This window comes from Melozone crissalis, unplaced genomic scaffold (genome assembly GCF_028551555.1).
Source record: "Melozone crissalis strain CALT ecotype California unplaced genomic scaffold, PUWL_Pcris_2 ptg000536l_1, whole genome shotgun sequence".
In the NCBI taxonomy this organism is placed as follows: Eukaryota; Metazoa; Chordata; class Aves; order Passeriformes; family Passerellidae; genus Melozone; species Melozone crissalis.
This window is the reverse complement of record NW_026536234.1, coordinates 2779-73497: the sequence shown is the minus strand read 5'-3', so window position 1 is coordinate 73497 and position 70719 is coordinate 2779. Positions and strand designations below refer to the sequence as shown.

Sequence of the window (70719 nt, the reverse complement as noted above, 5' to 3'; positions counted from 1 at the left end):
ACCAGTACAGACCAGGATAAAGCAGTGTAGCCAGTACAAACCAGTGCAAACCAGTATAAACCAGAACAGACCAGTAAAAAAGCAATAAAACCAGTAAAAACCAGTACAGACCAGTATGGGCCAGTATAAACCAGTACAGACCAGTAAAAAAATCAATAAAAACCAGTATGGACCAGTACAGACCAGTATGGGCCAGTATAAACCAGTATAGACCAGTATGGACCAGTATGGACCAGTATAACCAGTATAAACCAGTATGGACCAGCACAGTGACATCACACCCACCACAATGACATCACACCCACCAAGATGACGTCATCACTGATGCCACGCCCCACCCCCCCCCATCGCAGCTGGCACCGTGACCTCACAGGCGACATCACAGGTGACATCACAGGTGACGTCATGAGTGACGTCATTGTCCCCACAGGTGTGACACCCAGATTTTGGGGTGCCCTGTGGCACCTGTGTCCCCTCAGGTGAGGGTGGCACCGAAATTTTGGGGTGCCCTGTGACACCTGTGTCACCTGGGACAGGTGTGACACTGAAATTTGGGGTGCCCTGTGACACCTGTGTCACCTGGGACAGGTGTGACACTGAAATTTGGGGTGTCCTGTGCCACCTGTGTCACCTGGGACAGGTGTGACACTGAATTTGGGGTGCCCTGTGCCACCTGTGTCCCCTCAGGTGTGACACCCAAATTTCGGGGTGCCTGTGCCACCCGTGTCCCCCCAGTCAGGGTGACAGTGACACCCAAAGATCTCTGATCCCTGGGACACCTGTGTCCCCAACAGGTGTGACACTGAAATTCCGGGGGTGCCTGTGACACACCTGTGTCCCCTCAGGTGGGGCTGACTCCCAAATTCCGGGGTAACCTGTGACACCCGTGTCCCTTTGACGGGGGTGACACTGAAATTTTGGGTGCCCTGTCACACCTGTGTCCCCTCAGGTGAGGGTGGCACCCAAATTCTGGGGTGCCTGTGCCACCCGTGTCCCCTCGGGCAGAGGTGCCACCAGAATTCCGAGGTGTCCCCTGGACTAGGACAGGTGTGCCACCCGAATTCCGGGGTGCCCTGTGACACCCGTGTCCTGTCAGGAAGGGGTGACACTGAAATTTTGGGGTGCCCTGTCACACCTGTGTCCCCTCAGGTGAGGGTGGCACCCACATTGCAGGGTGTCCCCTGGGGCAGAGGTGTCACCCACATTCCGGTGTCCCCCCTCAGGTGAGGGTGCCGCCCGAATTCCGGGGTGTCTCCTGGGGCACGGGTGTGTCACCCACATTCCGGTGTCCCCTCAGGTGGGGACAGGTGTGACACCCACATTCCGGTGTCCCCCCAGGTGAGGGTGGCACCCGAATTCAGGGCTGTCCTGTGACACCCGTGTCCCCTCAGGTGGGGGTGGCACCCACATTCCGGTGTCCCCTCGGTTGGTGTGTCACCCACATTTCGGTGTCCCCCCAGGTGAGGTGGCACGCACATTGCGGTCTCCCCTGGGGCACAGGTGTCACCCCCATTCCGGTGTCACCCACATTCCGGTGTCCCCAATCCCGCGGGGGTCCCCTCGGGCGGGGGCAGGTGTGTCCCCCACATTGCTGTGTCCCCTCGGGCACAGGTGTCACCCACATTCCGGGGTGTCCCCTGGGGCACAGGTGTCACCCACATTGCGGTGACACCCACATTGCTGTGTCCCCTCAGGTGAGGACAGGTGTGTCCCCCCCATCCCGGTGTCCCCCCATTCCGGTGTCCCTCCATTCCGGTGTCCCCCCATTCCGGTGTCCCCCCATTCCGGTGTCCCTCCATTCAGGTGTCCCCTCCATTCCGGTGTCCCTCCATTCAGGTGTCCCCCCATTCCGGTGTCCCCCCCATTCCGTGTCCCTCCATTCCGGTGTCCCCCCATTCCGGTGTCCCCCCCATTCCGGTGTCCCCCATTCCGGTGTCCCCCCCATTCCGGTGTCCCCTCATTCCAGTGTCCCCCCCATTCCGGTGTCCCCCCCCATTCCGGTGTCCCCCCATTCCGGTGTCCCTCCATTCCGGTGTCCCCTCAGGTGAGGACAGGTGTGTCCCCCCCATTCCGGTGTCCCTCCATTCCGGTGTCCCCCCCCATTCCGGTGTCCCCCCCCATTCCGGTGTCCCCCCATTCCGGTGTCCCCCCCCATTCCGGTGTCCCCCCATTCCGGTGTCCCTCCATTCCGGTGTCCCCTCAGGTGAGGACAGGTGTGTCCCCCCCATTCCGGTGTCCCCCCCATTCCGGTGTCCCCCCCATTCCGGTGTCCCCCCATTCCGGTGTCCCTCCATTCCGGTGTCCCCCCATTCCGGTGTCCCCCCCATTCCGGTGTCCCTCCATTCCGGTGTCCCTCCATTCCGGTGTCCCCCCATTCCGGTGTCCCCCCCATTCCGGTGTCCCCCCCCATTCCGGTGTCCCCCCATTCCGGTGTCCCCCCATTCCGGTGTCCCCCCCCATTCCGGTGTCCCTCCATTCCGGTGTCCCTCCATTCCGGTGTCCCCCATTCCGGTGTCCCCCCCCATTCCGGTGTCCCCCCATTCCGGTGTCCCTCCATTCCGGTGTCCCTCCATTCCGGTGTCCCCCCATTCCGGTGTCCCCCCCCATTCCGGTGTCCCCTCCATTCCGGTGTCCCCCCATTCCGGTGTCCCCCCCCATTCCGGTGTCCCCCATTCCGGTGTCCCTCCATTCCGGTGTCCCCCCCATTCCGGTGTCCCCAATCCCGCGGGGTCCCCAGGGGCGGGGCGGCCCCGGAGCCGAACGGAGCCCGGGGGGGGAGGGGAGCGGGAGGGGCGGGACAGCCCGGGGGGAGGGGCGCGGTGCCATCGGGTGCCACCCTCGGTGCCGCTGCCGGTGCCACTCGGGTGTCACTCGGGTGCCACTATCGGATGTCACACACGGTGTCGCTGCGGTGTCACTGTCGGATGTCACACACGGTGCCACTGCCGGTGCCGCTGCCGGTGTCACTGTCGGATGTCACACACGGTGCCGCTGCCGGTGTCGCACGGCCGGGGCTCGGCAGCCACAGGTGAGCGACAGGTGAGGGACACGGGGAGGGGGGTCCGGAACAGCCCGGGGTGGGCAGGGGGCACCAAAACCCCCCGAGGTGGCACCAAAATCCCATCCAGGGTGGGCAGGGGGCACCAAAACCCCCCCGGGGTGGCACCAAAATCCCATCCAGGGTGGGCAGGGGGCACCAAAATCCCCTCAGGGTGGGCAGGGGGCACAAAGATCCCATCCAGGGTGGGCAGGGGGCACCAAAATCCCATCCAGGGTGGGCAGGGGGCACCAAAATCCTCTCCTCAAGGTGGGCAGGGGGCACCAAATCCGATCCAGGGTGGGCAGGGGGCACCAAAATCCCATCCGGGGTGGGCAGGGGGCACCAAAATCCCATCCAGGGTGGGCAGGGGGGCACAAAATCCTCTCCTCAAGGTGGGCAGGGGGGCACCAAAATCCCATCCGGGGTGGGCAGGGGGCACCAAAACCCCCCCGGGGTGGCACCAAAATCCCATCCAGGGTGGACAGGGGGCACCAAAATCCCATCCGGGGTGGGCAGGGGGCACCCAAACACCCCAGGGTGGCACCAAAATCCCCTCAGGGTGGGCAGGGGGCACCAAAACACCCCCCGGGGTGGCACCAAAATCCCATCCAGGGTGGGCAGGGGGCACCAAAATCCCCTCAGGGTGGGCAGGGGGGCACAAAATCCTCTCCTCAAGGTGGGCAGGGGGCACCAAAATCCAATCCAGGGTGGGCAGGGGGCACCAAAATCCGATCCAGGGTGGGCAGGGGGCACCAAAATCCCATCCGGGGTGGGCAGGGGGCACCAAAATCCCATCCAAGGTGGGCAGGGGGCACCAAAATCCCATCCGGGGGTGGGCAGGGGGCACCCAAACACCCCAGGGTGGCACCAAAATCCCATCCAAGGTGGGCAGGGGGCACCAAATCCCATCCGGGGTGGGCAGGGGGCACCAAAATCCCATCCGGGGTGGGCAGGGGGCACCAAAACACCCCAGGGTGGCACCAAAATCCCCTCAGGGTGGGCAGGGGGGCACAAAGATCCCATCCAGGGTGGGCAGGGGGCACCAAACCCCCTCAGGATGGGACCCGGGGACCCCCGACCCTTTTCCCCCTCCCCAAAAAGAGACCTGGAGATTTTGGGGAGGGGTCGGGGGTCCCATCCCCATCTCGGGGCTGATGCGGATTTTGGGGAGGGGTCTCTGCAGCTGCTCCAGAGCCATGAGGGACACGGGGGACAGCGGGGGACAGCGGCTGGCACAGGTGAGGGGGGGGGGGGGACCCCCAGATTGGGGGGGAGGGACCCCCAGGGGACCCCCAGGTGTGGGGAGGGACCCCCGGGGGAATGAGGGACCCCCAAGTGAGGGGAGAGGACCCCCAGATCAATGAAGGGACCCCCAGATTAATGAGGAGACCCCCAGGTGAGAGGGGGACCCCCAGATGTGGGGAGGGATCCCCAGGTGACGGAGGGACCCCCAAACCAATGAGGGGACCCCCAGGGACCCCCGGGTGTGGGGAGGGACCCCCAGATCAATGAGGGACCCCCAGGAACCCCCGGGTGTGGGGAGGGACCCCCAGATCAATGAGGGACCCCCAGGGACCCCCGGGTGTGGGGAGGGACCCCCAAACCAATGAGGGGACCCCCAGGGACCCCCGGGTGTGGGGAGGGACCCCCAGATCAATGAGGGACCCCCAGGGACCCCCAGGTGAATGAGGGGACCCCCAGGGACCCCCAGATCAATGAGGGGACCCCCAGTTTGGGTGTGGGGAGGACCCGGGGGGGCTTTGGGGGGGTCTCAGGTGATTTTGGGGACCCCCCCAAAGCCCCGAGGGGGTCCTGGGGAGGAGGGGGGGGGGGGTCCCGTGGGGTGGAGGAGGGGAGGGTTCCCAGCCCCGCCCCTCCCCCCCCCCCCCCCCCCGTTTGGCTCGGGACCCCCGGAGCCCCCGGGGCGGCCCCCGCTGGAATGGGGACACGGGGCGGGGACAGCGACAGCGACAATGCGGGGACAGCGACAGGGAGGGGACAGCGACACAGTGGGGACAGTGACAGGGACAGGGAGGGGACAGCGACACAGTGGGACAGTGACAGGGACAGCGAAACGGGGACGGGACAGCGACACAGCGACAGGGACACGGGGCGGGGACAGCGACAATGAGAGGGACAGGAAGGGGACAGCGACACAGTGGGGACAGGGACAGAGCGGGGACAGCGACAGGGACACAGCGACAGGGACACGGGGCGGGGACAGCGACCATGAGAGGGACAGCGACAGCGACACGGGGAGGGGACTGCGGGAAGGGACAGCGACAGAGAGGGGACAACGGGGACAGCGACAGGGACAGGGACACAGCGACACGGGAGGGGACAGGGACAGCGACACAGGGACAGGGACAGAGCGACACAGGGACAGGGACAGAGCGACACGGGGAGGGGACAGGGACAGCGACAGGGACAGGGACACGGAGAGGGGACAGGGACAACAACAGCGACACAGAGACACAGCGACAGCGACACAGGGACACAGCTGGGACAGAGACAGCGACACGGGGGGGGGGCGGACAGCGACAGTTCCCACGGAGTCCCGGGCGCCCCTCCCCCACCCGTGGGAACGGACACATCCCCCCCCCCCCATCCCCCCCAAATTGTTCCCCCCGTTTGTCCCCCCCAAAGGGCCCTGGGGGGGTCCCGGATTCGTGGGGAACCCCCGGGACACCCTGGGGACCCCCCGGGCAATGGGGACCCCCGGAGTTTGGGACCCCCGGATTCCTGGGCCCCCCAAACACCCGGGACCCCCCCCAAAACCCGGGACCCCTCCCAAATACCTGAGACCCCCTCAGATTTTGGCCTCCCCCACAAAACCTGGGCCCCCCAAAGATCTGGGACCCCCCCCCCAAACACCTGGGACCCCCAAAAACCCGGGAGCACTCAACACCTGGGACCCCCCAAACTTTTGGGACCCCCCCCCAAACACCCGGGACCCCCCAAACACCCGGGACCCCCAGAGACCTGAGACCCCCCCAAAGTTTGGGGACCCCCCCGAACACCGGGGTCCTCCAAACACCTGGGACACCCCAACACCTGAGACCCCCGAAATACTCAGACCCCCCCAAAGACCTGGGGGGGGGTCCCCAACACTTCTGGGACCCCCCCCCCCCAAACACCTGGGACCCCCCAAAGTCCTGGAACCCCCCAAACACCTGGGACCCCCCAAACTTTGGGGATCCCCCCGAACATCGGGGTCCCCCAAAACACCTGGGACCCCCTAAACATCCGAGACCCCCCCCTAAAGACCTGGGATCCCCCCATACCTGGGACCCCCCAAACACCCGGACCCCCAAAGACCTGGGACCCCCCCCCAAATACCTGAGACCCCCTCACACTTTTGGGCCCCCCCAAACCTGGGCCCCCCAAAGATCTGGGAGCCCCCCAAACACCTGGGACCCCCCAAAAATCCGAGGCTCCCCCCCTAAAGACCTGGGCCCCCCCAAACACCCGGGACCCTCCAAATTCCCGGGACCCCCCAAACTCTGGGGACTCCCCAAACACCTGGGACCCCCCCAAACCTGGGACCCCCCCAAAACCTGGGACCCCCCCCCAAATACCTGAGACCCTCTCAGACTTTTGGGACCCCCCCAAAGATCTGGGACCCCCCAAAAATCCGAGGCTCCCCCCCTAAAGACCTGGGACCCCCCAAATATCAGGGACCCCCCAAACACCTGGGATCCCCCCAAACTTCGGGGACCCCCCAAATATCTGAGACCCCCCCCCCAAAACCTGGACCCCCAAACTTCGGGGACCCCCCAAATATCTGGGATCCCCCAAACACCTGGGATCCCCCCAAACTTCGGGGACCCCCCAAACTTCTGGGACCCCCCCCCAAAACCTGGACCCCCCAAACTTTGGGGTTCCCGGCGCATTTGGGACCCTCTGGACACCCCGAATTCCCGAGACCCCCAGGGACACTCGGGGTCCCCCAGACCCCCCGGACCCCCCGGGAATTTGGGGAACCCCCAAATTTTGGAAACCCTCCCAAGATTTTGGGCCCCCCCTGGATTTTCGGACCCCCCCCAGATTTTGGGACCCCTCCAGGTTTTGGAACCCCCCCCTGGATTTTGGGACCCCCCAGATTTTTGGATCCCCGGATTTGGGACCCCCCCCAGATTTTGGGATCCCGACAGATTTTTGGACCCCCTTGATTTTGTGACCCCCAGATTTAGGGACACCCCCCCCCCGATTTTAGGACCTCCCGGATTTTGGGACCCCCCTGGATTTTGGGACACTCCCGGATTTTTGGGAAGCCCCCCAAATTTGGGAACCCCCCCGGATTTTGGGAAGCCCCCCTGGATTTTGTGAACCCCAAATTTTGGATTTTGGGCCCCTCTGATTTTGGGGACCCCTCCAGATTTTGGAACCCCTCGGATTTTGGAACTTTCCCAATTTTTGGGACTCCCAGATTTTGGGATCCCCCCTTGATTTTGGGATCCCCTGTCTGGATTTTGGGACTCCCTCCCAGATTTTGGGACCCTCCCACTGGATTTTGGGACCCCCGGGACTTTGGGACCTCCCAGATTTTGGGACTTTTTAGGAATTTTGGGATTTTTGGGAATTTTGGGGACTTTGGGAATTTGGGGATTTTGGGGAATTTTGTGATCCCCCTGATTTTTGGGGATTTTGGGGATTTGGGGGAATTTTAAAAACTTTGAGAATTTGGGGAATTTGGGGATTTTTGGGAATTTTGGGACCCCCCAAATTCCCCCGTCTCCCCCAGGCTCAGCACCGTCGGGACCTGGAGGCGGAGCTTCGTGACCTCAGCAGCCAGGTGGGCGGGGCTTGCAGAGAGGGGTGGGACCAGCACATGTCAGTCACAGCCTGGCCCCGCCTCTCACTGAGGAGTGGGTGGAGCCTGCGGCTGTCAATCACCCAAAGTGGGCGGGGTGTGGGGCGGTCCCTCACCATGAGGGCAGAGCTTGTAGCTGTCAATCACCCCCTGTCCAATCAGGTGGCGGCGCTGGGGCGGAGCCTGGCGGTGGAACGTGGGCGGAGCCTGATGGAGGGCGGGGCCCTGCAGGCGCTGGAGATCGCGGTGGGCGGAGCCAAGGCGCGGGTGGGCGGAGCCTGCCGGGCCCTGGACCGGGCTAAGGAGCGGCTGCGGCTGCAGCAGGTGGGCGGGGCCTGGGGTGAGGGGCGGGGCCTATGACAGGTGTGAGGTGGGGGTGTGGCCAGGGGGTGTGGCCTGTGAGGGAGACGGGGCAGGGTGGGGCTATGGGGAGGGGCCTGAATGGGTGGAGTCGAGGTGGGTGTGGCTATGATTGGGCTAAGTAGGCGTGGTTTGGCTAAAAGGGGCGTGGTTTGAGGGTTGTGGGGCGGTGGGCGGGACCAGTTGTGTGGGCGTGGCCTGTGGCTGACCCCGCCCCTCTGCAGGAGGCGGGGCAGGTGCTGTGGGCGGAGCTTGAGGCCGCTCGCGCTGCCAAGCTGGGGGCGGAGCTCCGGGCTCAGGAGGCGGAGCTTCAGTGCCGGGCCCGAGGGGCGGAGCTGGAGCGGCTGCGACAGGTGGGGGGGGGCTAAGGCGAGGGGCGGGGCCATGGGTAATGGGCGGAGCTTTTACATCTGTGGGTGGGGCTAAGGACCAATGGGAGGAGCTATAACAATCTGTGGGTGGGGCTAAGGACCTATGGGTGGGGTTATTGTACTTGAGGCGGGGTTAAGGGCAAATGGGTGTGGCTAAGGACCAATGGGCGGGGCTATTGTACTTGGGGCGGGGTTAAGGACAAATAGGCGGGTCTATTGCAGCTGGGGCGGGGCTAAAGACAAATGGGCGGAGCTATAACAATTTGTGGGCGGGGCTAAGGATTATGGGCAGGGCTGTAGCACCTATGGGCGGGGCTAAGGACCTGTGGGCAGGGCTATTGTACTTGGGGTGGGGCTAAGGACAATGGGCGGGGCTAAAGTCCCTCTGGGCGGGGTAAAGCCCCTGTAGGCGGGGCTAAGGATCCATGGGCAGGGCTATAGCAGCCTGTGGGCGGGGCTAAATGTCAATGGGGTGGGGCTATGGAATAATGGGCAGGGCTAAAGCAGCCGGTGGGCGTGGCCGTTGTGGTGGGCGTGGCTCAGGCGAGGGGGCGTGTCCATTCTGGCCCCCGCCCACAGGCGGTGCAGGCAGCCCAGCGTTCCCGGCGCCGGGCGGAGCAGGAGCGCGACCAGGTGGCGGCCAAGGTTGGCCACGCCCCCCCGCCCAGGTGAGCTCGGCCACGCCCCTTTCCCTGGCCCAGGGGTCCCAGCGTGTCCCCTATAGCCCCTATATATCGCCTATAGCCTCTGTATGTCCCCATAGCCCCTATAGGTCCCCTATAGTCCCTATATGTCCCAGGTGTCCCCTATAGCCTCTATAGGTCCTGATGGCCACTACATGTTCCCACATGTCCCCCTATAACCCCTATGTCCCCTCTATGTCCCCTCTATGTCCCCATGTCACCTATGTGCCCTATTTGTGCCCAATAACCCCCTCGTGTCCCCTATATCCCCATATGTCCCCTGTACGTCCTTGCAGGTCCCCATGTCTCCCATGGCCCCTGGGTGTCCCCACGTGTCCCCCTGTATGTCCCCATGTCCCCCATATATGTCCCCATATGTCCCCGTGGGTCCCCTATGTCCCATATGTCCCCCTTGTATGTCCCCATGGCCCCCATATGCCCTATGTGTACCCGTATGTCCCTTATCTGTCCCCATGTCCCTGTGTGTCCCCATATGTCTCCTGCATGTCCCCATGTCCCCTATATGTCCCCCATATGTCCCCGTGTCCCATGTGTCCCCCCTATATGTCCCCATATGTCCCCCTCTGTCCCCCCTCTCTCCCCTATGTCCCCTGTAATGTCCCCTTTATGTCCCCCTCATATCCCCTATGTGTCCCCATGTCCCCATTTGCCCCCTATAGCCCCCATGTGTCCCCTCTATGTCCCCATATGTCCCGATATATCCCCTCTATATCCCCTATGTGTCCCCCATATGTCCCCATGTCCCCATGTGTCCCCCATATGTCCCCTATTGCCCCCCTATGTCCCCATGCCCCCCATAGCCCCCATATGTCCCCATACATGTCCCCTGCAATGTCCCCTGTATGTCCCCTGTATGTCCCCATGTCCTCTATAGCCCCCATATGTCCCTCTATGTCCCTTATATCCCCCATATATGTCCCCATATATCCCCCCTGTGTCCCCCATGTCCCCCCCATATCCCCTATCTGTCCCCATGTCCCCATTTGCCCCCTGTGTGCCCCCGTATGTCCCCGTGGGTCCCCTATATCCCCTTTATGTCCCCCATGTCCCCATATGTCCCCTATATCCCCCCCGTGTCCCCTGTATGTCCCCTGCAGCCCCTCTGTGTCCCCCATATGTCCCCATATGCCCTATATGTACCCATATGTCCCCTGAATGTCCCCATGCCCCCTATATGTCCCCATATGTCCCCATATGTCCCCTGTATGTCCCCCATACATCCCCTATAGCCCCTATATGTCCCCATATATCCCCCTATGTCCCCCACATGTCCCCATATCCCCCCTATATGACCCCCATATGTCCCCCATATCCCCCTATGTTCCCTGTATGTCCCTTCTATGTCCCCAAATGTCCCCCTAGGGCCCCCATATGTCCCCTGTATGTCCCCCACATGTCCCTTCTATGTCCCCAAATGGCCCCCTATAGCCCCCATATGTCCCCTGTATGTCCCCCATGTGTCCCCATGTCCCCACGTGTCCCCTATATAGGATATGTCCCCAATGTCCCCATATGCTCTATGTGTCCCCATATGTCCCCTCTATGTCCCCATGTCCCCTATAGCCCCCATATGTCCCCTCTATGTCCCCATATGTCCCGATATATCCCCTCCATATCCCCTATGTGTCCCCTATATGTCCCTGTATGTCCCCATGTGTCCCCCATGTGTCCCCTATTGCCCCCCTATGTCCCCATGCCCCCTATCTGTCCCCATGCACCCTATAGCCCCCATATGTCCCCACACATGTCCCCATACCTGTCCCCTGTATGTCCCCTGTATGTCCCCATATGTCCCCTATATCCCCTATGTCCCTCCTATGTCCCCAAATGTCCCCCCAATATCCCCAAATGTCCCCTCCAAATGTCCCCAAATGTCCCCCCCAAATGTCCCCCCAATGTCCCCTGTATGTCCCCTGTATGTCCCCCCATATGTCCCCTATGGTCCCCCCTATATCCCCAAATGTCCCCAAATGTCCCCTGCAATGTCCCCTGTATGTCCCCATATGTCCCCTATCTCCCCTATGTCCCTCCTATGTCCCCAAATGTCCCCGCAATGTCCCCAAATGTCCCCTCCAAATGTCCCCAAATGTCCCCCCCAAATGTCCCCCCAATGTCCCCTGTATGTCCCCCCAATGTCCCCTGTATGTCCCCCCATATGTCCCCTATGTCCCCTATGTCCCCAAATGTCCCCTGCAATGTCCCCTGTATGTCCCCATATGTCCCCCCTATGTCCCCTATATGTCCCCCGTATGTCCCCTGTATGTCCCCATATGTCCCCTATGTCCCTGATATCCCCTATGTCCCCTATATGTCCCCAAATGTCCCCAAATGTCCCCAAATGTCCCCTGTATGTCCCCTGTATGTCCCCATATGTCCCCTATATCCCCTATGTCCCCAAATGTCCCCAAATGTCCCCAAATGTCCCCAAATGTCCCCCCCAAATGTCCCCCCCAAATGTCCTCTGCTATGTCCCCGCAGCGCCCCCAGCGGTGACCCCGCGGCGCTGCAGGCGGCGCTGGAGGAGCTGCGGGAGCACAACCGGGAGCTGCGGGAGCGGCTGCGGGACAGGCTGGGACAGGTGGGGACACACCTGGGGACACACCTGGGGACATGGGGACACCTGGGGGACATGGGGACATGGGGAGCACAACCGGGAGCTGCGGGAGCGGCTGCAGGACAGGCTGGGACAGGTGGGGACACACCTGGGGACACACCTGGGGACATGGGGGTACAGGGGGAGCACAACCGGGAGCTGCGGGAGCGGCTGCAGGACAGGCTGGGACAGGTGGGGACACACCTGGGGACACACCTGGGGACATGGGGGTACAGGGGGAGCACAACCGGGAGCTGCGGGAGCGGCTGCGGGACAGGCTGGGACAGGTGGGGACACACCTGGGGACACACCTGGGGACATGGGGGTACAGGGGGAGCACAACCGGGAGCTGCGGGAGCGGCTGAGACAGGTGGGGACACACCTGGGGACACACCTGGGGACATGGGGACACCTGGGGGACATGGGGACACCTGGGGGACATGGGGACATGGGGAGCACAACCGGGACCTGCGGGAGCGGCTGCAGGACAGGCTGGGACAGGTGGGGACACACCTGGGGACACACCTGGGGGACATCTGGGGACATCTGGGGGACATGGGGACACCTGGGGGGAGCAAAACCGGGACCTGCAGGAGCGGCTGCGACAGCGCCTGGGACAGGTGGGGACACACCTGGGGACATGGGGACACACCTGGGATACATGGGGAGCACAACCGGGAGCTGTGGGAGTGGCTGCGACAGTGCCTGGCACAGGTGGGGACACACCTGGGACACCTGGGGGGACATGGGAGGACATGTGGGTGCCATGGGTACCATACTCACCTGTCTCACCTGTGCCAGGTGGAGGAGCTGCGCTGGGCTCGGCTGGTTATGGGCACAGGTGTGGGTGCCATGGGTGCCATACTCACCTGTCTCACAGGTGGAGGAGCTGCGCCGGGCTCTGCTGGTTGTGGGCACAGGTGTGGGTGCCATGGGTGCCATACTCACCTGTCTCACAGGTGGAGGAGCTGCGCCGGGCTCTGCTGGTTGTGGGCACAGGTGTGGGTGCCATGGGTGCCATACTCACCTGTCTCAGGTGGAGGAGCTGCGCCAGGCTCTGCTGGTTGTGGGCACAGGTGTGGGTGCCATGGGTGCCATGGGTGCCATACTCACCTGTCTCACAGGTGGAGGAGCTGCGCCGGGCTCTGCTGGTTGTGGGCACAGGTGTGGGTGCCATGGGTGCCCTGTCTCACCTGTCTCACAGGTGGAGGAGCTGCGCCGGGCTCTGCTGGTTGTGGGCACAGGTGTGGGTGCCATGGGTGCCCTGTCTCACCTGTCTCACAGGTGGAGGAGCTGCGCCGGGCTCTGCTGGTTGTGGGCACAGGTGTGGGTGCCATGGGTGCCCTGTCTCACCTGTCTCACAGGTGGAGGAGCTGCGCCGGGCTCTGCTGGTTGTGGGCACAGGTGTGGGTGCCATGGGTGCCCTGTCTCACCTGTCTCACAGGTGGAGGAGCTGCGCCGGGCTCTGCTGGTTGTGGGCACAGGTGTGGGTGCCATGGGTGCCATACTCACCTGTCTCACCTGTCTCAGGTGGAGGAGCTGCGCCGGGCTCTGGCGGCCGCGGGCTCGCGGGCTCAGGTGTGGGCACTGGTGTGGTGCTGTGGGCACAGGTGTGGGTGCCATGGGTGCCATGGGTGCCATACTCGCCTGTCTCACCTGTCTCAGGTGGAGGAGCTGCGCCGGGCTCTGGCGGCCGCGGGCTGGCGGGCTCAGGTGTGGGCACTGGTGTGGTGCTGTGGGCACAGGTGTGGGTGCCATGGGTGCCATGGGTGCCATACTCGCCTGTCTCACCTGTCTCAGGTGGAGGAGCTGCGCCGGGCTCTGGCGGCCGCGGGCTCGCGGGCTCAGGTGTGGGCACTGGTGTGGTGCTGTGGGCACTGGTGTGGTGCTGTGGGCACAGGTGTGGGTGCCATGGGTGCCATACTCGCCTGTCTCACCTGTCTCAGGTGGAGGAGCTGCGCCGGGCTCTGGCGGCCGCGGGCTCGCGGGCTCAGGACGCGCAGGTGGCGCGGGCCCGGCTGGCGCAGGAGCAGCGGCGGCTCCGGGAGCGGCTGCGGGACCCCCCCGGGACCCCCGGGACCACCGGGACCATTGAGAGTTCTGGGACCACCCGGAGCCTCAGGACCACCGAGACCCCCGGGACCATCGTGACCACTGGGATCCCTGAGACCTTTGGGACCATTGAGACCCTCGGGACCCTCGGGACCATCGGGACCATCGAGACCTTCGAGACCATTGAGACCCTCGGGACCACCGGGACCATCGAGACCACCGGGACCCTGGGGACCCTGGGGACCCTCGGTGTCCCCGGTGGCCCTGTTGGCCTCGGTGGTCCCGGTGGTCCCGGTGGTCCCGGGGGTCCCGGGGGTCCCGGGGGTCCCGAGCCCGCCCTGCGCGCCCGCTGCGCGCACCTGCAGGAGCTGCTGCGGAGAGAGGCGGGGTCAGCGACAGCGGGGACAGCGCGGGGACAGGGGGGACACGGGGGGACATGGGGACGGGGGAGACAGAGGGACAGGGGGGACAGGGGGACATAGGGGGAAAGGGGGGGACAAGAGGGACAGGGGGACAGGGGGGACAGGGGGGATACCAGGGACACCAGGGGGACAGGGGGACACGGGGGGACACGGGGGGGACACGGGGGGGATATGGGGGGCAGAGGGGGACGGAGGGGAACATGGGGGACATGGGGGGCGGGGGGGACACCGGAGGGGCAGGGGGGACAGGCGGGGACAGAGGGGGACATGGGGGACAAGGGGGGCGGGGGGGACACCGGGGGGGACATGGGGGGACACGGGGGACAGGAGGGGACAGGGGGGACATGGCGGGGACAGGGGGGGACCGTGGACACTAGGGACACCGGGAGGACATAGGGGACAAGGGGGGACAGAGGGGACAGAGGGGGACATGGGGATATGGGGGGGGGGCGGGGGGGACAGGGGGACATGAGGGTCGCTGGGGACAGCGGGGGGCAGGGAGGACAGAGGGGACACGGGGACAGGAGGGGACAGCGGGGGACAGGGGAGACAGGGAACATGGGGGACACAGGAGGACATGGGGACGGGGGGGACACGGGGACAGGGGGACAGGAGGGGACATGGAGGGACGGAGGGGACAGGGGGACATGGGGGACACTGGGGACACCATGGGGGCATAGGGGACAGCAGACACGGGGAGGGACGGACAGGGGGACACCGGAGGGACAGGGGGACATGGGGACATGGGGGACCCTGGGGACACCGGGGGGGCGGCGGGGACAGGGGGACGTGGGGGGGGACACGGGGACAGAGGAAGAGAGGATAGGGGGCGACACGGGGTGACAAGGGACACTGGGCGGGACGGGAGGGGACAGAGGGACGGGGGCGACAGGGGACACGGGGGACGGGGTGACACGGGGGGGGACAGGGGAGATATGGGGGGCATGGGGACACGGGGGGACAGGGGGGGACAGGGGGGCACAAGTGACACAGGTGACACACAGGTGACACACAGGTGACACACGGGTGACACAGGTGACACACGGATGTCCCCGCAGGGCGCGGGTGGCGCTGTCGCGCTGTGCCCGTGTCACCGGGCTGTCGTGGGTGACACAGGTGACACACAGCTGTCAGTAGGTGACACACAGGTGACACACGGGTGACACAGGTGACACACAGATGTCCCCGCAGGGCGCGGGTGGCGCTGTCGCGCTGTGCCCGTGTCACCGGGCTGTCGTGGGTGACACAGGTGACACACAGGTGACAGTAGGTGACACAGGTGACACACAGCTGTCAGTAGGTGACACACAGGTGACACAGGTGACACACAGGTGACATTGGTGTCCCCGCAGGGCGCGGGCGGCGCTGTCGCGCTGTGCCCGTGTCACCGGGCTGTCGTGGGTGACACAGGTGACACACAGGTGACAGTAGGTGACACAGGTGACACACAGCTGTCAGTAGGTGACACACAGGTGACACAGGTGACACACAGGTGACATTGGTGTCCCCGCAGGGCGCGGGCGGCGCTGTCGCGCTGTGCTCGTGTCACCGGGCTGTCGTGGGTGACACAGTGTGACACACAGGTGACACAGGTGACACACAGGTGACATTGGTGTCCCCGCAGGGCGCGGGCGGCGCTGTCGCGCTGTGCTCGTGTCACCGGGCTGTCGTGGGTGACACAGTGTGACACACAGCTGTCAGTAGGTGACACACAGGTGACATTGGTGTCCCCGCAGGGCGCGGGTGGCGCTGTCGCGCTGTGCCCGTGTCACCGGGCTGTCGTGGGTGACACAGTGTGACACACAGGTGACAGTAGGTGACACACAGGTGACACACGGGTGACACAGGTGACACACGGATGTCCCCGCAGGGCGCGGGTGGCGCTGTCGCGCTGTGCCCGTGTCACCGGGCTGTCGTGGGTGACACAGTGTGACACACAGCTGTCAGTAGGTGACACACAGGTGACACAGGTGACACAGGTGACACACAGGTGACACAGGTGACACAGTGTGACACACAGCTGTCAGTAGGTGACACACAGGTGACACAGGTGACACACAGGTGACACAGGTGACATTGGTGTCCCCGCAGGGCGCGGGCGGCGCTGTCGCGCTGTGCCCGTGTCACCGGGCTGTCGTGGGTGACACAGTGTGACACACAGCTGTCAGTAGGTGACACACAGGTGACACAGGTGACACACAGGTGACATTGGTGTCCCCGCAGGGCGCGGGCGGCGCTGTCGCGCTGTGCCCGTGTCACCGGGCTGTCGTGGGTGACACAGGTGACACACAGCTGTCAGTAGGTGACACACAGGTGACACAGGTGACACACAGGTGACACACAGGTGACACACGGATGTCCCCGCAGGGCGCGGGCGGCGCTGTCGCGCTGTGCCCGTGTCACCGGGCGCCGCCTGCGGCTCTTGGCGGCCGAGGCCGAGGAGCAGCGGCTGCGGGGGGAGCGGTACCGGGAGCAGGTGAGACCGGGCACCTGTGGCACCTGCGTGTCACCTGTGTGTCACCTATTGTCACCTATTGTCACTTACTGTCACCTCAGTCCCCTGCTGCCACCTGCTGCCATGTCCTGTCACCTCCTGTCACATTCTGTCACAAGCTGTCACTGTCACCCGCTGCCACCTGCTGTCACCTCCTGTCACTTTCTGTCACTGAATGTCACCGCTGTCACTTGCTGTCGTTTGCTGTCACTGAATGTCACCTATTGTCACCTATTGTCACTTCCTGTCACCTCTGTCACTTCTGCCACCTCCGTCACCTCCTGTCACCCGCTGTCACCTGCTGTCCCCCACAGCCTCTGTGTCCCCACGTGTCCTCTCGGTGTCCCCACATCCCAATGTACCCGATGTCCCCAATGTCCCCATTAATGTCCCCAGGCCCGTGTCACCGAGGCTGCTGCCCAGCTGGTGGCCCGGCAGGTGGCCCTGGTGTCCCCAATGTCCCCAGTGTCCCCAGTGTCCCCCTTGTCCCCAATGTCCCCAATGTCCCCAGTGTCCCCAATGTCCCCAATGTCCCCATTAATGTCCCCAGGCCCGTGCCGTGGACGCCGTCGCCCGGCTGGTGGCCCGGCAGGTGGCCCTGGTGTCCCCAATGTCCCCAGTGTCCCCAATGTCCCCAATGTCCTCAGTGTCCCAATGTCCCCATTGCTGTCCCCAGGCGCGTGCCGCGGACGCTGCCGCCCGGCTGGTGGCCCGGCAGGTGGCCCTGGTGTCCCCAGTGTCCCCAATGTCCCCATTGATGTCCCCAATGTCCCCAGGCCCGTGCCGCGGATGCCACCGCCCAGCAGGTGGCCCCAATGTCCCCAATGTCCCCAGGTCCCCAATGTCCCCAATGTCCCCGTTAATGTCCCCAGGCGCGTGCCGCGGACGCTGCCGCCCGGCTGGTGGCCCGGCAGGTGGCCCTGGTGTCCCCAATGTCCCCAATGTCCCCAGTGTCCCCAGGTCCCCAATGTCCCCAATGTCCCCATTGCTGTCCCCAGGCGCGTGCCGCGGACGCCGCCGCCCGGCTGGTGGCCCGGCAGGTGGCCCTGGTGTCCCCAATGTCCCCAATGTCCCCAGTGTCCCCAGGTCCCCAATGTCCCCAATGTCCCCATTGCTGTCCCCAGGCGCGTGCCGCGGACGCCGCCGCCCGGCTGGTGGCCCGGCAGGTGGCCCTGGTGGCCGCGGGCACCGCGCGGGCGCTGGCCCAGGGCCGCCTCCTGCGCCGCGAGCTCGAGGACGTCGGGGACGGCGCCGCGGCCACGGCCCGGCTCAGGGCACGGCTGCGGGCGCGGCTCAGGTGGGCACGGACACAATGGGGGCCCTGTGGGGACCCTGTGGGGACCCTGTGGGCCCCATAGAGCCTATAGAGACCCCATGGAACCCTATAGACCCTATGGGCCCCATAGAACCTATAGAGACCCTATGGAACCCTATAGAGACCCTATGGGCCCCATAGACACTATAGAGACCCCATGGAACCCTATAGACCCTATGGGCCCTATAGACCCTATGGGCCCCATAGAGCCTATAGAGACCCCATGGAACCCTATAGACCCTATGGGCCCTATAGACCCTATGGGCCCTATAGAGCCTATAGAGACCCCATGGAACCCTATAGACCCTGTGGGCCCTATAGAGCCTATAGAGACCCCATGGAACCCTATAGACCCTATGGGCCCTATAGAACCTATAGAGACCCCATGGAACCCTATAGACCCTATGGGCCCTATAGAGCCTATAGAGACCCCATGGAACCCTATAGACCCTATGGGCCCTATAGAACCTATAGAGACCCCATGGAACCCTATAGACCCTGTGGGCCCTATAGAACCTATAGAGACCCCATGGAACCCTATAGACCCTGTGGGCCCTATAGAGCCTATAGAGACCCTATGGAACCCTATAGACCCTGTGGGCCCTATAGAGCCTATAGAGACCCTATGGAACCCTATAGACCCTGTGGGCCCTATAGAGCCTATAGAGACCCTATGGAACCCTATAGACCCTGTGGGCCCTATAGAGCCTATAGAGACCCTATGGGCCCTATAGACCCTGTGGGCCCTATAGAACCTATAGAGACCCCATGGAACCCTATAGACCCTATGGGCCCTATAGAACCTATAGAGACCCCATGGAACCCTATAGACCCTATGGGCCCTATAGACCCTATGGGCCCTATAGAACCTATAGAGACCCCATGGGGACCCTATAGACCCTATGGGCCCTATAGACCCTATGGGCCCTATAGAACCTATAGAGACCCTATGGAACCCTATAGACCCTATGGGCCCTATAGACACTATAGAGACCCTATGGGCCCCATAGAACCTATAGAGACCCTATGGAACCCTATAGAGACCCTATGGGCCCCATAGAACCTATAGAGACCCTATGGAACCCTATAGAGACCCTATGGGCCCCATAGACACTATAGAGACCCTATGGGCCCTATAGAGACCCTATAGAGACCCTATAGAGACCCTATAGAGACCCTATGGGCCCCATAGAACCTATAGAGACCCTATGGAACCCTATAGAGACCCTATGGGCCCCATAGAACCTATAGAGACCCTATGGAACCCTATAGAGACCCTATGGGCCCCATAGACCCTATTGAGATCCTATGGGGCCCATAGACCCTATAGAGACCCTATGGGCCCTATAGAGACCCTATGGGCCCTATAGAACCTATAGAGACCCTATGGGCCCTATAGAGACCCTATAGAGACCCTATAGAGCCCCTACAGACCCCATGGAACCCTATAGAGACCCTATGGGCCCTATAGAACCACTACGGGCCGCACAGAACCCTATAGAGCCCCTATAGACCCTATAGAACCCCTAGAGACCCTATAGATTCTATAGAACCCTATAGACCCTATGGAACCCCTAGAGACCCTATAGACTCCATAGAACCCTATAGACCCTATGGAACCCCTAGAGACCCCACAGAACCCCTGTGGACCCCATAGGCCCTATAGATCCCTATGGACCCCACAGAGCCCCCCCACAGACCCCACGGACCCCTATGGGATGGGATGGGGGGGGGGGTCTGTAGGGTGTGTATGGGGTCTGTGGGGTGTTGGGGTCCCTGTGGGGTCCCTATGGGATATTGGGGTCCCTATGGGGTCCCTGTGGGATCTCTATGGGAAATTGGGATCCCTATGGGGCTTATGGGGTGTCCGTGGGGTTTATGGGGTCTCTATGGGATGTTGGGGTCCCTGTGGGGTCTCAGTGGGGTGTCTGTGGGGTCCCTATGGGGTCCCTATGGGATATTGGGGTCTCTATGGGGTCTGTGGGATCTGTATGGGGTTTATGGGGTCTGTGGAGTCTCTGTGGGGTATTGGGGTCTCAGTGGGGTCAGTGGGGTTTATGGGATATTGGGGGTCCCTGAAGGGTCTCTATGGGTTATTGGGGTCCCTATGGGGTCAGTGAGTGTCTCTATGGGGTCTGTGGGGTCTCTGTGGGGTATTGGGGTCCCTATGGGGTCCCTATGGGATATTGGGGTCCCTATGGGATCCCTGTGGGGTCTCTGTGGGATGTTGGGGTCTCTATGGGGTCTGTGGGGTGTCTGTGGGGTGTCTGTGGAGTCTGTGGGGTCTCTGTGGGGTCTGTGGGGTCAGTGGGGTTTATGGGATATTGGGGGTCCCTGAAGGGTCCCTGTGGGATATTGGGGTCCCTATGGGGTCTGTAGGGTGTCAGTGGGCATTAAGGGATATTGGGGGTCCCTGTGGGGTATCTATGGGTTATTGGGGTCCCTATGGGGTCTGCGGGGTCCTTATGGGGTCTGTGGGGTCTCTGTGGGGTCTGCGTGGTTTATGGGCTGTCAGTGGGGTCTGTGGGGTCCCTATGGGGTTTACGGGATATTGGGGGTCTCTATGGGGTTTATGGGGTCCCTACGGGGTCAGTGGGGTCTCTGTGGGATATTGGGGTCCCTATGGGATATTGGGGTCCCTATGGGGGTCTGTGGGGTGTCAGTGGGGTCTCTATGGAGTTTGGGATGTTGGGGTCCCTATGGAATATCGGGGGTCTCTATGGGGTCTCTACGGAGTTGATGGGGTGTCTGTGTGTTTTATGGGATATTGGGGTCCCTATGGGGTCTCTGTGGGGTCTGTGGGGTCCGTGGGGTGTCAGTGGGGTCTGTATGGGATGTGGGGGTCCCTACGGGGTCCCTATAGGGTCTGTGGGGTTTCCACGGGATATTGGGGTGCCTGTGGGCTCTGTGGGGTTTAAGGGATGTTGGGGGTCCCTATGGGGTCTCTATGGGATATTGGGGTCCCTGTGGGGTCTCACCCGGTCCCCCCCAGGTGTGACCCCATGAACCTGTCCCGCACGGTGCGGCGGATGCTGCGCGACAGCGACAGCGACAGCGACAGCGACAGCGACGGCGACAGCGGCGACAGCGACAGCGGCCACGCCCACCCTGACCCCGCCCCCAGCGCTGGGGACACGCCCTGAACCCCCCCGACCCCAAAAACCGCCCCAAAACCGCGACCCCAAACCCGAACCCCAAAACCGACCCAAATCCGCGACCCCAAAACCGCGACCCTGACCCCAAAACCGAGCGGAATTGGGGCGGGGGTCCCCAAAACCCAGAGGGACCCCAAAAACGGGGACGGGAACCCAAAACCCGAAGGGGACTCCAAAACTCGGGGGGGACCCTTAAAAGGGGAGGAACCCCAAAACGGGGGGAGCCACCCCAAAAGCGATTCTGTGTGTATTTTTTGGGTGAAATACCCCAAAATCTGCTGGGACACCCCAAAACGGACTTTACTCTGATTGGGGGTGCTGAAACCCCCCCAAAACCACACAGGATCTCTCCAAACCCCCCCAGTCTGATGGGAAGGGGGGAGAAATCTCCCCAAACCCCCAAAAAACCCTAAAATCCCCCAAAATTTGGGAGACACCCCAAAACTGTCTTTATTCTGGTTAGGGGGGCTGGAACCCTCCATTAAACCCCCACGATTTCTCCAAACCCTCTGCAATCTGTTCATGGGGTGGGCGAGACCCTTTAAATCCCATTTTGGGGGGTTAAATCCCCCCAAAACCCCCAAAATCCCCCAAAATTTGGAGTTCACCCCAAACCCGTCTTTACCCTCATTATGAGGCTGAAACCCCCCCAAAACCACCCAGGATCTGTCCAACATCCCTCAATCTGCTCGGAGGGGTGGGCAAGACCCTTTTAATCCCATTTTGGGGGGTGAAATCCCCCCAAACCCCCCAAAAACCCCTAAAATCCCCCCAAATTTGGGGGAACACCGAAACTGTCTTTATTGTTATTGTGGGGGCTGAACCCCCAATAAAACCCCCACAATTTCTCCAATTCCTCCACAATCTGTTCGAGGGGGTGGGAAAGACCCTTTTATCCCATTTTGAAGGGTGAAATCCCCCAAAACTCCCAAAAAACCCCAAAATCCCCCCCCAATCCGTCGGGAGGGGGCGCGGCGCGCCCGCGGGGAGGGGGCGTGGCCCGCATTGCTAATGAGGCGGGGGCGCGGCTCATCCGACCAATCACAGCGAGGCATGCAAATTAGCCTCGGCGGCCTCAGCGGGCGCCGTTCTCGCGCCCCCCCCGGCGACTTCTCGCGAGACTTCCGGGGAGGCCGCGGCGGCGGCGGGATGGGAGCGCCGAGGTGGGGCCGGGAAAGGGGCTGAAAAACGGGGCAAAACCGGGGAAAAACGGGCAAAAAGCGGGAAAAACCGGCCGAACCGGACGGGACGGGGTGTGGGGAGGCGCGTCACGCCGTTATGGGGGGATGTCAGGCCCGTTGAGTTGGGGGAGCGGGGCAGGCCCTGCGTGAGGGGGTGGGGGGGGCAGGGCCGCGCTGAGGGCGGAGGGGCGGGGGTGGCACTGAGGGGGTTTGGGGGTGGCGCTGAGGGGGTTTGGGGGTGACACTGAGGGGATTTGGGGGTGTCCCGGGGTTTTGGGGAGCCCGGTGACACCCCTGTACCCGCAGATGCCCCGGCACTGCTCCGCCGCCGGCTGCTGCACCCGCGACACGCGCGACACCCGCGGCAGAGGCATCTCCTTCCACCGGTGAGGGAGCCCTGAGGGCAGGGAGGGACACCCTCACACCCCTGAGCCTCCACAGAAACCGTGACACCCGCTCCTGTCACCGGTGTCACCTCCGTGATCCCCTCCTGTCACCAGTGCCACCCCTCCTGTCACCGGTGTCACCGGTGTCACCCCCTCCCTCAGGAATGGGCTGTCCCAGGTGTCATCCTCCCCCTCCCTTAGACAATGGGCTGTCCCAGATGTCACCTGCACTTAACAACGGCTGGCACAGGTGTCACCCCGCCCCCCTCAGAAATGGACTGTCCCAGGTGTCACCCCGCCCCCCTCAGCAATGGGCTGTCCCAGGTGTGTCTATCCCCCCCCCCCATTTGTGCAGTGGGCTGTCCCAGGTGTGTCTGTGTCGCCCGTTCCCCCCCCCCCCCCGTTTGAGGGATGGTTCAGCCCTGTCCCCCTGTAAGGGTCCGGCCGGGCCGTTCCATTCCCAGGTGCGCAGGGGGAGGAAGGTTCAGTCCTCACGGCTCACCTGTGTGTCACCTGTGTGTCACCTCTGCCACCTGTCTGTCACCTGTTTCTCACCTGTCTGTCACCTCTGTCACCTCTGTCACCCATCACCTGTGTGTCATTTGTGTCACCTTTGTGACCTGTCACCCATCACCTCTGTCACCTGTGTCACCCTGTGTGTCATCTATGTCACCTGTGTCCCCCATCCCGTGTCCCCCCATGTCCCTGCCCTCTCGTGTCTCCTCACACCACGTGTGCCCCATGTCCCCATTGTCCCACATGTCCCTGTCCCCACCTGTCCCAATGGCCCCAAGGTCCTCAATGTCCCCAGTGTCCCCATACAATGTCCCAATGTCCCTTCAGTGTCCCTGTGTCCCCGCGCTGCCATGCAGGGACAACCCCTGGTGGGTGCAGTCTCCAATGTCCTCGATACCCACAAGGTCCCCAATGTCCCCTCAGTGTCCCCAGTGTCATTGTCCCCAGGCTGCCGTGCAGGGGTGACCCCGGGGAGCCACAGTCCCCAATGTCCCCGGTGCTCCCAACGTCCCCGACGTCCCCGTTGTCCCCAATGTCCCCATTAATGTCCCCATGTCTGTCCCCAGGCTGCCGCAGCGCGATGACCCCCACCAGGTGCAGTCCCCATGGTCCCCTTAGTGTCCCCAATGTCCCCATTGGTGTCCCCACTGTCACTGTTGATGTCCCCCGTGTCCCTCAGTGGCAGAGTCCCTGATGTCCCTGTTCGTGTCCCCAGTGTTCCCAGTAATGTCCACAATGTCCCCTTGTCCCCAGGCTGCTGTGACAGGATGACCCCCAGCAGGTGCAGTCCCCAGTGTCCCCGTACAATGTCCCCAATGTCCCTGTTGGTGTCCCTATACAATGTCCCCATACAATGTCCCCTTAGTGTCGCCAGTGTCTCCCCAGTGTCCCCATCGATGTCCCCAGTGTCCCCACTGTCCCCAGGCTGCTGCGGTGGGACGGCTCTTGCTGGGCCAGTCCCCAATGTCCCCAACATCCCCAATGTCCCTGTACAACGTCCCTGTCCCCATACAGTGTCCCCATACAATGTCCCCTCAGTGTCCCCAATGTCCCAATGTCCCCCATGTTCCCTCAGTGTCCCCTCTGTCCCCATTGATGTCCCCACTGCCGTCCCCAGGCTGGTGCGGCAGGACAACCCCTGGCAGGCGTAGTCTCCAGTTCCCCATTCATGTCCCCAATGTCCCCAGTGTCCCCAATGTCCCCATTGGTGTCCCCAGGCTGCTGCGGCACGATGACCCCCATCGGGTGCAGTCCCCAATGTCCCCATTGCTGTCTCCATACAATGTCCCTGTTCCTATGCAATGTCCCCAGTGTCCCCTCAGTGTCCCCGATGTCCCCGCTGTCACTGTCCCCAGGCTGCCTCGCCGTGATGGCCCCCGCCAGGCGCAGTCCCCAGTGTCCCTGTACAATGTCCCCAATGTCCCCTCAGTGTCCCCAATGTCCCTGTACAATGTCCCCAATGTCCCCAATGTCCCCAGTGTCCCCAATGTCCCCTCAATGTCCCCAATGTCTCCAGTGTCCCCTCAGTGTCCCCAATGTCGCTGTACAATGTCCCTGTACAATGTCCCCAATGTCCCCTCAGTGTCCCCAATGTCCCCAGTGTCTCCATTGTCCCCAGTGTCCCCATTGATGTCCCCAATGTCCCCATTGTCCCCAGGTTGCCTCGCTGTGACAACCCGCGCCGCGCGCAGTGGTTGGAGAACAGCCGGCGGGCGCAGTCCCCAGTGTCCCTGTTCCTATACAATGTCCCCAGTGTCCCCATGTCCCCAGTGTCCCCACTGATGTCCCCAATGTCCCCATTGTCCCCAGGTTGCCTCGCTGTGACAACCCGCGCCGCGCGCAGTGGTTGGAGAACAGCCGGCGGGCGCAGTCCCCAGTGTCCCTGTTCCTATACAATGTCCCCAGTGTCCCCATGTCCCCATTGATGTCCCCAATGTCCCTGTCACTGTCCCCAGGTTGCCGCGCCGTGACGACCCGCGCCGCGCGCAGTGGTTGGAGAACAGCCGGCGGCGGGACCCGGCCGGGGGGGGGCGCTGGGACCCCAGCTCCAAATACATCTACTTCTGCTCACAGCACTTTGAACAGTCCTGCTTCGAGCTGGTGGGGTACAGGTGAGTGAACAGGTGTGTGCAGGTGTGCTCAGGTGTGCTCAGGTGTGAGTACAGGTGTGTACAGGTGAGCTCCAAATACATCTACTTCTGCTCACAGCACTTCGAACAGTCCTGCTTCGAGCTCGTGGGGTACAGGTGAGTGAACAGGTGTGTGCAGGTGTGCTCAGGTGTGCTCAGGTGTGAGTACAGGTGTGTACAGGTGAGCTCCAAATACATCTACTTCTGCTCACAGCACTTCGAACAGTCCTGCTTCGAGCTCGTGGGGTACAGGTGAGTGAACAGGTGTGTACAGGTGTGCTCAGGTGTGCTCAGGTGTGAGTACAGGTGTGTACAGGTGAGCTCCAAATACATCTACTTCTGCTCACAGCACTTCGAACAGTCCTGCTTCGAGCTGGTGGGGTACAGGTGAGTGAACAGGTGTGTGCAGGTGTGCTCAGGTGTGCTCAGGTGTGAGTACAGGTGTGTACAGGTGAGCTCCAAATACATCTACTTCTGCTCACAGCACTTCGAACAGTCCTGCTTCGAGCTCGTGGGGTACAGGTGAGTGAACAGGTGTGTGCAGGTGTGCTCAGGTGTGCTCAGGTGTGAGTACAGGTGTGTACAGGTGAGCTCCAAATACATCTACTTCTGCTCACAGCACTTCGAACAGTCCTGCTTCGAGCTCGTGGGGTACAGGTGAGTGAACAGGTGTGTACAGGTGTGCTCAGGTGTGCTCAGGTGTGAGTACAGGTGTGTACAGGTGAGCTCCAAATACATCTACTTCTGCTCACAGCACTTCGAACAGTCCTGCTTCGAGCTGGTGGGGTACAGGTGAGTGAACAGGTGTGTGCAGGTGTGCTCAGGTGTGCTCAGGTGTGAGTACAGGTGTGTACAGGTGAGCTCCAAATACATCTACTTCTGCTCGCAGCACTTTGAACAGTCCTGCTTCGAGCTGGTGGGGTACAGGTGAGTGAACAGGTGTGCACAGGTGTGCTCAGGTGTGCTCAGGTGTGAGTACAGGTGTGTACAGGTGAGCTCCAAATACATCTACTTCTGCTCACAGCACTTCGAACAGTCCTGCTTCGAGCTGGTGGGGTACAGGTGAGTGAACAGGTGTGCACAGGTGTGCTCAGGTGTGCTCAGGTGTGAGTACAGGTGTGTACAGGTGAGCTCCAAATACATCTACTTCTGCTCACAGCACTTCGAACAGTCCTGCTTCGAGCTGGTGGGGTACAGGTGAGTGAACAGGTGTGCACAGGTGTGCTCAGGTGTGCTCAGGTGTGAGTACAGGTGTGTACAGGTGAGCTCCAAATACATCTACTTCTGCTCGCAGCACTTCGAACAGTCCTGCTTCGAGCTGGTGGGGTACAGGTGAGTGAACAGGTGTGTGCAGGTGTGCTCAGGTGTGCTCAGGTGTGAGTACAGGTGTGTACAGGTGAGCTCCAAATACATCTACTTCTGCTCACAGCACTTCGAACAGTCCTGCTTCGAGCTGGTGGGGTACAGGTGAGTGAACAGGTGTGAGTACAGGTGAGCTCCAAATACATCTGCTCACAGCACTTTGAACAGTCCTGCTTCGAGCTGGTGGGGTACAGGTGAGTGAACAGGTGTGCACAGGTGTGCTCAGGTGTGCTCAGGTGTGCACAGGTGTGCTCAGGTGTGTACAGGTGTGTATAGGTGTGCTCAGGTGTGAGTACAGGTGTGAGTACAGGTGTGTGTACAGGTGTGAGTACAGGTGTGATAACAGGTGTGATAACAGCTGTGCTCAGGTGTGTACAGGTGTGAGTACGGGTGTGTACAGGTGTGTGTACAGGTATGTACAGGTGTGAGTACAGGTGTGTACATATATGTCCAGGTGACACAGGTGTGTCCAGGTGCTACAGGTGACTTTGGGGGGGCTTCAGGTGAATTTGGGGGGCTGCAGGTGAAGGAAACCACCAGGTATGTTGGGGTCCCCCCAGATTTTGGGGTCCCCTCAGGCATTTCAGGACCCCCCCAAGTTTTTGGGGTCCCCCCAGGCATTGGGATCGCCCCAGGTTTTTGGGGCCCCCCCCAGGTGTTCCAGGACTCACCCAGGTGTTGGGCTCGGCCCAGGTATTTCAGTCTCTGCCCTTTTTGGGGTGCCCCTGACCCCCCCGCCCGGTTTTGGGGTGCACCTGACACCCCCTTTTTGGGCCCTGTCCCCCCATTTTGGGGTCTCCCCCCGTTTCCTGGGTTGCCCCTGACCCCCGCAGGTATTTCAGTGTCTCTCCCCCTTTTTTGGGGTGCCCCTGACATCCCATTTTAGGGTCCCTCCCCAGGTTTTTGGGGTGCCCCTGACCCCCCCCAGGTAGTTTAAGGTCCCCCCCAGGTATTTCAGACCCCTCCCCCTTTTTGGGGTGCCCCTGACCCCCCATTTTTCCCCCATTGCCAGTGGTTATCACCGCGTGAGGGAGGGGGCCGTGCCCACTATGTTCACCCCCATTTTGGGGTCTCTCCCCCAGTTTTGGGGTTCCTGTGACCCTCCCCAGGTATTTTAGGGTGTCCCCCAGGTTTTGGGGTCTCTCCCCAGATATTTTGGGGTCTCTCCCCCAGGTTTTGGGGTGCCCCTGGCCCCCCATTTTCCCCCGTTTCCAGTGGTTATCACCGCGTGAGGGAGGGGGCCGTGCCCGCCGTGTTCGCCCCCATTTTGGGGTTCCCCCCCCCATTTTAGGGTGCCCCCAGGTATTTTGGGGTCTCCCCAGGTGTTTTAGGGTCCCCCCATGTTTTGGGGTCTCTCCCCCATTTTTGGGGTGCCCCTGACCCCCCATTTTCCCCCATTGTTTCCAGTGGTTATCACCGGCTGAAGGAGGGCGCTGTGCCCACCGTGTTTGCCCCCATTTTGGGGTTCCCCCCCCCATTTTAGGGTGCCCCCAGGTATTTTGGGGTCTCCCCAGGTGTTTTAGGGTCCCCCCATGTTTTGGGGTCTCTCCCCCATTTTTGGGGTGCCCCTGACCCCCCATTTTGCCCCATTGTTTCCAGTGGTTATCACCGGCTGAAGGAGGGCGCCGTGCCCACCGTGTTCGCCCCCGGCCCCTCGCGGCCCCCCCGGCCCCCCAAGCCCCCCCCGGAGCGCGACCCCCCGAGACCCCCGCGGGGCGCCCGCAGGTGGAGGTGAGTGGGGAGGGGGCTCTAGGGGGTTTTGGGGAGGATTTGGGGGGGTTTTGGGGGGATTTTGGGGGCGTTCGGGGCTCCCCAGTTCATCCCAGTACAGCTGGGGCCGACCCCTTCCCTGCTGGGCCCTGTGGGACCCCCCCCATTTCCTCTGGACCCCCTCCTCATTTACCCCCAGACCCCCCCCCACCATTTTTCCCCAGAGCCCCCTCCCACCCCCGGCCCCCCCATTTTCCCCTGGACCCCCCCCCCCCCCCCCCCACTCCTGGATTGCCCCATTTTCCCCAAACCCCCCTGCCCGGACCCCCCCCCCATTTTTCCCGGACCACCCCCCCACTCCTGGACCCCCCCATTTCCCCTGATCCCCCCGTTTCCCCTGGGACCCCCCCCCAATTCCCCCAGACCTCACCCCCATCATTTTCTCCGGACCCCCCCCCCAATTTCCCGTGGATCCCCCAATTTTCCCTGGAGCCCCCCCCCCCCCCATTTCCCCTGACCCCTCCCCCAAATTCCTGCTGGAGCCCCCCCATTCCTCACCAACCTTTCCCCAGGACCCCTCCCTCAATTCCCCCTGACCCCTCCCACCCCGGGACCCCTCCCCAAATTCCCCCTAACCCCTCTGGGACCCTCCCCAATTCCCCCTGACCCCTTCCAGGACCCTCCCCCATCTTCCCCAGGACCCCCCAATTCCCCCTGACCCCTCTCACTCCTGAGACCCCCCCCCCCCCCAATTCCCCCTGACCTCTCCCCCATTTGAGACCCTCCCCTTCCACCCCGGGACCCCCCCCCCCCCCAAATTCCCCAGGACCCCCAAATTTCTCCCTGAACTTTCTGACCCCTGAGACCCCTCCCCAATTCTCCCTGACCCCTCCCCTTCCCCACGATCCCCCCAAATTCCCCAGGACCCCCCAGTTCCCCCTGACCCCTCCCACCTGTGAGACCCCTCCCAATTCACCCCGACCCCTCCCACCCCTGAGACCCCCCCCCCAAATTCCCCCTGACTTCTCTGACCCCTGGGACCCCCCCCCCCCCCCAGTTCACCCCAACCCCTCCAACCCCGGGACCCCCTCCCCAATTCCCCCTGACCCCTCCAACCCTGGGACACCCCGGGAGTATTTTGGGGTCTCTCCAGGGCCATTTTTGGGGTCTCTCTCTGATGGAATTTTGGGGTCTCTCCAGGGCCATTTTTGGGGTCTCTGATGGAATTTTGGGGTCTCTCCAGGGCCATTTTGGGGTCTCTCTCTGATGGAATTTTGGGGTCTCTCCAGAGATACTTTGGGGGTCTGTCTGATGGTATTTTGGGGGTCTCTCCGGATATATTTTGGTGTCCCCCGATGGTTTTTTGGGGGTCTCTCCGGGGATATTTTGGGGTCTGTCTGATGGTATTTTGGGGGTCTTTAGAGGGATATTTTTGGGGTCTCTCTGGGGATATTTTGGGGTCTCTCCACGGGGATTTGGGGGTCTCTCTGATGGTATTTTGGGGGCTCTCCAGGGATATTTTAGAGTCTTTCCAGGGATAATTTTGGGGTCTCTCCGGGGCTATTTCGGGGGTCTCTTTGGGGATATTTTGGGGTCTCTCCAGGGCTGGTTTGGGGGTCTCTCCGGAGATATTTTGGTGTCCCCCAATGTTTTTTTGGGGTCTCTCCAGGGCCATTTTTGGGGTCTCTGTGAGGGTATTTGGGGGTCTTTTCAATGGTATTTGGGGCTCTTTCTGGGGATGTTTTTGGGGTCTCTCTGATGGTATTTTGGGGTCACTCCCAGGCTCTTTTGGGGGGATCTCCAGGGGTATTCGGGGTCTCTCTGGGGGTATTTTGGGGTTATTTCCAGGGGTATTTTGGTGTCTGGGGCTATTTTGGGGTCTCTTTGATGGTACTTGGGGGTCCCTTCGGGGCCATTTTGGGGTCTCTCCGGGATATTTTGGGGTCTCTCCAGGGCTATTTTTGGGGTCTCTCCGATGGTATTTCGGGGTCTGTTTGGGGATATTTTGGTGTCTGTCTGGGGGTATTTTTGGGGTCTCTCTGATGGTTTTTTTGGGTCTGTCCGGGGGTATTTTTGGGGTTTGTCTGATGGTATTTTGGGGGTCTTTAGAGGGATATTTTTGGGGTCTCTCTGGGGGTATTTAGGAGGTGTCTCAGATGGTATTTTGGGGGGATCTCTCCAGGGCTATTTTGGGGTCTTTCCGGGGATAATTTTGGGGGTCTGTCTGATAGTATTTGGGGGTCTCCCCAGGGCTATTTTGGTTTCTCTCTGGGGCTGTTTTTGGGTCTCTCCGGGTGTTTTTGGGTCTCTCTGGGGCTATTTTGGGGATCTCTCAGGGTATTTTGGGGTGTCTCCAGGGATATTTTAGGTGTCTCTCAGATGGTTATTTGGGGTCTCTCCAGGGCTATTTCAGGGGTCTCTTTGGGGACATTTTGGGGTCTCTCTGGGGGGATTTGGGGGTCTCTCCTATGGTGTTCTGGGGGTGTCTCCGATGCAGTTTTGGTGATTTCTCCAGGGGTATTTTGGGGGCGTCCCTGGGGCTATTTTGGGGTCTTTCCAGGGCTATTTTGGGGTCTCTCTGATGCTATTTTGGGGGTCTCTTTGGAGATATTTTGGGGTCTCTCTGGGGCTGTTTTAGAAGTCTTTACGGAGATGTTTTGGGGGGCTCTCTCCAGGGGTTTTTTGGGGTCTCTCTGATGGTGTTTTGGGGTCTCTCCGGGACTATTTTGGGGTCTCTCTGGGGGTATTTTGGGGGTCTACCAGGGATGTTTTGGGGGTCTATCCAGGGATGTTTTGGGGGTCTCTCCGGGGATATTTTGGGGTCTCTCTGGGGATAATTTTCATGTCTCTCTGATGGTATTTTGGGGTCTCTCCACGGGGATTTGGGGGTCTCTCTGATGGTATTTTGGGGGCTCTCCGGGGATATTTTAGAGTCGTTCCGGGGATAATTTTGGGGTCTCTCTGGGCGTGTTTGGGGGTCTCTCCGAGGCTATTTCAGGAGTCTCTCTGGGGGTATTTTGGGGTCTATCGGGATATTTTGAGGTCTCTCCGGGAGGATTTGGGGGTCTCTCTGGGGCTATTTTGGGGGTCTCTCCACGGGTATTTTGGGGATCTCTCCAGGGGTATTTTGGGGTCACTGCCGAGCTATTTTGGGGGGATCTGCAGGGATATCTTGGGGTTCTCTCCGGGGCTATTTTGGGTGTCTCTCTGATGGTATTTTGAGGGGTCTCTCTGATGCTATTTTGGGCTCTCTCCGGGGCTATTTTGGGTGTCTCTCTCTCCGGCCTGACCCCTGTCCCCTCTCCCCACAGACGGGACCCCCCCCCAGCCCCGCCGTCCCCCCCGGTACCCTCGGACGTCTCCTGCTTCCCGCGCGACTCCAAAGACCCCGGCCCGCCCCCGGCCGGCGACCACGGCGGGGTCCCGGCGCTGCCCGGCCCCTCGGGCTCCATCCCAGAGACGCTCCTGGCGGCCACGGGCGACGCCGCGGCCGCCGCCACCCCGGCCCTGCCCGAGGGGGCGCCCCCGACCCCCGCGGGACCCCCGGCCCCGCCGGCGCCGCCGTCGCCGTCGCTGTTCATGCGGCGGCTGCCGCCCCGCGCCGGCTCGTACATCCAGAGCGAGCACAGCTACCAGGTGGGCAGCGCCCTGCTCTGGAAGCGCCGCGCCGAGGCCGCGCTGGACGCGCTGGACAAGGCGCAGAGGCAGCTCCAGGCCGGGAAGCGCCGCGAGCACCGGCTGAGGCTGCGCCTGGCGGAGCTGCAGAGGGAGCGCCGGGCCGGCCCCGAGCCGAGGAGGAGCTCCAAGGAGCGCCTGGAGGCGACCGGGGATGGAGGAGGAGGAGTTGGAGGTTTGTAAATAAAGGATTTTAACCTGAGGGTGCGGCTGGTGGAGCTCCAGGGGGAGAGGGGAGAGCCGGCCCCGAGCCGCGGAGGAGCTCCAAGGAGCCCGTGGAGCTGCTCAGAGATGGAGGAGGAGGAGGGTGGTGAGGAGTTGGAGGAGCTCCAAGGCTCAGAGGTTTGGAAATCAAGGATTTCGCTATATGGGTGCGGCTGGTGGAGCTCCACAGGGAGCGCAGAGCCGGCTCCAAGCCGCGGAGGAGCTCCAAGGAGCTGCAGCTGGTGGAGCTCCAGGGAGAGTGGAGAGCAGAGAAGCTCCAAGGAGCCTGTGGAGCTCCACAGGGAGCGGAGAGCGGAGGAGCTCCAAGGAGCAGAGAGAGAGGAGAGCGGGCTCCGAGCCGCAGACGAGCTCCAAGGAACGCTTGGAGCTGCACAAGGAGGGGAGAGCTGAGGAGCTCCAAGGAGCGCCTGGAGCTGCTCGGAGATGGAGGAGGAGGAGGGCGGTGAGGAGTTGGAGGAGCTCCAAGGCTCAGAGGCGGCACGGAGGTTTGGAAATCAAGGATTTCACTGTATGGGTGCGGCTGGTGGAGCTCCACAAGGAGCGCAGAGTCAGCCCTGAGCCGCAGAGGAGCTCCAAAGAGCACCTGGAGGTTCTTGGAAATGGAGGAGGAGGAGGGCGGTGAGGAGCTGGAGGAGCTCCAAGGGTCGGAGGTTTGGAAATCAAGGATTTCACTCTATGGGTGCGGCTGGTGGAGCTCCACAGGGAGCGCAGAGCCGGCTCCAAGCCGCGGAGGAGCTCCAAGGAGCTGCAGCTGGTGGAGTTCCAGAGGGAGCGGAGGAGCTCCAAGGAGCAGAGAGAGAGGAGAGCGGGCTCCGAGCTGCAGAGGAGCTCCAAGGAACGCTTGGAGCTGCACAAGGAGGGGAGAGGAGCTCCAAGGAGCGCCTGGGGGTGCTCAGAGATGGAGGAGGAGGAGGAGGGCGGTGAGGAGCTGGAGGAGCTCCAAAGCTCAGGGGTGGTGCAGAGGTTTGGAAATAAAAGATTTCGCTGCAAGGGTGCGGCTGGTGGAGCTCCACAAGGAGTGCAGAGTCAGCCCTGAGCTGAGGAGGAGCTCCAAGGAACCTGTGGAGCTGCACAAGGAGGGGCGAGTGGAGGAGCTCCAAGGAGCGCCTGGGGGTGCTCAGAGATGGAGGAGGAGGAGGACGGTGAGGAGTTGGAGGAGCTCCAACCCCGGAGGCGGCGCGGAGGTTTGGAAATCAAGGATTTCGCTGTATGGGTGCGGCTGGTGGAGCTCCACAAGGAGTGCAGAGCTGGCTCTGAGCCGCAGAGGAGCTCCAAGGAGCCCGTGGAGCTCCAGGGGGAGGGGAGAGCGGAGGAGCTCCAAGGAGCCCGTGGAGCTCCAGGGGGAGGGGAGAGTGGAGGAGCTCCAAGGAGCCCGTGGAGCTCCAGGGGGAGAGGAGAGCGGAGGAGCTCCAAGGAGCCCGTGGAGCTCCAGGGGGAGAGGAGAGCGGAGGAGCTCCAAGGAGCCCGTGGAGCTCCAGGGGGAGGGGAGAGCGGAGGAGCTCCAAGGAGCCCATGGAGCTGCTCGGGGATGCTGGAGGAGGGCGGTGAGGAGGAGTTGGAGGTTTGTAAATAAAGGATTTTACTCCGAGGATGCGGCTGGTGGAGCTCCAGAGGAAAGGCATTAATCACTAATTAACCTTTGCTAATTACCGTGGGACCGTCAGCATCCTGGGACCACCTGAGGAACCGCTACAGCCCCAGAGAAGACTCAAAAATGGGAATTCAGGGTTTCATTTCCACCATCTCTAAAGTGTTCCAAACGTCCCCAAAGTGCTTAATTAACCCCTAATTAGTCTTTGCTAATTACCCCGGGGCCATCAGCGCCCTGGAGCCTCCATGGAGTCGCTACAACCCCAAAGAAGACCCAAATCCTTGGAGGCCAAAAATGGGAATTCAGGGTTTCATTTACACCATCTCCAAGGTTCTCCAGACCTCCCAAAAGTGCTTAATTAACACCTAATTAGTCTTTGCTAATTACCGCAGGGCCATCAGCACTCCAGGTCCAGAACAGAACCCCCCTGAGGAACCTCTACAACCCCAAAAAAAAGTCAGAAAAACGGGAATTCAGGGTTTAATTTCCACCAACTCCAAGGTTCTCCAGACCTGCCCAAAGTGCTCAATTAACCACTAATTATTCTTTGCTAATTAGCGCGGGGCCATCAGTGCCCTGGGGCCACGGCGGAGCCCCTGAGGAACCTCTATAACCCCCAAAAAAAGTCAAAAAACGGGAATTCAAGGTTTAATTGCCACCAACCCCAAGGTCCTCCAGACGTGCCCACAGCGCTTTAATTACCCCTAATTAATTAGCGGTGGCTAATTAGAGCGGCAGCCGGCCCTGCTGGATGTCGCGGAAGGCGGCGCGGCTCAGCGGGACGTACGAGCGGCGCGCGGCGTCGCGCAGGAACAGCCGCTCCCCGACGACGGCGGGGTCGAAGCCCTCCTGCACCAGGTGGGTCTTGCACTGCTTGAAGGTGCCCGTCACCTGCAGGGCGTCCTGGGGACAGCGACAGCGGTGGCACCGCGTGACCAACGGTGGTGCCCGGTGACCACTGTTGGCACCACTTGGCCACCATTGGGACCATGTGACCATTACTCCAGGTGACCACCATTGGCACCGTGTGACCACCATTGGCTCCAGGTGGCCATCATTGGCACCAGGTGACCATGATTGGCACCAGGTGACCATCATTAGCACCAGGTGACCACCATTGGCACCAGGTGACCATATTAGCTCCAGGTGACCACCATTGGCACCAGGTGACCACCACTGGCACCAGGTGACCACCATTAGCTCCAGGTGACCACCATTAGCACCAGGTGGCCACCATTGGCACCAGGTGACCATCATTAGCTCCAGGTGACCACCATTAGCACCAGGTGACCACCATTGGCACCAGGTGACCATCATTAGCTCCAGGTGACCATCATTAGCTCCAGGTGGCCACCATTAGCACCAGGTGGCCATCATTGACTCCAGGTGACCATCATTAGCTCCAGGTGACCACCATTAGCACCAGGTGGCCATCATTGACTCCAGGTGACCATCATTAGCTCCAGGTGACCACCATTGGCACCAGGTGACCACCATTGGCACCAGGTGACCATCATTAGCTCCAGGTGGCCACCATTGGCACCAGGTGACCATCATTAGCTCCAGGTGACCACCATTAGCACCAGGTGACCACCATTGGCACCAGGTGACCATCATTAGCTCCAGGTGACCACCATTGGCACCAGGTGACCACCATTGGCACCAGGTGACCATCATTAGCTCCAGGTGACCATCATTAGCTCCAGGTGGCCACCATTGGCACCAGGTGACCATCATTAGCACCAGGTGACCACCATTGGCACCAGGTGACCATCATTGGCACCAGGTGACCATCATTAGCTCCAGGTGGCCACCATTAGCACCAGGTGGCCATCATTGACTCCAGGTGACCATCATTAGCTCCAGGTGGCCACCATTAGCACCAGGTGGCCATCATTGACTCCAGGTGACCATCGTTAGCACCAGGTGACCACCATTGGTACCAGGTGAGCACCATTAGCACCACGTGGCCACAATTGGCACCAGGTCACCATGATTAGCTCCAGGTGACCATGATTAGCTCCAGGTGGCCACCATTAGCACCACTTGGCCACCATTGGGACCATGTGACCATTATTGGTGCCAGGTGACCCCCATTGGCACCAGGTGACCATCATTGGCACCAGGTGGCCACCATTGGGACTATGTGACCATTATTGGTACCAGGTGACCCCTGTTGGCACCAGGTGACCATCATTGGCACCAGGTGACCACCATTAGCACCATGTGGCCATCACTGCCACCAGGTGATGCTCGTTGGCACCAGGTGGCCTTTGGGGTCGAAGCCCTCCTGCACCAGGTGGGTCTTGCACTGCTTGAAGGTGCCCGTCACCTGCAGGGCGTCCTGGGGACAGCAACAGCGGTGGCACCGCGTGACCAACGGTGGTGCCAGGTGAGCACCATTGGTGTCAGGTGAGCACCATTGCCACCAGGTGAGCACCATTGGCTCCAGGTGGCCACCATTAGCACCAGGTGGCCGCCATTGGGACTATGTGACCATCATTGGCTCCAGGTGACCATCATTAGCTCCAGGTGACCATGATTAGCTCCAGGTGGCCACCATTAGCACCACTTGGCCACCATTGGGACTATGTGACCATTATTGGTACCAGGGGACCATCATTGGCACCAGATGGCCACCATTGGGACCATGCGACCACCGCTGGCACCAGGTGACCATCATTGGCACCAGGTGGCCGCCATTGGCACCAGGTGACCCCCGTTGGCACCAGATGACCACCATTGGGACCAGGTGACCACCATTAGCACCATGTGGTGGGGGACAGCGACAGCGGTGGCACCGGGTGACCAACGGTGGTGCCAGGTGGCCACCATTGGCACCAGGTGACCATCACTGGCACCATGTCACCATCATTGGCACCATGTGACCCCCGCTGGCACCAGGTGATGCTCGTTGGCACCAGGTGGTTCTCTGGATGAGCTCTGAAGTCCCCTCCAACCCAAACCCTCCTGTGACCCCACCTGGCCATGATGGAGCTGGAGGAGCTCTAAAGTCTTCTCCAACCCAAACCATTCCATCATTCCATGAGTTCCACCATTCCATCAGTTCCAAAGTTCCCTCCAACCCAAACCCTTCCATGATTCCACCTGGCCACGATGGAGCTGGATGAGCTCTGAAGTCTTCTCCAACCCAAACCCTTCCATGATTCCACCTGGCCATGATGGAACTGGATGAGCTCTGAAGTCTTCTCCAGCCCAAACCCTCCCGTGACCCCACCAGGCAATGATGGAGCTGGATGAGTGCTGAAGACCCCTCCAACCCAAACCCTTCCATGATTCCATGAGTTCCACCATTCCATGAGTCCTAAAGTCCCCTCCAACCCAAACCCTTCCATGATTCCACCTGGCCATGATGGAGCTGGAGGAGCTCTGAAGTTTTCTCCAACCCAAACCATTCCATGATTCCATGAGTTCCACCATTCCATGAGTTCCAAAGTTCCCCCAACCCAAACCCTTCCATGACTCCACCTGGCCATGACCAGAACTGGATGAGCTCTAAAGTCTTCTCCAACCCAAACCCTTCCATGATTCCACCTGGCCACGATGGAGCTGGAGGAGCTCCAAACTCCCGCCCAACCCAAACCCTTCCATGATTCCACCTGGCCACGATGGAGCTGGAGGAGCTCCAAACTCCCGCCCAACCCAAACCCTTCCATGATTCCACCTGGCCATGATGGAACTGGAGGAGCTCTAAACTCTTCTCCAACCAAACCCTTCCATGATTCCACCTGGCCACGACCAGAACTGGAGGAGCTTTAAACTCTTCTCCAACCCAAACCCTTCCATGATTCCATGAGTTCCACCATTCCATGAGTTTCAAAGTCCCCTCCAACCCAAACCCTTCCATGATTCCACCTGGCCATAATGGAACTTCTCCAACCCAAACCATTCCACCATTCCATCAGTTCCACCATTCCATCAGTTCCAAAGTTCCCCCAACCCAAACCCTCCCATGATTCCACCTGGCCAGGATGGAACTGGAGGAGCTCTGAAGTCTTCTCCAACCCAAACCTTCCATGATTCCACCTGGCCATGGCCAGAACTGGAGGAGCTCTGAAGTCCTAAAGTCCTAACGTCCCCTCCAGTTCAAACCCTTCCATGACTCCACCGGGCCATGACGGAGCTGGAAGAGCCCCAAAGTCTTCTCCAACCCAAACCCTCCCGTGACCCCACCAGTCCCTGATTGGCCGTTCCAGCGCTGGCCCCTCCCCCTGCCCCGCCCCCGGTGGGCGTGTCCCGCTGACCTGGATGCGGACGAAGCGCGGGGCGGCGTAGTTGGGCAGCGCGTCCTGCGTGACGGCGAACAGCTCGTCCCCGTCGAAGGCGGCGCCGTCCTTGAGGCGCACGGCGGCCATGCCGCAGCGGCCCTCGCACCCTGCCGACGTCACCCGGCGTCACCCGGGGCCACCTCACCTCCCTGGGGTCTTCTGGAACCCCTTGAGATACCGAGGGGGGGGTGGCCAAACGTGTTTGGGGTGGGTTTGTCCCATTTTGGGATGGTCCCGTGCCGGGTGCTCCTTTGGGGTGAATTCTCCCAATTTTTGCCTCCTTTGTGACCCAACCCAGCACCTGACCCTCACTCTGGGCGACCAAGTCCCGTTTTCACCATTTCGGGGTCGTTGTTGGGGATTTTTTGTGCTCAAAGCACCCCTGGGTGTTAAAAAGCCCCTTTTGAACCTTCTTGGTGGTGGCTGAGACCACCTGGGGACACCTCGCCCACCTCAAGGTCCTCGTTTTGGTGGCTCAGACCATCTGGGGACACCTCAAACCCCCTCAGGTCCTCATTTTGGTGGCTCAGACCACCTGGGACACCTCACCCACCTCAAGGTCCTCGTTTTGGTGGCTGAGACCACCTGGGACACCTCACCCACCTCAAGGTCCTCATGTTGGTGGCACAGACCACCTGGGGACACCTCACCCACCTCAAGGTCCTCATGTTGGTGGCACAGACCACCTGGGGACACCTCACCCACCTCAAGGTCCTCGTTTTGGTGGCTGACACCACCTGGGGACACCTCAAACCCCCTCAGGTCCTCATTTTGGTGGCACTCACCCGGCACGGCCACGCCGTAGACGTTGACCTCCTGGATGAAGCTCACCGAGGCCAGCGTGGCCTCCACCTCCGTCGTGGCCACGTTCTCCCCTTTCCACCTGGGGAGGAGAAGGGATGGAACCGTCAGGGGCGTCATGGACACGTTTTATGGAAATCCTTTTGCCAGGATCTTTCCTCCTGAGAGGCTGAGAAGCTTCAGCTTCTCCAACTTTGCTGCTTTGGGAGGGGATCTGGAGAATTTTTTATCAAGCATGTGAAATTGATTCTGAGTTGATGACCAATGACAGCCCCACCTGTGTCGAGGCTGTGAGCAGCCACAGATTTTATCACAGATTTTATCACAGATTTTATAATTTTATTTCCTTTCCTTTCCTTTCCTTTCCTTTCCTTTCGTTTCCTTTCGTTTCCTTTCCTTTCCTTTCCTTTCCTTTCCTTTCCTTTCCTTTCCTTTCCTTTCCTTTCCTTTTCCTTTTCCTTTTCCTTTTCCTTTCCTATGAAATCCTTTCTTCTTTTCTTTTAGTAAAATTTTTTATATTTAATTTTCTTTTAATATAATATATATATTAACATAATGTAATGTAGTGTAGTGTAACGTCATGTAATGTAATGTAATGTAATGTAATGTAATATAATATAATATAATGTAATGTAATATAATCGAATGTAATATAATGTAATATAATATAATATAATGTAATATAATATAATATAATATAATATAATATAATATAATATAATGTAGTATAATGTAGTATAATGTAATATAGTGCAACGCAATGCAATGCAATGTAATACAATGTAATATGATAATATTTAATTTTCTTTATAAAATTAAATAAAACTATAAATAAAAGCACAAATCCTCCCTCTGAACCATGGAGTGCAGGTTCTCATCTCCTCCCTCCTCCTGGGGACCCTCAGACCCCACCCACGGAGGAGATCTGCAGTTACCGGAAGGTGTCTCCGACGCGGTCCTGGAAGTAGACGAACCCCTCGGTGTCCATCACCAGGAGGTCGCCGCTGTTGAAGAAGGCGTCGCCCTTGGCCAGGACGTCCCTCAGGATCTTCTTCTGCGTCTTCTGCGCGTCGCCGGCGTAGCCGTGGAACGGCGCGCTCTTGGTGATCTTCATCACCAGCAGCCCCGTCTCACCTGCGGCGAGGAACAGGACGGTTGGAGGTCGCCCAACCCCTCCCGTGGTTTCTCCCAGGGGTTCCTGGTGGGTCCCTGGTGGTGGGGACGTGGTTTGGGCGGTTTGGGTGGGTGGGTGTCCGTGCCCCCTTACCGGGTTTGGTGGGGATGCAGAGCCCGCGGTGGTCGCGCTCGGGCTCGTCCCGCTCCACGTTGTACCTGATGAGCTCGAAGGGAGCGAAGAGCTGCAGGGGAGGGAGGAACTCGGGTCAGAAACGGGGATTTCCCTCCATGGAAAGTTCCAGAATTTCCCTCCCATGGAAATTTTCCTTTTCATGGAAATTTCCAGAATCCGTTCAATGGAAATTTCCAGAATTCATTCCGTGGAAATTTCCAGAATTTCCTTCAGTGGAATTTTCCAGAATTTCCTGCTTGTGGAAATGTCCAGAATTTCCTTCCTGTGAAAATTTCCCTCCAAAGGAAATTTCCAGAGTTTCTCTCCTGTGGAAATTTCCAGAATTCATTCCATGGAAATGTCCAGAATTTCCTTCAGTGGAAATTTCCAGAATTTCCCTCCCATGGAAATTTCCAGAATTTCTTTCCCATTGAAATTTTCAGAATTTCCCTCCCATGGAAATTTCCAGAATTTCCGGCTTGCAGAAATGTCCAGAATTTCCTTCCCGTGAAAATTTCCTTCCCATGGAAATTTCCAGAATTCATTCTGTGGAAATGTCCAGAATTTCCTCCTGTCTGGAAATTTCCAGAATTAATTCCGTGGAAATTTCCAGAATTTTTTTCCTGTGGAATTTTCCTTCCTGTGGAAATTTCCAGAGTTTATTCCATGGAAATTTCCAGAATTTCCTTCCTGTGGAACTTTCCTTCCCATGGAAATTTGCAGAGTTTCCCTCCCATTGAAACTTCCGGAATTCATTAAACGGAAATTTCCAGAATTCATTCCATGGAAATTTCCAGAATTGTCTTTCCCGTTGAAATTTTCAGAATTTCCCTCCCATCCAAGTGTTTGCTCCACCACCAAGAGCTCCATCCAAGATTCAACAAAGATTCATCCAAGATTCAACCAAGATTCAACCAAGATTCATCCAAAACTCATCCAAAGCTCAACCAAGATTCATCCAAGATCCACCCAAGTGTTTGCTCCACCACCAAGAGCTCCATCCAAGATTCAACCAAGGTTCAACCAAGTGTTTGCTCCACCACAAAGATTCATCCAAGACTCATCCAAGATTCAACCAAGGTTCAACCAAAACTCAACCAAGATTCATCCAAGTGTTTGCTCCACCACCAAAAGCTTCATCCAAAACTCAACCAAGATTCATCCAAAATTCAACCGTTTGCTCCATCACCAAGAGCTCCATCCAAGACTCGACCAAGACTCAACCAAGCTTCAACCAGGTGTTCGCTCCACCACCAAGAGCTTCATCCAAGAGTCATCCAAGACTCAACCAAGATTCATCCAAGATTCAACCAAGTGTTTGCTCCACCACCAACAGGTCCATCCAAGATTCAATCAAGATTCATCCAAGTGTTTGCTCCACCACCAAGAGCTTCACCCAAGATTCAACCAAGGTCCAACCAAAACTCAACCAAAACTCAACCAAGATTCATCCGAGATTCAACCAAGTGTTTCCTCCACCACCAAGACCTCCATCCAAGATTCATCCAAGACTCAATGAAGATTCACCCAAGATTCATCCAAATGTTTGCTCCACCACCACAAGCTTCATCCAAGACTCAACCAAGATTCATCCAAGATCCAACCAAGTGTTTGCTCCACACCAAGAGCTCCATCCAAGATCCAACCAAGTGTTTGCTCCACCACCAAGAGCTCCATCCAAGATTCAACCAAGGTTCAACCAAGTGTTTGCTCCACCACAAAGATTCATCCAAGACTCACCCAAGATTCAACCAAGATTCATCCAAAACTCAACCAAAACTCAACCAAGATTCACCCAAGTGTTTGCTCCACCACCAAGAGCTTCACCCAAGGTTCACCCAAGGTTCAACCAAGCTTGTGCTCCACCACCTCCATTCACCCAAGTCTTTCCTTGGCTGGAAGCCAAGTTGAGGACCCCCGTCGGTGTCACCCTGAGGACGCCGTGCTCACCTTGATGAAGGGGTTGGCCCTGCCCACGGCGCCCACCTTGCCGGTGTAGTTGATGAAGCCGGCGTTGCCCTCGGTGGCGCCGTAGAACTCCCGGATGGCGACGGGCCCGAAGCGCCGCAGGAACTCCCGCCACACCTCGGCCCTCAGGCCGTTGCCCAGCGCCAGGCGCACGCCGTGCTCGCGGTCGTCGGGGCGCTGGGGGGACACGGGGACGGGGCCACCTCAGGGGGTGTGACCGGGGAGGTGGGGACACCTCAGGGGGTGTGACCGGGGAGGTGGGGACACCTTATGGGGTGTGACCGGGGAGGTGGGGACACCTCAGGAGATGTGACCGGAGAGGTGGGGACACCTCATGGGGTGTGACCGGGGAGGTGGGGACACCTCGGAGGTGTGACCGGAGAGGTGGGGACACCTCAGGGGGTGTGACCAGGGAGGTGGGGACACCTCAGGGGGTGTGACCGGGGAGGTGGGGACACCTCAGGAGATGTGACCGGAGAGGTGGGGACACCTCAGGGGGTGTGACCGGGGAGGTGGGGACACCTCAGGAGATGTGACCGGAGAGGTGGGGACACCTCAGGGGGTGTGACCTGAGAGGTGGGGACACCTCGGAGGTGTGACCGGAGAGGTGGGGACACCTCATGGGGTGTGACCGGGGAGGTGGGGACACCTCAGGGGGTGTGACCAGGGAGGTGGGGACACCTCGGAGGTGTGACCGGAGAGGTGGGGACACCTCAGGGGGTGTGACTGGAGAGGTGGGGACACCTCAGGGGGTGTGACCGGGGAGGTGGGGACACCTCAGGGGGTGGGACCGGAAAGGTGGGGACACCTCAGGGGGTGGGACCGGAGAGGTGGGGACACCTCAGGGGGTGGGACCGGAGAGGTGGGGCCACCTCAGGGGGTGTGACCGGGGAGGTGGGGACACCTCAGGGGGTGTGACCGGGGAGGTGGGGACACCTCAGGGGGTGTGACCTGAGAGGTGGGGACACCTCAGGGGGTGTGACCGGGGAGGTGGGGACACCTCAGGTGGGTTTGGGGCGGGCGGGGCCTCACCTCGGGCGTGTTGCACAGGTAGCGCATGAGCTCGCCCACGTACTGGATGACCGAGACGTTGTAGCGGCGGCAGTCGGGCCAGAACTGCGAGGCCGAGAACTTGGAGCGCAGGACGCAGGTGGCACCTGGGGACATGGCATGGGGACTGTGACCAGGACAATTTTATCTATTGTCCTTGTCCCATCCATGCATCCATCCATGCTGTCCATCTGTCCATCCATCCATCCATCCATCCATGCTGTCCATCTGTCCATCCATCATCCATCCATCATCCATCCATCCATCATCCATCCATCCATCCATCCATCATCCATCCTTGCTGTCCATCCATCCATCCATCCATCCATCCATCCACCATCCATCCATCCATCCATCCATCCATCATCCATCCATCATCCATCCATCCATCCATCCATCATCCATCCATCATCCATCCATCCATGCACCATCCATCCATCCATCCATCCATCCATCCATCCATCCATCATCCATCATCCATCCATCCATCCATCTATCCATCCATCATCCATCCATCCATCCATCCATCCATCATCCATCATCCATCCATCCATCCATCTATCCATCCATCTATCCATCCACCATCCATCCATCCATCCATCCACCATCCATCCATCCATCATCCATCCATCATCCATCCATCATCCATCCACCATCCATCCATCCATCCATCATCCATCCATCCATCCATCATCCATCCATCCATCCACCATCCATCCATCCATCATCCATCCATCCATCCATCATCCATCCATCCATCATCCATCCATCCATCCATCATCCATCCACCATCCATCCATCCATCCATCCACCATCCATCCATCCATCCACCATCCATCCATCCATCATCCATCATCCATCCATCCATCCATCCATCCATCCATCCACCATCCATCCATCCATCCATCCATCATCCATCCACCATCCATCATCCATCCATCCATCCATCCATCATTCATCCATCCATCCATCATCCATCCAGCATCCATCATCCATCCATCCATCATTCATCCATCCATCCATCATCCATCCAGCATCCATCATCCATCCATCCATCCATCCATCCATCCATCCATCCATCCATCCATCATCCATCCATCATCCATCCATCCATCCATCCATCCATCCATCCATCATCCATCCATCCATCCATCCATCCATCATCCATCCATCCATCCATCATCCATCCATCATCCATCCATCATCCATCCATCATCCATCCATCATCCATCATCCATCCATCATCCATCCATCCATCCATCCATCCATCCCTGCTGTCCATCTGTCCGTCCCTCCCCCCGTGTCCGTACCCACGTCCAGGCACCCTCCCAGTCCCACCAGGAGCCCGGCTGAGTGGTACAGGGGCAGGCTGGTGTAGACGACGTCGTCGGGTCTCAGCCCGCAGATCCGGGCCAGGCTGGCCACCATCATCATCTTCAGCTCCGTGATCACCGCCGCCTTGGGCAGCCCTGCGGGGACAAGGGACTGGGTGGGACACGGGGGCCTGGGGGTGCTGGGGGTCTGGGGTGGGCACTGGGGGTCTCTGCAACTCGGGGTTGTTGGCTCTTGTTGGAGGAACCGTGAGGAACCTGGTCCAGGTTCATCCAGGGAGTGATGCCCATGGACAGAGGACACACCTGGCCCAGGTGGACCCACCATGGTCAGGGCTGGAGAAGGCCCCCCAAGGCCTCTCCAATGTTGATCAACACACATGGACCCAGCCAGGACACATCTGACCCAGGTGGACCCACCATGGTCCATGGTCCAGCAAGCTCCCCAAGCCCCCCAAAGCCGCCCATGTGTGGCCATGACTGGGACACACCTGGCCCGGGTGGATGGGTTGGCATTAGAGGAAGACCCCCAAGACCTCACCCATCAGTGCTGAACGACCCACGTGGACATGACCAGGACACACCTGGCCCAGGTGGACCCACCATGGTCAGCATTGCAGAAAGACCCCCCCCAAGACCCCTTCCATCAATGTTGACCCACCCACACAGACACAGCCAGGACACACCTGGCCCAGGTGGACCCACCATGGTCAGGGCTGGAGGAAGCCCCCAAGGCCTCTCCAAGCTGCCCATGAGTGGACACACCTGGCCCAGGTGGACCCATGATGGTCAGGTTTGGAATAAGCCCCAAGGCCCCCCAAGGTGCCCACATGGACACAGACAGGACACACCTGGCCCAGGTTGACCCACCATGGTCAGGACTGGAAGAAGATCCCCTAAGACCCCTTCCATCAGTGCTGAACCACCCACATAGACGTGTCCAGGACACACCTGGTCCAGGTGAACCCACCATGGTCCAGGAAGCCCCCCAAGCCCCTCCAAGCTGCCCAGGTGGACACAGCCAGGACACACCTGGCCCAGGTGGACCCACCATGGTCAGGGCTGGAGGAAGCCCCCAAGCCTCCCACAAGCTGCCCACGTGGACACAGCCAGGAGACACCTGGCCCAGGTGGACCCACCATGGCCAACATTGCAGAAAGCCCCCCAGTCCCTCCACGCTGCCCATGTGGGCACAGCCAGGAGATACCTGGCCCAGGTGGACCTGAGATGGTCAGCATTGCCGAAAGACCCCCTGAGACCCCTCCTGTGCTGACTGACCCGCACGGACACAGCCAGGCAGAACACACCTGGCCCAGGTGGACCCACCATGGTCCAGAAAGCCCCCCCAAGGTGCCCACGCCCACCCATCTCACCTCTGGTGCCCGAGGTGTAGATGGGCATGGCCTTGGAGTTGGTGTGGACTCCAAGCTCCTCCAAGCTGCCCATGTGGACACACCTGGCCCAGGTGAACCCACCACTGTCCAGGAAGCCCCCCAAGGTGCCCACGCCCACCCAGACCCCCTCACTCACCTGTGGTGCCCAAGGTGTAGATGAACATGATGGTGACCCCAGAACCCTCCAAGGTGCCCATGTGGACACGGCCAGGACACACCTGGCCTAGGTGAACCCACAATGGTCCAGCAAGTCCCCCAAGGTGCCCATGCCCACCCATCTCACCTGTGGTGCCCGAGGTGTAGATGAACATGGTGGGGACACCAGGACCCGCCCAAGGTGCCCATGCCCACCCAGACCCCGCACTCACCTGTGGTGCCCGAGGTGTAGATGAACATGGTCTTGGAGCTGGCGCTGACCCCAGGACCCCCCCAAGGTCCCCTTGCCCATCTCACCTGTGGTGCCCGAGGTGTAGATGAACACGGTGGGGACACCAGGACCCTCCAAGGTGCCCACCCAGACACCTGCACTCACCTGTGGTGCCCAAGGTGTAGATGAACATGGCATTGACCCCAGAACCCCCCAAGGTGCCCATGCCCACCCAGAGCCCCATCTCACCTGTGGTGCCCAAGGTGTAGATGAACATGGCGGTGACCCCAGGACCCCCCCAAGGTGCCCATGCCCATCTCACCTGTGGTGCCCGAAGTGCAGATGAACATGGCATTGACCCCAGAACCCCCCAAGGTGCCCATGCCCACCCAGAGCCCCATCTCACCTGTGGTGCCCAAGGTGTAGATGAACATGGCATTGACCCCAGAACCCCCCAAGGTGCCCATGCCCACCCAGAGCCCCATCTCACCTGTGGTGCCCGAGGTGTAGATGAACATGGCCTTGGAGTCGGCGCTGACCCCGGCGCGGTGCCCGGCGGGCGGCGGCTCCTCGGGGGCGCTCTCGATGTGGGGCAGCAGCGCCTCCACGCCCGCCGTGGGCGAGGCCGCGCTCAGGTAGAAGACGGCGGTGCCGGCGCGGCGCAGCTCGGGCAGCACCTCCTCCACGGCTTCGCGCAGCTCTGCGGGCACACGGGCACGGGGTGAGCGCACCTGGGCAGGTGGGCACAGCTGGAGTGCCCAATGGGCACCTGGGCACAGCTGGAGTGCCACACGGGCACCTGGGCACAGCTGGAGTGCCCAATGGGCACCTGGGCACAGCAGGAATGGCACACGGGCACCTGGGCACAGCTGGAGTGCCACACGGGCACAGCTGGAGTGCCCAATGGGCACCTGGGCACAGCTGGAATGGCACACGGGCACCTGAGCACAGCTGGAGGGCCACACGGGCACAGCAGGAATGGCACATGGGCACCTGGGCACAGCTGGAATGGCACACGGGCACCTGGGCACAGCTGGAGTGCCACACAGGAACAGCTGGAGTGCCACACGGGCACCTGGGCACAGCTGGAGTGCCACACAGGAACAGCTGGAGTGCCCAATGGGCACCTGGGCACAGCTGGAATGGCACATGGGCACCTGGGCACAGCTGGAGGGCCACACGGGCACAGCTGGAGTGCCACACGGGCACCTGGGCACAGGTGGAGTGCCACACGGGCACAGCTGGAGTGCCACACGGGCACCTGGGCACAGCTGGAGTGCCACACGGGCACAGCTGGAGTGCCCAATGGGCACCTGGGCACAGCTGGAGTGCCACACGGGCACAGCTGGAGTGCCCAATGGGCACCTGGGCACGGCTGGAATGGCACACAGGCACCTGAGCACAGCTGGAGTGCCACACAGGAACAGCTGGAGTGCCCAATGGGCACCTGGGCACAGCTGGAGTGCCCAATGGGCACCTGGGCACAGCTGGAATGGCACACGGGCACCTGGGCACAGCTGGAGTGCCACACGGGCACAGCTGGAGTGCCCAATGGGCACCTGGGCACAGCTGGAATGGCACACGGGCACCTGAGCACAGCTGGAGTGCCACACGGGCACAGCAGGAATGGCACATGGGCACCTGGGCACAGCTGGAGTGCCCAATGGGCACCTGGGCACAGCTGGAATGGCACACGGGCACCTGAGCACAGCTGGAGTGCCACACGGGCACAGCTGGAATGCCCAATGGGCACCTGGGCACAGCTGGAATGGCACATGGGCACCTGAGCACAGCTGGAGGGCCACACGGGCACAGCAGGAATGGCACATGGGCACCTGGGCACAGCTGGAATGGCACACGGGCACCTGGGCACAGCTGGAGTGCCACACAGGAACAGCTGGAGTGCCACACGGGCACCTGGGCACAGCTGGAGTGCCACACAGGAACAGCTGGAGTGCCCAATGGGCACCTGGGCACAGCTGGAATGGCACACGGGCACCTGAGCACAGCTGGAGGGCCACACGGGCACAGCAGGAATGGCACACGGGCACCTGGGCAGGTGGGCACAGCTGGAATGCCCAATGGGCACCTGGGCAGGTGGGCACACCCAGAATGGGTGGGGAGGTTGAGGTTCCCAGGTGACCGTGCCAGGCCTCTCAAATGGGCACCTGGTCAGGTGGGCACACCTGGAATCACAGGTGGGTTGAAGTTCTCAGGCGGGTACCCCGGGTATTCCCAATGGGCACCTGGGCAGGTGGGCATACCCAGAATGGGTGGGTGGGCCAAGGTTCTCCGGTGGGCACCTCAAGGTACCCCCCCAAATGGGCACCTGGGCAGGTGGGCACCCTCAGAATGGGTGGGCAGGCCAAGGTTCTCAGGTGGGCACCCCAGACATCCCAAATGGGCACCTGGGCAGGTGGGCACACCCGGAATGGCTGGGTTGGCTCAGGTTCTCAGGTGGGCATACCCCCAATGGGCACCTGGGCAGGTGGGCACAGCTGGAATGGGTGGGTGCGCCAATAGCCCCAGGTGGGCACCCTGGGTATCCCAAATGGGCACCTGGGCACAGCTGGAATCCCAAAGGGGCACCTGGGCAGGTGGGCACAGCTGGAACGGGTGGGTGGGAGGGCCAAGGTTCTCAGGTGGGCACCTTGGGTATCCCAGGTGAGCACCTGCCCAGGTGGGCACCAGACCCACCCCAAATGTGAGCCCTGGGGCTGGGGACACCCCAAAAACCCAGGAGGGCACCCGAGGGCCCCGGGCACGCAGGAGGGGCAGGGGCACCCAGAGCACCCCAAAACCCCCGAGGGGCACCCAGAGCACCCCAAAAGGGCCCCTGACCCCCCAAAAACCCCGAGAGGTGCCCAGAGCACCCCAAAAGGGCCCCTGACCCCCCAAAAACCCCGAGGGGAACCCAGAGCACCCCAAAAGGGCCCCTGACCCCCCAAAACCCAAGGTGGGCACCTGAGGGCCCGGGCACCCAGCGGGGTCCATGCAGGAGCCTGGGGGGCACCCAGAGCACCCCAAAATGGGTCCCTGACCCCCCAAAAACCCCAAAACCACCAAAAATATACACAGGGACAGGGACACACAGGGACAGGGACACACAGGGACACACAGTGACACACAGTGACACACACAGTGACACACACAGTGACACACAGGGACACACACAGTGACACACAGTGACACACAGGAACAGTGACACACACAGTGACACACGTGACACACACAGTGACACACAGTGACACACAGTGACACACAGAGAGACACAGGGACACACCCAGGGACAGTGACACTCACAGGGTCAGTGACCGTGACACACCCGGGGACACACAGGGACAGTGGCACACACAGGGACACACCCAGGGTCAGTGACAGTGACACACCCAGGGACACTGACATGCATAGGGACAGTGACAGTGACACACCCGAGGACACTGACACACACAGTGACACCTGGGGACAGTGACACACCTGGGGACAGTGACACTCATGCAAACCCCCCCAGACCACGGTCACTCACTGGGGCTGGCACAGACCATGGTGGCCTTGGTGGCCACAACCCCTCATGTCCCCCAAACCCCCCAACACCTGGGGACAAGCTGTCCCCTCTTACTGGGGTGGCCTCGGTGGCCACAAACCCCTCATGTCCCCCAAACCCCCTCAAATGCCACATTGTCCCCTCTAACCACGCTGGCCTTGGTGGCCACAAACCCACCAAACCCTCCATTGTCCCTTGTCACCAGGACTGGCCAGCATCACGGTGGCCTTAGTGGCCACAACGCCCTCATGTCCCCAAACCCCCTCAAATGCCACATTGTCCCCTCAAACCAGGGTGGCCTTGGTGGCCACAAACCCGTCAAGATCCCAAACAAACCCCCGCGACCACCCCATTGTCCCCTCTCACCAGGACTGGCCAGCATCACGGTGGTCTTGGTGTCCCCAAACCCCCCAAACGCAGTGTTGTCCCCTGTCACCAGGGCTGGCCAGCACCATGGTGGCCTTGATGGCCACAACCCCCCCAAACACCCCATTGTCCCCTCTCACCAGGGCTGGCCAGCAGCACGGTGGCCTTGGTGGCCACAACCCCCTCACATCCCCAAACCCCCTCAAATGCCACATTGTCCCCTCTAACCACGGTGGCCTTGGTGGCCACAACCCCCTCACATCCCCAAACCCCCTCAAATGCCACATTGTCCCCTCTAACCACGGTGGCCTTGGTGGCCACAACCCCCTCACATCCCCAAACCCCCTCAAATGCCACATTGTCCCCTCTAACCACGGTGGCCTTGGTGGCCACAAACCCCTCACATCCCCAAATCTCCCTCAAATGCCACATTGTCCCTCTTACCAGGGGGGCCTTGGTGGCCACAAACCCCACCAAGATCCCAAACAAACCCCATTGTCCCCTCTCACCAGGACTGTCCAGAATCACAGTGGCCCTGGTGACCACAATCCCCTCATGTCCCCAAACACCCCTGACCCTGTGTTGCCCCCTCTCATCAGGACTGGCCAGCATCATGGTGGCCTTGGTGACCATAAAGCCCCCCAACCACCCTGTGCTGTCCCCTCTCACCAGGACTGGCACAGACCATGGTGGTCTTGGTGGCCACAACCCCCTCACGTCCCCAAACCCCCCTCAAATGCCACATTGTCCCCTCTAACCAGGGTGGCCTTGGTGGCCACAAACCCCTCATGTCCCCAAATACCCCATTGTCCCCTCTCACCAGGACTGGCCAGCATCACGGTGGCCTTGGTGGCCACAAATCCCTCATGTCTCCAAACCCCCTCAAATGCCACACTGATCCCTCTAACCATGGTGGCCTTGGTGGCCACAAACACCCCAAACACCTCATTGACCGCTCTGACCAGGACTGGCACAGACCAGGGTGGCCTTGGTGGCCACAACCTCCTCACATCCCCAAACACCACAGTGTCACCTGTCACCTGGGCTGTGGTGGTGGCCACAAGCCCCTCATGTCCCCAAATACCCCATTGTCCCCTCTCACCAGGGCTGGCCAGCATCATGGTGGCCCTGGTGTCCCCAAACACCCCATTATCCCCTGTCACCAGGGCTGGCCAGCATCGTGGTGGCCTTGGTGTCCCCAACCACCCCAGCCACCCCCTTGTCCCCTCTCACCAGGGCTGGCCAGCATCACAGTGGCCTTGGTGACAACAAATCCCCCCAACCACCCCATTGTCCCCTTGTCCCCTCTCACCAGGGCTGGCCAGCATCACGGTGGCCTCGGTGACAACAAATCCCCCCAACCACCCCATTGTCCCCTTGTCCCCTCTCACCAGGGCTGGCCAGCATCACAGTGGCCTCGGTGACAACAAATCCCCCCAACCACCCCATTGTCCCCTTGTCCCCTCTCACCAGGGCTGGCCAGCATCACGGTGGCCTTGGTGACAACAAATCCCCCCAACCACCCCATTGTCCCCTTGTCCCCTCTCACCAGGGCTGGCCAGCATCACGGTGGCCTTGGTGACAACAAATCCCCCCAACCACCCCATTGTCCCCTTGTCCCCTCTCACCAGGGCTGGCCAGCATCACGGTGGCCTCGGCCGCCTCCAGCGCGTGCCGCAGCGCCCGTCCCCGCACGTTGCAGTTGAGACAAGCCATGGGACAGCCCAGCTTGGCCAGGGCCAGCCACGTCCACAGGTAGGCCGGCTCGTTGGGCAGGAACACGGCCACGGTCCGGCCCCGGCGCAGCCCCGCGCGCCGCAGCAGCGCCCAGGCCGCGCGGTTGCTGCGGCGCTCGACGTCCTCGAAGGTGAGCACCTGGTCCTGGAAGAGCAGCAGGGGATGGCGCGGCCGCCGCCGCGCGTGCTGCCGGAACACGTCCAGCAGCGTGGTGGCCGGCTTGGCGGCCGCGCGCCGGCGGCAGCGCAGCGACGCCCGCGCCATGGTGCCGAAGAAGGCCAGGTCCTGCCACAGGAAGGGCGCGAGGCGGGCGGCGGCCAGAGGAAGCAGGGCCAGCAGCACGGCCAGCAGGGCCGCCGCGGCCGGCAGCGGCACCGCCATGGCCATCGCACGGTGGGGACGGTGGCCAAGGTCCGCGGGGCGACCTTTGGGCCGTGCTGGTGGCGGTGCCGGGGCCGGAGGTCGCCGCTCTCTGGTTCGTGCTCTCTGTTTGTTTTCCTTCCTCCTCTCCGGTTGTTTTGCTCCCTTTGGCCTTCCCCGCCCCCGGGAGCGGCTCTGTGGGCACAGCTGTCACAGCCCGCTGGCTCTGCCTGCCCGGCCGGCTGGCTGGTTGTCTGTCCGTCCGGCTGGCTCTCTGTTGAGCTGTCCACATGTCCATCTGTCCAGCCTATGTCCGGCTGTCCGGCCTCTGTCCAGCTGTCGGGCTGTCCAGCCTCTGTCTGGTTTTTCAGCCTCTGTCCAGCTGTCTGGCCTCTGCCATCTTGACTGTCCAGCTGTCCGGCCTCTGTCTGGCTGTCCGGCTGTGCAGCCTCTGTCCAGCTGTCCAGCTGTCCGGCCTCTTTCTGGCTGTCTGGCCTCTGTCTGGCTGTCCGGCCTCTGCCAGCCTGGCTGTCCAGCTGTCCGGCCTCTGCATGCTCAGCTGTCCATCTGTCCAGCCTCTGTCCAGCTGTCCGGCCTCTACCACCCTGACTGTCCGGCTGTCCGGCCTCTGTCTGGCTGTCCAGCCTCTGTCAGCCCAGCTGTCCATCTGTCCGGCCTCTGTCCATCTGTCCACCTTCTGTCAGCCTGGCTGTCCATCTGGGACATCCCAGGGACACCTTGGGGACACCCTGGGGACACCCCAGAGACACCTTGGGGACACCTGGAGGATACTCCAGGGACACCTGAGGTACACCCCCGAAGCAGGGACATCCCAGGGGACACATCAGCGACACCCCAGGGACACCGGACATCCCGGGAACACCCCGGGGACACCTCAGGGACACCCCAAAAACAGCTCAGGGACACCTGAGGGACAATTCCAAAGCAGGGACACCCCGGGAGACCTCAGGAACACCCTGGGGACACCTCGGGGACATCCCCAAAGCAGGGACACCCCTGGGGACACCCCTGAAGCAGGGACATCCCGGGGACACCCCCAAATCAGGGACAATGCGGGGACACCCCGGGGCGCGGCCTGGGCGGTGCCGCCGCAAAAGGAGGCGCAGGTCCCACCGAGATTCGAACTCGGATCGCTGGATTCAGAGTCCAGAGTGCTCACCATTACACCATGGGACCGCCCGGCTCCTTGCGCGCCGCTCCCTCCGCCACGAAAAAGAGACCGCGGGGCCGCCCCTGCGGGAGGGGGCAGGAAACCCCCGGGGAGGGCCGGGAAAAGAGGGAAAAAGGGAAAAAAAAGTGGAAAAAAAGGAAAAAAAAATGGGGAAAAGTGAACAAAGAGAGGAAAAGGAGAGTCGCCCGAACAGGGACTTGAACCCTGGACCCTCAGATTAAAAGTCTGATGCTCTACCGACTGAGCTATCCGGGCTCTGAAAAACACAGCCACAGGGCAGGAATGAAGTGGGTTTGGGGAAAGAATCGGTGGATTTGGGGGAGAAACCCGAGGATTTGGGGAGAAACCTCGTGATTTTTGGAATAAGCCCGATTATTTGGGGAAAAATCGAGCAGTTGTAGGGAAAAATCGAGCGGTTGTAGGGAAAAAAAAAGGGTTTAGGGAGAAATCCGAGGCTTTTTTTGGCGAAAAAGAGAATCTGGGGTGGAGGGTGAAATAAACAGGGGGGGAAGGAAGTTTTAGGGAAAAACCCGAGGTTTCAGAGAGAAAACCCGATATTTAGGGAGAAACCCAAGGTTTCGGGGAGAAAAACCGACGTTTTGGAGAAAACCCCGAGGTTTTCGGGAGAAAAGCGAGGTTTTACAGAAAAAACACGAAGTTTTGGGGGAAATCCGCGATTTTAGGGAAAACCCCGAGGTTTTAGGGAGAAACCAGAGGTTTTCGGGGAGAAAACCCGAGGTTTTAATGCAAAAAAAGGGTTTAGGGGAGAAACCCACGGGTTTGGGGGAAAATCTCGCGGGTTTAGGGAGAAACACGAGATTTTAGGGAATAAGCCCCGAGGTTTTGGAAAAAAACCCAAGGTTTTAGGGAAAAGCACGAAGTTTTAGGGAAAACCGCGAAGTTTTAGGGAAAAACACGAGGTTTTAGGGAGAAACCCGAGTTTTTCGGGAAAAACGCGAGGTTTTGGGGAGAAATCCGAGGTTGTGGGATTTTAACTCGCCGGGGTTGGGGCAGGGAGGCGGCAGAACGCGGCTGGGCTGCCCCAGACAGAGAAACGAATACGAAATTGGAGATTTTTGATCGAATTTAAACCCCAGAAACCCACAGCTTTCGCCACAAACGCATTTCCGTGCAGGGGAATAGAGAAATAACTAGATTTGGGTTTTTCCCAAAAAAACCCAAGGTCTGTTTGTTGACTTCCTGCTCCCCGAGTGAGGGATTTCCAGGGTTTACTTCAAAATATTTTTTTAACTATTACTACTACTAATATTAATAATAACAACAATAATTATTATAATAATTATTATTATAATTATAATATTAAATTTATATAATAAAAATAAAATATAATATATAATTATACAGCAATGTCATACATTAGGATAATGTAATGAAATGTAATGTAATGTAACGCAATATAATATAATATAATATAATATAATATAATACAATATAATACAATATAATATTTTTTTGTTGTTATTATTATTATTACCCCCACAAGGACCATTGCCAGAGGCCACTCAGCACGAACTGCTCACATTTCCCAACATTTCCACATTTTCCCTTTGTGTTCCCCTAGATTTTCACCCTCTTATTTCCTATTTTTTACCTCACATTTTCCAGCCTTTTCCCCCCCTCTCATTTTCTATTTCTCTATTTTTTCCCTCAATTTTCCATTTTTTACCTCACATTTTCCACCCTCTTTCCCCTTCACATTTCCCAACATTTTCCCCCTCACATTTCTCACATTTTCTCCCTTCATGTTTCCCCACCATTTTCACCCTCTTATTTCCCATTTTTTACCTCACATTTTCCGGCCTTTCCCCCCTCACGTTTCCTGGCATTTTCCACTCAAATTTCCCATTTTTTATCTCACATTTTCTGCCCCTTTCTCCCCTCACTATTCCCAGCATTTTCTCCCCTCATGCTTCCTGCCATTTTCACTCTCTTATTTCCCATTTTTGCCTCACTTTTTCTGGCCTTTTCCCCCCCATGTTTCCCACCCTCTTCCCCCCTCACGTTTCTTGACATTTTCCCCCTCACGTTTCCCATTTTTATCCTCACATTTTCCACCTTTTTTCCCCCTCACATTTCCTGTCATTTTCTCCCCTCACGTCTCCCAACATTCCCCCCCCCCTTTCATGTTTTCTGCCATTTTCACCCTCACATTTCCCATTTTTTACCTCACATTTTCTGCCCCTTTCCCTCTTCACTACTCCCAGCACTTTCTGCCCTCATACTTCCCGCCATTTTCACTCTCTTATTTCCCATTTTTTACCACACATTTCTGCCCCTTTTTCCCCCTCACTATTTTCAGCATTTTCTCCCCTCATGCTTCCTGCCATTTTCACCCTCAGGTTTACCATTTTTTACCTCATGTTTCCTACCCTCTTCCCCTCTCACGTTTTCTGACATTTTCTCCCTCATGTTTCCCATCCTTTACCTCATATTTTATGCCCTCTTTCCCCCTCATATTTCCTGCCCTTTCCCCCCCTGCCTCCCGTTTCCCGCCATTTTTATCCTCACATTTCCCTTTTGTTACCTCATGTTTTCTGGCCTTTCCCCATCAGGTTTCTCACCATTTTCACCTTTTATTTATCTTTTTTTTACTTCCCATTTTCCACCCTCTTTCCCCCTCACATTTCCTGCCCTTTTTCCTCCCCTCACATTTTCCGCTTTCCCCCCCCCCCGCCATGTTTCCCATTTTTTTACCTCATGTTTTCTGGCCTTCGCCCACCTCACATTTCCTGGCGTGTTCCTCCTCTGATTTCCCCCTTTTTACCTCAGGTTTTCCACCCTTTTCCCCCCGGCACATTTCCAACATTTTCCCCCTCACATTTCCCACCATTTTCACCCTCTTATTTCCCACTTTTTACCTCACATTTTCCGGTCTTTTCCCCCTCACGTTTCCTGGCATTTTCCACTCACATTTCCCATTTTTTATCTCACGTTTTCTGCCCCTTTCCCCCCTCACTATTCCCAGCATTTTCTCCCCTCATGCTTCCTGCCATTTTTACCTCACGTTTTCTGCCCTCTTTCTCCCTCACATTTCCCAGCATTTTCTCCCCTCATGCTTCCTGCCATTTTCACCCTCAGGTTTACCATTTTTTACCTCATGTTTTCTGCCCTTTTCCCCTCTCATGTTTCCTGACATTTCCTCCTTCATGTTTCCCGCCCTCTTTCCCCCTCACATTTCCTGCCCTTTTCACCCTCACATTTCCCATTTTTTACCTCATGTTTTCAATCTCCTTTTCCCCCTCATGTTCCCCACATTCTCTCCCCTCACACTTCCCACCATTTTCCCCTTCTTATTTCTCATTTTTTACCTCATGTTTTCTACCCTCTTTCTCCCTCATGTTTCCATTTTCTTACCTTATGTTTTCTGCCCTTTTTCCTTCATGTATCACGCCCTTCTGCCCTCACGCTTCCCGCCCTTTTCTCCCCTCACGTTTCCTGCCCTTTTCTCTCCTCACATTTCCCACTTTTTTCTCCTCACACATTTCCCACCCATTTTCCCCCTCATGTTTCCCCTTTTTTACCTCATATTTTCCACCCTTTTCCCCACTCACATCTCCCAACATTTTCTCCCCTCATGCTTCCCACCATTTTCACCTTCTTATTTCTCAATTTTTACCTCACATTTTCCACCCTCTTTCCCCCTCATGTTTCCTATTTTCTTACCTTATGTTTTCTGCCCTCTTTCCTTCATGTATCACACCCTTCTCCCCTCACATTTCCCTCTTTTCTCCCCTCACGTTTCCCACTCTTTTTCCTCTCACATTTCCCACCCATTTTCCCCCTCACATTTCTCATTTTTTACCTCATATTTTCTGCCCTCTTCCCCCCTCACATTTCCCATCAGTTTCTCCCCTGACATTTCCCACCCTTTTTTCCCCTCACGTTTCCGTCCACTTTCTCCCCTCACATTTCCCACCATTTTCTCCCCTCACATTTCCCATCATTTTTCCTCTCACATTTTCCGCCCTTTTCCCTCTTATCTTTCCCATTTTTTACCTCACCTCTTCTGCCCTTCTCCCCTCACGTTTCTCTCCATGTTCTCCCCTCACGTTTCCCGCTCTTTTCTCCCCTCACGTTTCCCTCCATTTTCTCCCCTCACTTTTTCCTCCATTTTCTTCCCTCTTGTTTCCCTCCCTTTTCTCCCCTCACATTTTCATCCATGTTCTCCCCTCACATTTTCCACCCTTTTTTCCCTTATCTTTCCAATTTTTACCTCACTTTTTCTGCCCTTTTCTCCCTCATGTTTCCCACCCACAAATTTGGATTTTCCTCTCGACTCATCCTTTCCTGCTGAGTGTCTCTATGTCCATATCCCTCGCTGTCGCCTATGGTGAGTGATAATTGGTATATTTAAATGCAAATTTAATGCTATCTAATTTAAATTTTTAATTTTTATAATATTTTAATATAATATTATATTTTATATAATAATTTTAAAATAAGATTTAAGCAAATAGGGTTAGGGTTAGGAAATATTTGGAATATTAAAATGCAAGTAATTTGAACATTTAAATATGAATTTGGGTTAGGTTTAGGTTTGGGTTAGGGTTTTGGTTGGAGTCAGGGTCAGGGTTAGGGGATAATTGGAATATTAAAATAGGAATTATTTTGATATTTAAATTCTAATTTGGTCTTGGGTAAGGATTAGGGTTAGAGTTAGGGTTAGGCTTAGGGTTTGTGTCAGTGAATATTTGAAATAATAACATGAGAATTATTTGCGTATTTAGTAGCAAATTTATTTTTCAAGTGTGAACATTTCAAAGGATTTTGTCCAGAGGATAACTGTAATTTGAAAACGAGAAGAATTTAAATATATAAGTGTAAATTTAATTTTTAATCACGAATATTCCCCAGGTCCCTCCCTGGCATTTCAAACCCTGACGGGGCGGATCCCCATCCCACTCTCGCCCAATCCCGGCCTGAAGAACGGGAACAGATCAGGGGCAGGGGATAATTTCAATATTAAAATAGGAATAATTTTGATATTTAAATTCTCATTTGGTTTGGGTAAGGATTAGGGACAGTGGTAAGTTTAGGCTTAGGTTAAATGTTTGGGTTAGCATCAGTGAATATTTGAGATAAATGAGAATTATTTTAGTATTTAACAGGGAATTTACTTTTTAAATGTGAGTTTTTCAAAGTGTTTATTACAGGGGATAATTGGAATTTTAAATGAGAATAATTTGAATATATAAATGTTTGGGTTAGTGTTAGGGCCAGGTTTTGGGTTTGGGTCATCGTCAGGGTTAGGGGATAAGTGTAATATTAAAATAGGAATCATTTGGATATTTAAATTCTAATTTGGTTTTGGGTAAGGATTAGGGTTAGAGTTAGGCTTAGGCTTTGGGTTATCGTTTAGGTCAGTATCAGTGAATATTTGAAACAATAAAATGAGAATTATTTGAATATTTCACTGGAAATTTAAATTTTAAATGCAAAAATTTCAAAGGCTTTGTTCTAGGGGATAATTGGAATTTTAAAATGAGAATAATTTGAATCTGTCAATGTTGGGATTAGGATTTGGGTTTGGGTTTGGGTCATCATCAGTGTCAGATTTTGGGGATAATTTTAGTATTAAAATAGGAATTATTTTGATCTTTAAATTCCAATTCCATTTGGGTAAGGATTAGGATTGGAGTTAGGCTGAGGCTTAGGGTTAGTGTCAGTGAATATTTGAAATAATAAAATGAAAATTATTTTAATATTTAACATGAAATTTTATTTTAAAATGTGTATATTTGAAAGGGTTTGTGCTGGAGGATAATTGGAATTCTAAAATGACAATAATTTGAATATAGAACTGGAAATTTAATTTTTACACCCAAATACTCCCCAGGTCTGTTTCAAACCCTGACGGGGCGGATCCCCAGCCCGTTCCCACCCGATCCCGGCCTGAAGAACGGGAACAGCTTCCCGGGGATTTCCAGGGGCACGGATCCCAGGAGCTGCCGCTCCTCGGCGTCGAAGAACCGGAGCCGGCGCCGCTCGAGGTCCAGCAGCACCCCCGAGCACGCGGCAGCGCCCCGGGTCCCGCCGCAGCCGCCCGCCCCGCAGCCGGAGCTCACCCCGGGAACGCGCCAGGGACGGGCCCGGGGATGGGGGCGCGGCCGCCGGGATGGAGGGGATGGGGTGGGACCGGTGGGGATTCGGGGTGGGATCCGGGATGGAGGGGATGGGGTGGGACCGGTGGGGATTCGGGGTGGGGTCCGAGATGGGGTCTGAGATGGAGGGGAGGGGATGGTCCCGGTGGGAATTCGGGGTGGGGTCCGGGATGGGGTCTGGGATGGGATTTGGGATGGAATTTGGGATGGAATCCTGAATGGAATCTTGCAGTGAATCAGGGATGAGATCCGGGATGGGATCTGGGATGGGATTTGCGATGGGATTTGGGATGGAATTTGGGATGGAATTTGGGATGGAATTTGGGATGGGATCCTGCAGGGAATTTGGGATGGAATTTGGGATGGAATCCCAAACGGGATATGGGATGGGATCCTGCAGGGAATTGGGGACGGGATCTGGGATGGGATTTGAGGTGGAATTCGGGATGGAATCCCAAATGGGATTTGGGGTGGAATTCCGCAGGGGATCCTGCAGGGAATCCGGGATGGGATCCCGAACGGAATCTCGCAGGGAATCATCCCTCAGGGACTCATCCTGCAGGGAATCCGGGATGGGATCCAGGGTGGAATCCCGGAGGGGATCCCGAATGGAATCCCTCAGGGAATCCCGGATGGAATCCCGGATCTCCTCCGAGAGCACGCCCAGCTCCCAGTCGCTGCTGTCTCCCAGCTCCACTTCCCAGTAGTGCTTCCCATGGGAAAATCCCTCCCGAGCCACGGCCAGGGCCCCCAGGGATCCGGGATTGGGGCTGGGGATTTGGGATCCGGGATCGGGGCTGGGGATTTGGGATCCGGGATTGGGGCTGGGGATTTGGGATCCAGGATCGGGGCCGGGGATTTGGGATCCGGGATCACGGCTGGGGATTTGGGATCCGGGACTGGGGCCGGGGATTTGGATCTGGGATCGGGGCCGGGGATTTGGGATCCATGATCGGGGCCGGGGATTTGGGATCCGGGATTGGGGCTGGGGATTTGGGATCCAGGATCGGGGCTGGGGATTTGGGATCCGGGATCGGGGCTGGGGATTTGGGATCTGGGATCAGGGCTGAGGATTTGGGATCCGGGATCGGGGCTGGGGATTTGGGATCCGGGATCGGGGCTGAGGATTTGGGATCCGGGACTGGGGCCGGGGATTTGGGATCTGGGATCGGGGCCGGGGATTTGGGATCCATGATCGGGGCTGGGGATTTGGGATTCGGGATCACGGCTGGGGATTTGGATCCATGATCAGGGCTGGGGATTTGGGATCCGGGATCAGGGCTGAGGATTTGGGATCCGGGATCAGGGCTGAGGATTTGGGATCTGGGATCGGGGCCGGGGATTTGGGATCCATGATCGGGGCCGGGGATTTGGGATCCATGATCGGGGCCGGGGATTTGGGATCCGGGATCGGGGCTGGGGATTTGGGATCCAGGATCGGGGCTGGGGATTTGGGATCCGGGATCGGGGCTGAGGATTTGGGATCCGGGATCGGGGCTGGGGATTTGGGATCCGGGATCGGGGCTGGGGATTTGGGATCCATGATCGGGGCTGGGGATTTGGGATCCGGGATCGGGGCCAGGGATTTGGGATCCATGATCGGGGCTGGGGATTTGGGATTCGGGATCACGGCTGGGGATTTGGGATCCATGATCAGGGCTGGGGATTTGGGATCCGGGATCAGGGCTGAGGATTTGGGATCCATGATCGGGGCTGGGGATTTGGGATCCGGGATCGGGGCTGGGGATTTGGGATCCGGGATCGGGGCTGAGGATTTGGGATCCGGGATCGGGGCTGAGGATTTGGGATCCGGGATCGGGGCTGAGGATTTGGGATCCGGGATCGGGGCTGGAGATTTGGGATCCGGGTTTGGGGCAGATCCAGCATCGGCCCCGGATCAGCAGGGCCGGGTGCGTGCAGCTCTCGTCCAGCGTCAGCGAGACTGGGGGAGGAGCATTTGATAGAGGTTTGATAAGATTTGATAGAGTTTGATAGAGTTTTGATAGGATTTGATAGCATTTAATAAAGTTTGATAGGGTTTTGATAGGGTTTGATAGAGTTTTATAGGATTTTGGTAGTGTTTGATAGAGTTTGATAGGGTTTGATAGAGTGTGATAGGGTTTGATGGTGTTTGATAGAGTTTGATAGGGGTTGATAGGGTTTGGTAGGGTTTTGATAGGGTTTGTTGGGGTTTGATAGGATTTGATAGGATTTTGATAGCCTGTGATAGCATTTGATAAGGTGTGATAAGATTTGATAGGGTGTGGGAGGTTTTTGATAGAGTTTTATGGGGTTTGATAGGGCTTGGTAGGTTTCTGATAGGGTTTGATAGCGTTTGATAGGGTTTGATAGAGTTTGATAGAGGTTTGGTAGCGTTTGATAGGGTTTGATAGCGATTTGATAGGTTTTTTTATAGGGTTTGATGGGGTTTGGAAGGTTTTTGATAGGGTTTGATTGGGTTTGATAGGCTTTGATAGCGTTTGATAGGGTTTGATAGAGTTTGATAGTGTTTGATAGTGTCGGATAGGGGTTTGATAGAGTTTTGATAGGGTGTGATGGGTTTTTGATAGGGTTTGATGGGATTTTGAAAGGGTTAGATAGCGCTTGATAAGGTTTGATAGGGGTTTGATAGCGTTTGATAGGTTTTGATAGCGTTTGATAACATGTGATACTGTTTGATAGGTTTTGATAGGGCTTGATAGGGTTTGGGAGGTTTTCGATAGGGTTTGATAGGGTTTTGATATGGTTTGATAGGGTTTATAGGATTTTGGTAGTCTCTGATAGAGTTTGATAGGGTTTGATAGAGTTTGATAGGGTTTGATAGGGTTTTGATAGCGTTTGATAGGGCTTTGATAGCGTTTGATAGGGCTTTGATAGGGTTTGATAGAGTTTTATAGGATTTTGGTAGTGTTTGATAGAGTTTGATAGGGTTTGATAGAGTGTGATAGGGTTTGATGGTGTTTGATAGAGTTTGATAGGGGTTGATAGGGTTTGGTAGGGTTTTGATAGGGTTTGTTAGGGTTTGATATGGGTTTGATAGGGTTTGATAGGATTTTGATAGCCTGTGATAGCATTTGATAAGGTGTGATAAGATTTGATAGGGTGTGGGAGGTTTTTGATAGAGTTTTATAGGGTTTGATAGGGTTTGGTAGGTTTCTGATAGGGTTTGATAACGTTTGAAAGGTTTTGATAGCGTTTGATAGGGTTTGATAGAGTTTGATAGTGTTTGATAGTGTCGGATAGGGGTTTGATAGAGTTTTGATAGGGTGTGATGGGTTTTTGATAGGGTTTGATGGGATTTTGAAAGGGTTAGATAGCGCTTGATAAGGTTTGATAGGGTTTGATAGCGTTTGATAGGTTTTGATAGCGTTTGATAACATGTGATGCTGTTTGATAGGTTTTGATAGGGCTTGATAGGGTTTGGGAGGTTTTCGATAGGGTTTGATAGGGTTTTGATATGGTTTGATAGGGTTTTATAGGATTTTGGTAGTCTCTGATAGAGTTTGATAGGGTTTGATAGAGTTTGATAGGGTTTGATAGGGTTTTGACAGAGTTTGATAGGGTTTTGATAGCATTTGATAGGGCTTTGATAGGGTTTGATAGAGTTTTATAGGATTTTGGTAGTGTTTGACAGTTTGATCGGGTTTTGATAGTGTCTGATAGTGTTTGATAGGGTTTGATAACGTTTGATAGGGTGTGATAGAGTTGGATAGGGTTTGATAGCCTGTGATAGCATTTGATAAGGTGTGATAGGGTTTGGTAGGGTTTTGATAGAGTTTGATCGGGTTTGATAGGGCTTGGCAGGTTTTGATAGCGTTTGATAGGGTTTGATAGGCTTTTGATAGGTTTTTATAGGGTTTGATAGGGTTTGGTAGGATTTTGATAGGGTTTGATTTGGTTTGATAGGATTTGTTATCATTTGATAGGCTTTGATACAGTTTGATAGTGTTTGATAGGGTTTGATAGCTTCTGATAGGGTTTTATAGGGTTTGGTAGGGTTTGATAGTGTTTGATAGGGTTTGATAGCATTTGATAGTGTTTGATAGGGTTTGAAAGTGTTTTGATAACATTTGATAGCATTTGATATCATTTGATAGGGTTTGATATGTTTTTGATAGAGTTTGATAGGGTTTGATAGCATTTGATAGGGTTTGATAGGGGTTTGATAGCGTTTGATAGCATTTGATAGGGTTTGGTAGTGTTTGATAGGGTTTGATAGGGGTTTGATAGCATTTGATAGCATTTGATAGGGTTTTGATAGCGTTTGATAGGGTTTGAAAGGGTTTTGATAAAATTTGATAGCATTTGATATAATTTGATAGGGTTTGATAGGGTTTTGATAGGGTTTGATAGAGTGTGATGGGTTTTTGATAGGGTTTTATTTGGTTTTTGATAGAGTTTGATAGCATTTGATAGCATTTGATAGGGTTTGGTAGTGTTTGATGGGGTTTGATAGGGTTTGATAGGGGGTTGATAGGGTTTGATAGGGTTTGATAGGGTGTGATGGGGTTTTTGATAGGGTTTTATTTGGTTTGATAGGGTTTGATAGCATTTGATAGGGTTCGATTGTGTTTGATAGCGTTTGATAGCGTTTGATAGGGGTTTGATAGCGCTTGATAGCGTTTGATATCGTAGGCTATCGTGGGATATAATCTGACACAATTTTATATTGTTTGATACCATGTGATATCGTTGATGATGAGATATCATTTGATATCGTTTGATACAGTTTGATATCGGGTGATATCACTCGATGTCGTGTGGTGGTGTTTGGGAGAGGAAAAGGAAAACGAGAAAAGGAAAAGGAAAAAGAAGGGAAGGAAAGAAGAAGGAAGAGGAAGAGGAAGGGGAAGAGGGAGAGAAGGAGGACGAGGAAGAGGAAGAGGAAGAGGAAGAGGAAGAGAAGGACAAAGAAGAGGAAGAGGAAGAGGAAAGCAGCAAGGAAGAGGAAGAGGAACGGGAAAAGGAAGAGGACAAGGAAGAGGAGGAGGAGGAATAAGAGGAAGAAGATGAGGAAGAGGACCAGGGAGAGGATCAGGAAGAGGAAGAGGAAGGAGAAAAGGAAGAGGAAGATAAATGGAAACAGGAAGAGGATGAAGAAATGGAGGAAGAGGAAGATGAAGAGGAAGAGGAAGAGAAATGGAGAACGGGAAGAGGAAGAGGGAGAGGATGAAAATGAGGATGAGGAAGGGGAAGATGATGAGGAAGAGAAATGGGAACAGGAAGAGGATGAGGAAGAGGAAGAAGAAAAGGAGGAGGAGGAGGAGGAGGAGGAAGAGGAAGAGGAAGAGGAAAGCAACAAGGAAGAGGAAGAGAAAGTGGAAGAGGAAGAGGGAGAGGAAGAGGAAGGGGAAGGGGAAGAGGAAGAGGAAGAAGGAGGATGAGGAAGAGGAGGATGAAGAGGAAGAGGAGTAGGAAGAGGAAGAGGAAGAGGAAGAGGAAGAGGAAGAGGAGGAGGTGGAGGAGGAAGAGGAGGAAGAGGAGGACGAGGAGGATGAGGAAGAGGATGAAGAGGAAGAGGAGAATGAAGAGGAAGAGGAGGATGAAGAGGAAGAGGAGGAAGAGGAGGAAGAGGAGGATGAAGAGGAAGAGGAGGAAGAGGAGGAAGAGGAGGAAGAAAAGGAGGAAGAGGAAGAAGATGAGGATGATGATGAGGAAGAGGAGGATGAAGAGGAAGAGGAAGGGGAAGAGGAAGACGAGGAAGAGGACGATGAGGAAGAGGAGGATGAGGAGGAAGAGGAGGAAGAGGATGAAGAAGAGGATGAAGAGGATGAGGAGGAAGAGGAGGAAGAGGAAGAGGAGGATGAGGAGGACGATGAGGAGGAGGAGGAAGAGGAGGAAGAGGAAGAGGAGGATGAGGAGGACGATGAGGAGGAGGAGGATGAGGAGGAAGAGGAGGAAGAGGAGGAGGAGGATGAGGAGGATGAGGATGAAGAGGAAGAGGAGGAGGAAGAGGATGAAGAGGATGAGGAGGATGAGGAGGAAGAGGACGATGAGGAGGAGGAGGAAGAGGAGGAAGGCTCGGCCGCACTCACCCGCGTGGCTCTGGGCGCGTGGGAAATCTGCGGGAGAGCAGCGGCGCTGATTAGCGCTAATGATCTGTCACCGATTGGCGGCCATTAACGCTCATTAACGGCGGCTCATTTGCATATCCCGGGAGCGGGAACACGGAGCACGGAACACGGAGCACGGAACACGGAGCACGGAACACGGAACACGGAACACGGAACACTCACCCAGCTGGGCCTGGAGCTGCTCTGGAAATGGGAAACCAGAGAGGTCAGGGGGACAGCGGGGACACCTGGGACACCTGTGTGACACCTGTGTGACACCTGTCACCTGTGTGACACCTGTGTGTGACACCTGTGTGACACCTGTCACCTGTGTGACACCTATGTGTGACACCTGGGACACCTGGGACACCTGTGTGACACCTGTGTGACACCTGTGTGACACCTGTCACCTGTGTGACACCTGTGTGACACCTGGGACACCTGGGACACCTGGGACACCTGTGTGACACCTGTCACCTGTGTGACACCTGTGTGACACCTGGGACACCTGGGACACCTGGGACACCTGTGTGACACCTGTCACCTGTGTGACACCTGTGTGACACCTGGGACACCTGGGACACCTGGGACACCTGTGTGACACCTGTGTGACACCTGTCACCTGTGTGACACCTGTGTGACACCTGGGACACCTGGGACACCTGGGACACCTGTGTGACACCTGTGTGACACCTGTCACCTGTGTGACACCTGTGTGACACCTGGGACACCTGGGACACCTGTGTGACACCTGTGTGACACCTGTCACCTGTGTGACACCTGTGTGACACCTGGGACACCTGGGACACCTGGGACACCTGTGTGACACCTGTCACCTGTGTGACACCTGTGTGACACCTGGGACACCTGGGACACCTGTGTGACACCTATGTGTGACACCTGGGACACCTGGGACACCTGTCACCTGTGTGACACCTATGTGTGACACCTGGGACACCTGTGTCACCTGTCACCTGTGTCACCTGTCACCTGTGTGACACCTAAGTGTGACACCTATGTGTGACACCTGGGACACCTGAGGGACACCTGGGACACTTGAGGGACACCTGTGTCACCTGTCACCTGTGTCACCTGTCACCTGTGTGTGACACCTGAGGGACACCTGTCACCTGTGTCACCTGTCACCTGTGTCACCTGTGTCACCTGTGTGAGACACCTGGGACACCTGGGACACCTGGGGGACATCTGTGTGTGACACCTGAGTGTGACACCTGTGTGTGACACCTGAGGGACACCTGTGTCACCTGTGTCACCTGTCACCTGTGTCACCTGTCACCTGTGTCACCTGTGTCACCTGGGACACCTGAGGGACATCTGTGTCACCTGTCACCTGTGTCACCTGAGGGACACCTGGGACACCTGAGGGACATCTGTGTCACCTGTGTGTGACACCTGAGGGACACCTGGGACACCTGGGACACCTGAGGGACACCTGTGTCACCTGTGTCATCTGTGTGGGACACCTGAGTGTGACACCTGTGTGTGACACCTGGGACACCTGAGGGACACCTGGGGGACACCTGTGTCACCTGTCACCCGTGTCACCTGTCACCTGTGTCACCTGGGACACCTGAGGGACACCTGGGACACCTGGGGGACACCTGTGTGTGACACCTGGGACACCTGAGGGACACTTGGGGGACACCTGGGACAACTGAGGGACACCTGGGACACCTGGGACACCTGTGTCACCTGTCACCTGTGTCACCTGTCACCTGTGTCACCTGGGACACCTGGGACACCTGTGTGTGACACCTGTGTGTGACACCTGGGACAGTTGGGACACCTGAATGACACCTGTGTCACACCTGAGTGACACCTGTGACACCTTTGACACCTGTGTCACACCTGAGTGACACCTGAGGGACACCTGTGTCACCTGTCACCTGTGTGACACATGGACAGGTGTGGGACACCTGAGGGACACCTACGTGACACGTGCACAGGCGTGGGACACCAGTCACCTTTGTCACCTGTGATCTGTGTGACACCTGGACAGGTGTGTGACACCTGAGTGACACCTGGGACACCTGTGAGACACATGAGGGTGACACCTGTGTGATATCTGAGTGACACCAGTGTCACCTGTGTCACTTGTGTCACCTGTGTCACCTGTCACCTATGCCACTTGTGTCACCTGTGTCACCTGTATCACCTGTGTCACCTCTCACCTGTGTCACCTGTGTCACCTTTCACCTGTGTCACCTTTCACCTGTGTCACCTGTGTCACCTGTGTCACCTGTATCACCTGTGTCACCTCTCACCTGTGTCACCTGTGTCACCTTTCACCTGTGTCACCTGTATCACCTGTGTCACCTGTGTCACCTTTCACCTGTGTCACCTGTGTCACCTGTGTCACCTGTGTCACCTGTGTCACCTTTCACCTGTGTCACCTCTCACCTGTGTCACCTGTATCACCTGTCACCTATGCCACTTGTGTCACCTGTGTCACCTGTATCACCTGTGTCACCTCTCACCTGTGTCACCTGTGTCACCTCTCACCTGTGTCACCTGTATCACCTGTGTCACCTGTGTCACCTGTGTCACCTCTCACCTGTGTCACCTGTGTCACCTGTGTCACCTGTGTCACCTCTCACCTGTGTCACCTCTCACCTGTGTCACCTGTGTCACCTGAGTGTCCCCTGAATGTGACACCTGTGTGACCGCTGTCCCCTAATGACAGTAACCGTTAATTGCACTCTGTCCAATCAATCCGTAATTGGTCAATGCCTGATCAATCATTAAGTATTCCCTGTCTAATCAGTCATTGGTCAATGCCTAATCAATCACTAATTAGTCTGTGTCTAATAATTAGTAAATGCATAATCAATCCCTAATTAGTCCCTAGTCAATCATTAATCAGTCCCTGTCTAATCAATCACTAATTAGTCCCTGTCTAATCAATCATTAATCAATGCCGATTCAATCATTATTTAGTCTCTGTCTAATCAGTCATTAATGAGTCTATATCTAACAATTAATTAGTAAATGCCTAATCAATTACTAATTAGTCTCTAATCAATCATTAATGAGTCCCTGTCTAATCAATCATTAATTAGTCTCTGTCTAATCAATCATTATTTAGTCTCTGTCTAATCAGTCATTAATGAGTCTATATCTAACAATTAATTAGTAAATGCCTAATCAATTACTAATTAGTCTCTAATCAATCATTAATGAGTCCCTGTCTAAACAATCATTAATGAGTCAATGCCTAATCAATAATTAATTAGACAATGCCAAATCAATCATTAATTGGTCTGTGTGTAATCAATCGTTAATTAGCCAACGTCTAATCAATCATTAATTATTGTCTGTCTAATCAATCATTAATTAGCCTATGTGTAATCATTAAGTAGTCTCTGCCTAATCAATCATTAATTAGTCAATGTCTAATCAGTCATTAATTATTCTCTCTCTAATCAATCATTAATTGGCCTATTTCTAATTAATCATTATTAGTCCCTGTCTAACCGATCATTGGTCAATGCCTAATCAATCATTAATTAGTCTCTAATCAATCATTAACTAGTCCCTGGCTAATCAATCATTAATTAGTCTCTGTCTAATCAATCATTATTTAGTCTCTGTCTAATCAGTCATTAATGAGTCTATATCTAACAATTAATTAGTAAATGCCTAATCAATTACTAATTAGTCTCTAATCAATCATTAATGAGTCCCTGTCTAAACAATCATTAATGAGTCAATGCCTAATCAATAATTAATTAGACAATGCCAAATCAATCATTAATTGGTCTGTGTGTAATCAATCATTAATTAGCCAATGTCTAATCAATAATTTATTACACTCTGTCTAATCAATCTTTAATGAGTCCCTGTCAATCAACTATTAATTAGTCAATGCCTGATCAATCATTAAGTAGTCTCTGTCTAATCAGTCGTTAATTAGTCAATGTCTAATCAATCACTAATTAGTCCCTGTCTAATCAATCACTAATTAGTCCCTGTCTAATCAATCATTAATTAATCAATGCCTAATCAATCACTAATTAGTCCCTGTCTAATCAATCACTAATTAGTCCCTGTCTAATCAATCATTAATTAATCAATGGCTAATCAATCACTAATTAGTCCCTGTCTAATCAATCACTAATTAGTCCCTGTCTAATCAATCATTAATTAATCAATGGCTAATCAATCACTAATTAGTCCCTGTCTAATCAATCACTAATTAGTCCCTGGCTAATCAATCATTAATTAGTCCCTGGCTAATCAATCACTACTCAGTACCTGTTTAATCAATCATTAATTTAGCAATGGCTAATCAATCACTAATTAGTCCCTGGCTAATCAATCCCTAATTAATCAATGGCTAATCAATCACTAATTAGTCCCTGTCTAATCAATCACTAATTAGTCCCTGTCTAATCAATCATTAATTAATCAATGGCTAATCAATCACTAATTAGTCCCTGTCTAATCAATCACTAATTAGTCCCTGGCTAATCAATCATTGATTAATCAATGGCTAATCAGTCATTAATTAGTCCCTGGCTAATCAATCACTAATTAGAGCCTCACCCAGTCTTGTGTCCATCTCCAGTTTCTCTGCGGGGACAGAAAAGGAAATGGATTAATTAATTGATTAATTAATTAATTAATTAATAGAAATTAATGTTTGTTAATAACTCATAATTATTAATTTATTACTTAAAATGAATAAATTATTATAAATGAATAATTAATAAATATGATTCTTTAAAATAATGAATTATTAT

At 57.1% G+C, this 70719-nt stretch overlaps 2 protein-coding genes and 2 non-coding genes across 4 annotated transcripts; 1 reads left to right on the top strand and 3 right to left on the bottom strand.

Moving 5' to 3' along the window:
• The first annotated feature begins 22429 nt into the window (after positions 1-22429).
• THAP7 (THAP domain containing 7) lies at positions 22430-32501 on the top strand. Its single transcript, XM_054295149.1, has 5 exons — positions 22430-22482; positions 22807-22886; positions 25358-25513; positions 28493-28624; positions 31915-32501. The coding sequence occupies exons 2-5, from the start codon at positions 22807-22809 to the stop codon at positions 32459-32461; spliced, it is 915 nt and encodes a 304-aa protein (XP_054151124.1). The 5' UTR covers positions 22430-22482; the 3' UTR covers positions 32462-32501.
• A 2319-nt stretch (positions 32502-34820) lies between these two features.
• Positions 34821-52616, bottom strand: LOC128950267 (long-chain fatty acid transport protein 2-like). Its single transcript, XM_054295150.1, has 10 exons — positions 52121-52616; positions 47073-47282; positions 44801-44959; positions 43473-43597; positions 42423-42617; positions 40452-40542; positions 40120-40318; positions 39169-39266; positions 38360-38490; positions 34821-34997 (listed from the first exon to the last, which is right to left on the bottom strand). The coding sequence occupies exons 1-10, from the start codon at positions 52614-52616 to the stop codon at positions 34821-34823; spliced, it is 1881 nt and encodes a 626-aa protein (XP_054151125.1).
• A 1098-nt stretch (positions 52617-53714) lies between these two features.
• Positions 53715-53786, bottom strand: TRNAQ-CUG (transfer RNA glutamine (anticodon CUG)). Its single transcript has one exon. It is a non-coding gene; the product is annotated as a tRNA-Gln (tRNA).
• Positions 53787-53963: 177 nt separating this feature from the next.
• Positions 53964-54036, bottom strand: TRNAK-UUU (transfer RNA lysine (anticodon UUU)). Its single transcript has one exon. It is a non-coding gene; the product is annotated as a tRNA-Lys (tRNA).
• Positions 54037-70719: the final 16683 nt, after the last annotated feature.

Coding starts and splice junctions, on each gene's coding strand:
- THAP7 (XM_054295149.1), top strand. CDS start 22,807: ATGCCCCGGCACTGCTCCGCCGCCGGCTGCTGCACCCGCGACACGCGC. Junction 25,514..28,492: donor TTCGAGCTGGTGGGGTACAG/GTGAGTGAACAG, acceptor CATTGTTTCCAG/TGGTTATCACCGGCTGAAGG. Junction 28,625..31,914: donor CGGGGCGCCCGCAGGTGGAG/GTGAGTGGGGAG, acceptor CTCTCCCCACAG/ACGGGACCCCCCCCCAGCCC.
- LOC128950267 (XM_054295150.1), bottom strand. CDS start 52,616: ATGGCCATGGCGGTGCCGCTGCCGGCCGCGGCGGCCCTGCTGGCCGTG. Junction 44,960..47,072: donor CTACACCTCGGGCACCACAG/GTGAGATGGGGC, acceptor TTGTCCCCGCAG/GGCTGCCCAAGGCGGCGGTG. Junction 40,543..42,422: donor GGGCCAACCCCTTCATCAAG/GTGAGCACGGCG, acceptor CCTCCCCTGCAG/CTCTTCGCTCCCTTCGAGCT.